The 70283-nt window shown below is 50.8% G+C and overlaps 2 protein-coding genes and 4 non-coding genes across 6 annotated transcripts; 1 reads left to right on the forward strand and 5 right to left on the reverse strand.

Moving 5' to 3' along the window:
* Nucleotides 1–15526: 15526 nt before the first annotated feature.
* TRNAE-CUC (transfer RNA glutamic acid (anticodon CUC)) lies at nucleotides 15527–15598 on the reverse strand. Its single transcript has one exon. It is a non-coding gene; the product is annotated as a tRNA-Glu (tRNA).
* Nucleotides 15599–24832: 9234 nt separating this feature from the next.
* TRNAM-CAU (transfer RNA methionine (anticodon CAU)) lies at nucleotides 24833–24905 on the reverse strand. The gene has a single exon. It is a non-coding gene; the product is annotated as a tRNA-Met (tRNA).
* Nucleotides 24906–27972: 3067 nt separating this feature from the next.
* TRNAA-CGC (transfer RNA alanine (anticodon CGC)) lies at nucleotides 27973–28044 on the reverse strand. The gene has a single exon. It is a non-coding gene; the product is annotated as a tRNA-Ala (tRNA).
* A 6878-nt stretch (nucleotides 28045–34922) lies between these two features.
* Nucleotides 34923–34994, reverse strand: TRNAC-GCA (transfer RNA cysteine (anticodon GCA)). Its single transcript has one exon. It is a non-coding gene; the product is annotated as a tRNA-Cys (tRNA).
* Nucleotides 34995–44183: 9189 nt separating this feature from the next.
* On the reverse strand, nucleotides 44184–46094 carry LOC141978986 (uncharacterized). The gene is made up of 2 exons (XM_074941435.1): nucleotides 45760–46094; nucleotides 44184–45349 (listed from the first exon to the last, which is right to left on the reverse strand). The coding sequence occupies exon 2, from the start codon at nucleotides 45339–45341 to the stop codon at nucleotides 44184–44186; it is 1158 nt and encodes a 385-aa protein (XP_074797536.1). The 5' UTR covers nucleotides 45342–45349; nucleotides 45760–46094.
* An 18490-nt stretch (nucleotides 46095–64584) lies between these two features.
* LOC141978984 (uncharacterized) lies at nucleotides 64585–70220 on the forward strand. Its single transcript, XM_074941432.1, has 4 exons — nucleotides 64585–64685; nucleotides 65379–65505; nucleotides 68637–68750; nucleotides 69122–70220. Exons 1-4 carry the CDS (start codon nucleotides 64644–64646, stop codon nucleotides 70033–70035), a joined length of 1197 nt encoding a protein of 398 aa, XP_074797533.1. The 5' UTR covers nucleotides 64585–64643; the 3' UTR covers nucleotides 70036–70220.
* The last annotated feature ends 63 nt before the right edge of the window (nucleotides 70221–70283 follow it).

The raw sequence follows: 70283 nt of genomic DNA on the forward strand, positions 1-70283 counted from the left end.
ACCTTCGAGGAGGTGGCTGTGTATTTCACCAAGGGGGAGTGGGCTCTGCTGGACCCCGCTCAGAGAGCCCTCTACAGAGACGTCATGCAGGAGACCTATGAGAATGTGACCTCGCTGGGTAAGGGTTCCTGTCCCCTCGGTTCCTGGAGGGGGAAATGAAGAGATGAGGTTCACCCCACCCCCACAATGCCACCTCTGCTCTGTCCTGTTCCAGCATCACCCCAGCGTGCCAGTGACACACACACGACCAGAGACCCTCCCCGGCTGCAGAACACTGTGGGGACAGAGCACAGGGGCAGTACCGCACAGTGTCCAATATCTCCTGTTTGCACAAGTAAAACGGGGGGGGTTAGGTCCAGCATAACGAACAGAAGCTTCCGACCCCTGGCCTTCTCTCAAACCCTGAGTCTTCTCCACCCAAACCAGAATGTGCTTGGGGTGTAAGAAGCAGGCTGCTGGAGTCAGGGCTGCTGGTCCAGGGTTACTGATCACACAGACACTCGGGGCGTCCTTGAATGCTGGTTGGGGGAATCCAGACAAGGGAGCTCCAGCATCAGAACATGGAATCTCACCCAGGACTACAGATGACACAACTCCTCACCGCTCCGGATTGCCCCCGTGCATGGGAAAATGGCCTAGGTTGCTGGTGAAAATCCTTGAGACCTGGAGAGTTGCTCCCCCCATCCCCATGTGCAATAGCCACAATCTCTCTTCTCTGCAGACTTGGTTTTTTGAGTCCCTCATTCCTGAAGTCACATGACCCCGATTCTAATTCTTATTTTTCACATTCTGCTTTTCTAGACTATTTAGAGTCTGTTGCTTCTGAATGCTAGTTTCTAATTTCCCAGTGTTCTCCACACCCAGGGATTTTCCTACTCCCTCCCATTGCACTGGACTCACTAGGTTCCCTAGTATTTAAGAACGGCCACACTGGGACAGACCAAAGGTGCATCTAGCCCAGTGTCCTGTCTTCCGACAGTGACCAGTGCCAGGTGTCCCAGAGGGAATGAACAGAACAGAGAATCATGAAGTGATTCATCTCCTGTCACCCATTCCCAGCTTACGACAAACAGAAGTTAGGGACACCATCCCTGCCCATCCTGGCTCATAACCATTCACGGACCTGTCCTCGATAGATTTCTCATGGTGGTTTTTTTTTTTTTTTTTGTAACCCTATTATAATCTTGGCCTTCACAACATCCTCTGGCAAGGAGTTCCCCAGGTTGACTGTGCGTTGTGTGAAGAAATACTTCCTTTTGTTTCTTTTAAACCTGCTGCCTAATAATTTGATTGTGTGATTCCTAGTCCTTGTGTTATGAGAAGGAGTAATTCCTTATCTACTTTCTCCAGAGCAGTCTTGATTTTATCGACCTCTCTCATATCCCCCCTTTGCCTCCTTTCCAAGCTGAAAAGTCCCAACCTTTTTAACCTTTCCCCATACAGAAGAGTTTCATACCTGTAATCATTTGGGTTGCCCTTTTCTGAACCTTTTCCAGTTCCAATATAACTTTTTTTGAGATGGGGCACCCACATCTGCATGCAGTATTCGAGATGTGGGTGTACCATGGATTTATATAGAGGCGATATGATATTTTCTGTCTCATTATCTATCCATTTCAGAATGATTCCCAATGTTCTCTTTGCTTTTTGACTGCTGTGGCACACTGAGTTGATGTTTTCAGAGAACTGTGCACAGTGAGTCCAAGATCCCTCTGTTGAGTGGAAACAGCTCATTTAGACCCCATCATTTTATATGTGTAGTTGGGATTATGTTTTCCAGTGGGCTGCAGTATGGTGCTATCCTGACATCTAGTACTGCTGAGATCCTGCATTCAGTGATATCCCTGCCCTTCCTGTTCCCTTTCTCATAAAACAAGAAGAGCATCCAAATGCATATTTACCTTCATTCCCTCAGCGGTCCTCATGGGAATCTCTGATCGGTTCCAAAGTGTATTAAAACCTTTCTTAAAGGGTTACCTCTTGGTGATTATCAGGTCCTGTGAGTTTGTAGCCCAGAAAGACCCCCCTCAGTCAGCTCAAACTCAGCTGTTTATCCCCCAAAAGTCTGTTGTCTTCAGTCTCCTGAATGAGGGGAAATCCGTCACTACCCCTTTCTGCGTTGGGTAAAGCTTCAAAAGGTGGAGCTCTGCATAACCAGCCTTGAGATCTGGCATTCATCACCCCGTAGTGATACCAGATTGCACAGGAAACCCATCCCGCAACCCTTCCTGGTATCATCTGGCGCAACTTGGCATCATGGTCTGTGAAGAATTCATGCTTTCAAGGGCTGGCTTAGATACACAGATAACAGTCATAATTAGGGCAAGAGTTTGCAGGCAATGAAAACAGTAATTGAGAAACGTGAGCAATATCTAATCCTTTAAAGCCTGAAAGTGCCTTGGGGGGAGGGACAGGAACCAGCTGTGTGGGGGAGGTGGGGCCCAGACACTGGGCATTGAGAGCCTAGAGCCAGCTGTGCGCTGGAGAGACAGGGCATGAACCAGCTGTGTGCTGGGGAGATGAGCAGGGGAGAGATGCTGTGGACACGGCCGCGAGCAGGTGTGAGTGCCGTCCTCTCTGCAGCATGATGAGAGAGCCTGGCGTCCCACTGCTGATCCCAGACTTGTATGAGGAGGGAAGAAATTGGCAGCAAGTCTCGACCGCAGCCAGCCTGTGCCCTGGGGAGGAGTCGGGTGTCTCCAGGGAGAAATCTGGGGGGTTGTGACCCTGCATACCCCACCCACCCTCTGATCAGCAATTCCAGTTATTAACGGTGATTCCAGAAACGAAGAGTAATTTCGGGAAAAAATGCAGTCCTAGCGACAATTTCTAGAAAACACTGGCCCTAGTCGTAACATTCAATCCGATAGTCTCAAGATATAGGCCTGTGTTGATCAGATCTGTCGCTCTGCCTTCACGGAGTTCACTCTGCTGGTGGGTTCTACCCCTTCCCCCATTCTGTGTCTGCCTTGTCTATTTAGATTGAAACTTCTTCAGGGCACGGGCCATCAACGCTTCTCGGTTTGTACTGTGCCTAGCAAAATGAGGACCCACTGTTAGTTGGCCCTTAGGCACTAAAGTAATGAATATGATTTATAATAATCATCTCCTGGCACTTTGAGCCAAGGAAGCCGGCCTTGGGATGTTACTACTTAAAAGTGAGCTGGGCTTAAAAGCATGGAATATTCTTTGTGACAAGTATCCCACAAATTCCACTGACCTCCCTTGGTTTCTTTGCCTTGAGCAGGGTTTCCAGTTTCCAGAACTGATGTGATCTCGCAGCTGGGACGAGGGGAGGAGCCGTGGGTCCCAGACCTTCATGGCTCTGAGAAAAAAGTGCTCCCGAGAGCTGCCTGCACAGGTGAGGCATTGGTTAAACCAACCCCAAAACTGTCGGTGAATACAGGAAACATTTGGGATGCCCTACAAAGACTTTGTGAGCTCTCCAAGTTGAGGATTGTTCCCTGCAGATGTGGAATCATTAGGCAGAGGTCACTCATGGCTTCCCACCTATCCTGACTGACAACTGGCAGCAGGTCCCTCCCCAATCTCGCTGTCCCCTGAGATTTCTTCTGAGATACGGACCCAGAACTGATCCTTTCCTTTCTCTCCTCTGGGGAAGGTTTAAGGGAAAATCAGCTCCTGAGAGGTTTGATCTGTCCTGTACACATTTTGGTTTCTTCATCCCTTTTTCCATTCTTCTCTCTGAGATTTCCTTTCTCTCTGGCGCAGGCAGAGACTTACGTCTGGATTCTCTCTGTCTCCCATCAGATGTTGGGATGGTGAGTGAAAACGAGGAGGAACCCCAGCAGGAAGATGCTGAGCGAGTAGAAGCACATGGGATGTTCTCAGGAAGGTCCAAAGGAAATGATTCTGGGAGCTATGCACGCCCAGAAAAAACAAAAGCCTGTGAGAGTCAGCAGAGGCCAGAGGAAAACTTCAGTAGCCAGTCAGACCTTATTACACGTGAGAGAATGAACTTGGAAGGAACACGCTACACATGCCTCGAGTGTGGGAAACGCTTCAAAGGGAGCTCTGACCTTCTCACACATCAGAGAATCCACACGGGTGAGAAACCTTACGCATGCAGTGTGTGTGGGAAATGCTTCAAGCGGAGCTCACACCTCATTGCACATAAGAGAATCCACATAGATGAGAAATCTTATGGCTGCCCTGAGTGTGGGAAACACTTCAAGCAGAGCTCACACCTTATTACACATCGGAAAATCCACACGGGTGAGAAACCTTATGGATGCCCTGAGTGTGGGAAACACTTCATTGACAGTTCATCCCTCCTCTCACATCAGCGAATCCACACAGAAGAGAGGCCCTACACATGCTCTGAGTGTGGGAAAAGCTTCAGTTATAGCTCAGCCCTTACTGCGCATCAGCGAATCCACAAGGGTGAGAAACCTTATGGATGCCCTGAGTGTGGGGAACGCTTCCGTTATAGCTCAGCCCTTACCACCCATCAGAGAATCCACACCGGTGAGAGACCCTACACATGCTCTGAGTGCGGGAAAAGCTTCAATCAGAGCTCTACCCTAATCACACATCAGAGAACGCACACAGGAGAGACCCCCTACATGTGCTCTGAGTGCGGGAAAAGCTTTAATCAGAGCTCTGTACTGAGCACACATAGAAGAATCCACACGGGTGAGAAACCTTATGGATGCTCTGAGTGTGGGAAACGCTTCAATCGGAGCTCATACCTTATCATACATCGGAGAATCCATACGGGTGAGAAACCTTATGGATGCTGTGAGTGTGGGAAACACTTCAATCAAAGCTCAGCCCTTATCACACATCAGCGAATCCACACAGGAGAGACGCCCTACACATGCTCTGAGTGTGGGAAAAGCTTCAAGCAGAGCTCAACCCTTATTAGACATCAGAAAATCCACATGGGAGTGATCTGTAACAAATGCCTTGACTAGGGCTGGCCAAAGGTGGTTTTTTTTAAAAAAATCACATTTGCTAATTCCCACTCAGTGATCTGAGCCCCATCTTCACCGTGGTTACTCAGCTCCCGCAGATGAGTTGCCTGCTTCTGCCTTTTGCAGCTCACCCTTCTTTGGGGTCAGTCCTGTGATCTTTTCTATCAACTCCTTTCCTTTTGAGTCGAAGGAGCGTGTGTCCCTCCAGCCAGGAATGTTCATCAGCTCCAGGTGGGGGAGAGAGGTTTGTTCCCAACAAGCTACTCTGAGTCAAAAACTACCCGTGCCGTACATCCTCTAGGACTGCACATGGCGTTGGCTGCTCAAGTTAGTGATCTTCGTGTTAAAAGACAACTACAGTTGTCGTGCAGATGCAGCCGAGGTGCAGTGGTTGGCATTAGCTTTCCCCTTGACCTGACCTAAACTCCGTCACTTTTCCTAGTCTAAACAAACCCTGAGCATCACAGTTATACTGTTCCCCCATTTAAAAACAATTGTTAGTCATCAAGTTCCCCCACCAGGAACATATTGTTTCATTCCCAGTTGTCACAGTTCATCAGAGCACTGTTGCTTCAGGTTTTCCTGAAGGCAGATATTTTTACTACCGTTTTCCTCCCTTAAAATATATTGAAGTATAGCAAAGAGCAGGAACAGGGAAGGGATAGAGAAAAATGTCTTTTCCCCTCTGTAACAACAGAAGAACATCGGGTAAATCAGAGGGATTCTCCGTCGCCATCCCAATCCCCCTGTTGTTCAATTGGTAAGGTCAATATTTCCCGAAGGGGCTGGGAAGAGGATTCTCTAGTAAATGATTTGGAACTAAGCCAAACACCCATTCATTTGCCTCCCAAAGCAGTTGTGGCCCATGCCCTGCAGGAGGTTGCTCCTGAAGATCTCCCCTTCCTAATCAGGTGCATGTTGCCTATTTGGGAAATGCAATCCCTATCTAGGTAGAGATGGGAAAAATGGAAGTGACATTTCCGTTCAGCTCACTCCTGGGAGATGCTGTAAATGTGTAGGAAATGAAATCCATGAGGAATGTGATGGAGCTGCAGAAAGACACCTATTTTGAGTAGATACCTGACATTTGGTGTCTTACAGGGATTCTAAGCCGCACCTGAATTTAGTCCCTTATTTAAATCTGTGCCACCAGATTAAAGAAACAAAAGGGCATATTTGGGGGAGTTATACCTCAGTATCGCTGCTGGTATGTTGTGTGGTTGGTGAAGAATTCTACAGCAGAGAAGTGTAAAATTGCTACAACTCAGGTCAAAGATTTGACAAGAACTCAGGTAGAAATGACAGGTGCGAGTGGTTGATTTTCACCCCAGAGATGGACGCTCTGGTGACCTGTGGCCGAGGTAAACCGTTTTTAGAACGCTGCTCCCTAGTGAAGTGGCATTGCTCACACTTCTACAGGATGCCGTGATGAAACTGGGAACAACTGTCTTTTACCATTTGGATCCAAAGTTTCCTGAAGCACAGAGAGAAACAGCTGATTCCTTCAGAGCCATCCCATGCCTATGGGTCCCAAACTGGCTGCCTTGCTGGACAAGAAGCACTTCCGTGTTGGTTAAATGATGGTAGCCAATGAGGGAATGTAACAGATTCCAAGTTCAGACAGCAGGATACATGAATGCTGAGTCCAGAGTCTGTGGTTTGGTCTCTTAGTTTTGCTCTTGAGTCTAATGCCTTTGTCTCACTTCTCCGCCTCCTGCTACTCTGAAAGATTAGAAAGTGTGAAAGTAGAGCACAGGTGGTTTTTCTCACGATGCAGCCTTCCCACGTAGCGTGAGACCCCTTCCACCCACACTTCTGGGAGAAGACCCAGGGAGAAATGAACCCTCAGAAATGGAAGGCTCCTAGGTTACGGTAGAATGTGACTTCACACAGAGCTCACTGGGTGAAAATGGGAATTAAGAGAAAACTGCCCTAAAGGTTTATAGTTTGTAATCTTTGAATAAATTGTTACCAGCAACAAGAAAATTACACATGAAGTTTATTAGTGTAACGTAAGAGGCTGATTCTGTGATCACTTTCAGTGTTAGAGTATAATTCAGGTTTTCTTCTAGCCCCCTCCTACTACATAGGAAATGGTGGCTAATCCTGCAATTAAAACCTGACTCCAAAGGAATGAGAGTGGGGGAAAATGTGAGAGAAATAGCGTGTAAGAGAATAGAGACCCAGTATAGACTGGAATGATTTCTATTTCAAATGGAATTTATTTGGATAAATTTTAAAATAAATCTTCTGTTGGGAGGAAAATTACTTGAGACAAGATGTGGAACCTTTTCCCCAGTGAGAGGGGAACAGCCAGAGAGTTCCCCAGGGCTCTTGTTCGCAAAGCAAAGATGTCACATTAGGCAGGAGATGTCAAGATGTACAATGGTGATGGGCGTGTGATGGGAGCTTTTCTGGGTGGTTGTTGTTTGGTTGTTTTTTTTCATGTAATTTTTGTTTTGTTTTTGCAACCAGTTATTTTTATAGGTGCTGAGGCCCCTTCTCCTTTTGAGCACAGCTCTTTAACCGTCAGGCCTGGCTCTGGAAACCTCAGAACCGGCTTTGTGTTTTTTTCATGTTTGCTACCTTTGGGGTTCGCACATCCACACGACATGCGGTTCACAGCAACGGATACTTTGAGAAACCTGCTGGGCGAAGCAGGCCTTTTCCAAACTGAGATTGGCCCAAATTCTGCCTCAATTTAGCTGGATTGGGACACGTCTGTGTCAAAGGAGTGGTTCACACCTGATTTGCCCAGAGACCTCAGGGGAGGGGTGGTAAGATATAGGATAAGTAGGAATTGATAACAATGAAGTTAAATATAAAGGTGAAAGACCCTCACCTGGCAGGTCAACAAGCCTGTTCTGTTCATTCCCTCCAGTGCATCTGGCACTGGTCACTGTCAGGTAGCACACTGGGCTTGATGGACCATTGGTCTGACCCAGTCTATGACCAGTCTTGCGTTCTTATATAAGCCCTCTACGGCCTTGTCTACACTGGCAAGTTTCTGCACAGGAAAGCAGCTTTCTGCGGTGTAACTCCCGAGGTGCACACACAGATTTCATGGTGCATGATAGAAAGGGGCCATGACAGGGACACACTGCAGTGCAGGGTCAAAGTGAAGGAGCTGTGGCACGCCTACCACAAGGTGCAGGAGGCAAACGGCTGCTCCATATTGGGGGCTAACTAACCCCAGCATCACAGCAAGAATCTACCTAGCATCTGGAGAAAAAATATAAATGAGAGTCAAAGACACCCCCACGTGGCCTGTCTCTTCCCCAATCTCAACACCTGGAAGATTGTCTGGAAGACTATGAATTTGAACTGCGGAGATTGGTCCCAGGCTGAGAGGGAATGCAGTCTGTGTATTAAGAACTCAACATTGCCTGGAGCAACCAGTGAGTGAGAAAAGCTGTTTGATCCAATTCTTGCTTAGTATATTCAAATTAGAGTTCAGACTGGGAGTCTATTTCCATTTGTTACGTAACCACTTTTGACCTCTGTGACCAACACTTATACTCAGTTAAAATCTAACTTTCTGTAGTTAATAAACTTATTTTAATATTTGATACTTACTCCTGAGTTTGTCCAAAGTGCTTGGGAAAGTTGCTCACATGACAAAGGCTGGTGCGTGTCCAGTTTATTTTTGATGAAGTGGCGAACTCATTAATGAGCTTACGCTTTTCAAGAGCAGGCCGTGAGCCGTGTGAGATGGTACATTTCTGAGGTGCAAGGCTGAGGGCTGGGGAGATACGCTGGTGTCTCTGTACAATTGAGGAGTGGCTTGTAGAGCATTCCTGCAACTTAGCTGGGTGCTTTGCTGCATGTTGTTGGCCAAATGATCGTAGAATCCTAGGATATCGGGGTGGGAAGGGACCTCAGGAGGTGTCTAGTCCAACCCCCTGCCCAGAGCAGGACCAATCCCAACTCAATCGTCCCAGCCAGGGCTTTGTCAAGCCTGACCTTAAAAACTTCTAAGGAAGGGGATTCCACCCCCTCCCTAGGTAACGCATTCCAGTGTTTCACCACCCTCCTAGGGAAAAAGTTTTTTTAATATCCAACCTAAACCTCCCCCACTGCAACTTGACCATTACTCCTTGTCCTGTCATCTGCTATCACTGAAAATAGTCTAGATCCATCCTCTTTGGATCCACCTTTCGGGTAGTTAAAAGCAGCTATCAAATCCCCCTTCATTCTTCTCTTCCGTAGATTAAACAATCCCAGTTCCCTCAGCCTCTCCTCATAAGGCATGTGTTCCAGACCCCTAATCATTTTTGTTGCCCTTCGTTGGACTCTCTCCAATTTATCCACATCCTTCTTGTAGTGTGGGGCCCAAAACTGGACATAATACTCCAGATGAGGCCTCACCAGTGTCGAATAGAGGGGAAGAATCACATCGCTCGATCTGCTTGCAATGCCCCTACTTATACACCCCGAAATGCCATTGGCCTTCTTGGCAACAAGGGCACACTGTTGACTCATATCCAGCTTCTCGTCCACTGTCACCCCTAGGTCCTTCTCTGCAGAACTGCTGCCGAGCCATTCGGTCCCTAGTCTGTAGCGGTACGTTGGATTCTTCCGTCCTAAGTGCAGAACTCTGCACTTGTCCTTGTTGAACTTCATCAGATTTCTTTTGGCCCAATCCTCCAATTTGTCTAGGGCCCTCTGTATCCTATCCCTACCCTCCAGCGTATCTACCTCTCCTCCCAGTTTAGTGTCATCCACAAACTTGCTGAGGGTGCAATCCACACCATCCTCCAGATCATTTATGAAGATATTGAACAAAACCGGTCGCAGGACCAACCCTTGGGGCACTCCGCTTGATACCGACTGCTAACTAGACATGGAGCCATTGATCACTACCCGTTGAGCCCGACAATCTAGCCAACTTTCTACCCACCTTGTAGTGCATCCATCCAGCTCATACTTCTTTAACTTGCTGACAAGAATACTGTGGGAGACCATGTCAAAAGCTTTGCTAAAGTCAAGGAATAACACGTCTACTGCTTTCCCTTCATCCACAGAACCAGTTATCTCATCATAAAAGGCAATTAGATTAGTCAGGCATGACTTTCCCTTGTTGAATCCATGCTGACTGTTCCTGATCACTTTCCTCTCCTCTAAGTGCTTCAGAATTGATTCCTTGAGGGCCTGCTCCATGATTTTTCCAGAGACTGAGGTGAGGCTGACTGGCCTGTAGTTCCCAGGATCCTCCTTCTTCCCTTTTTTAAAGATTGGCACTACATTAGTCTTTTTCCAGTCATCCGGGACTTCCCCCGATCGCCGCGAGTTTTCAAAGATAACGGCCAATGGCTCTGCAATCACATCCGCCAAGTCCTTTAGCACTCTCGGATGCAACGCATCCAGCCCCATGGACTTGTGCACATCCAGCTTTTCTAAATAGTCCCGAACCACTTCTTTCTCCACAGAGGGCTGGCCACCTCCTCCCCATGCTGTGCTGCCCAGTGCAGTAGTCTGGGAGCTGACCTCGTGAACACAGAGGCAAAAAAAGCATTGGGTACATTAGCTTTTTCCACATCCTCTGTCACTAGGTTGCCTCCCTCATTCAGTAAGGGGCCCACACTTTCCTTGGCTTTCTTCTTGTTGCCAACATACCTGAAGAAACCCTTCTTGTTACTCTTAACATCTCTCGCTAGCTACAACTCCAGGTGCGATTTGGCCCTCCTGATTTCATTCCTACATGCCCGAGCAATATTTTTATCCTCATCCCTGGTCATTTGTCCAGTCTTCCACTTCTTGTAAGCCTCTTTTTTGTGTTTAAGATCAGCAAGGATTTCACTGTTAAGCCAAGCTGGTCGCCTGCCATATTTACTATTCTTTCTACAAGTCGGGATGGTTTATCCCTGTAACCACAATAAGGATTCTGTAAAATACAGCCAGCTCTCCTGGACTCCTTTCCCGCTCATGTTATTCTCCCAGGGTATCTTTCCCACCAGTTCCCGGAGGGAGTCAAAGTCTGCTTTTCTGAAGTCCAGGGTCCTATTCTGCTGCTCTCCTTTCTTCCTTGTGTTAGGATCCTGAACTCGACCATCTCATGGTCACTGCCTCCCAGGTTCCCATCCACTTTTGCTTCCCCTACTAATTCTTCCCGGTTTGTGAGCAGCAGGTCAAGAAGAGCTCCGCCCCTAGTTGGTTCCTCCAGCACTTGCACCAGGAAATTGTCCCCTACCGTTTCCAAAAACTTCCTGGATTGTGTGTGCACCGCTGTATTGCTCTCCCAGCAGATATCAGGATGATTGAAGTCGCCCATGAGAACCAGGGCGTGCGATCTAGTAGCTTCTGCGAGTTGCCAGAAGAAAGCCTGGTCCACCTCATACCCCAGGTCTGGTGGTCTATAGCAGACTCCCACCATGACATCACCCTTGTTGCTCACGCTTCTAAACTTAATCCAGAGACTCTCAGGTTTTTCTGCAGTTTCGTACCGGAGCTCTGAGCAGTCATACTGCTCCCTTACATACAGTGCAACTCCCCCACCTTTTCTGGCCTCCCTGTCCTTCCTGAACAGTTTATATCCATCCATGACAGTTCTCCAGTCATGCACATTGTAAGGAGAGTGATCACTTTAGATAAGCTATTGCCAGCAGGAGAGTGGGGTGGGAGGAGGTATTTTTTCATGCTTTCTGTGTATATAATAAGATCTTCTACACGTTTCACAGTATGCATCCGATGAAGTGAGCTGTAGCTCACGAAAGCTTATGCTCAAATAAATTGGTTAGTCTCTAAGGTGCCACAAGTCCTCCTGTTCTTTTTGCGAATACAGACTAACACGGCTGTTACTCTGAAACCAGTCATGTGAGTTATCCCACCAAGTCTCTGTTATTCCAATCACATCCTAATTCCTTGACTTTGCCAGGACTTCCAGTTCTCCCTGCTTGTTTCCCAGGCTTCATGCATTTATGTATAGGCATTTGAGATAACCCGCTGATCGCCCCTCTTTCTCAGTATGAGGCAGGAGCCCTCCTCTCTCACGCACTCCTGCTCCTGCTTCCTCCTGGTATCCCACTTCCCCTGGTGAACCTAGTTTAAAGCCTGGTGAACCGAGTTTAAAGCCCTCCTCACTAGGTTAGCCAGCCTGCTTGCGAAGATGCTCTTCCCTCTCTTCGTTAGGTGGAGCCCGTCTCTGCCTAGCACTCCTCCTTCTTGGAACACTATGTCATGGTCAAAGAATCTAAAGTCTTCTCTCCGACACCACCTGTGTAGCCATTCATTGACTTCCATGATTCGACGGTCTCTACCCTGGCCTTTTCCTTCCACGGGGAGGATGGACGAGAAGACCACTTGCACCTCAAACTCCTTTATCCTTCTTCCCAGAGCCACGTAGTCTGCAGTGATCCACTCAAGGTCCTTCTTGGCAGTATCATTGGTGCCCACGTGGAGAAGCAGGAAGGGGTAGCGATCCGAGGGCTGGATGAGCCTCGGCAGTCTCTCCGTCACATCGTGAATCTTAGCTCCTGGCAAGCAGCAGACTTCTCAGTTTTCCCGGTTGGGATGGCAGATAGATGACTCAGTCCCCCTGAGGAGAGAGTCCCCGACCACCACCACTCGCCTCCTTCTCTTGGGAGCGGTGGTCGTGGAACCCCCAACCCTAGGACAGTGCATCTCATGCCTTCCAATTGGCGCAGTCTCTCTCTGCTCCCTTCCCTCAGATGTATCATCTGGTCCACTCTCCGCATTAGTACCTGTGGAGAGAACATGAAAACGGTTACTTACCTGTACCGGCTTTGCTGGTACATGGACGTTCCCCTTTTTTCTTCTGGAAGTCTCATGATGCCAAATTTCTTCACCGTCCTCCTGTCCCCAATGTGCAGCCTGCTCTGAATCTGTTATTCTATGATTCTGTGATTCTCTGTGTGCTGTGTGGGTTTGTGTGTGGGTCTGGTTTTTGTTAATGCCTGCATGGGCCTGTGCAGTGTGTGATTTTCTCTTTCTCTCTCTGTGTTTCTCTCTCTGTTTGTATCTTCATGTGTAAATTCACTGGAATGTTTAAAAAGATCCACAGCTTTGCCAATTTTCACCAGGAATTTTTCTCAATCAACAAATTCTCACTTGTTCCCTACTTAAGTGTTCACTCTTGGATGGCATCAAATTAACCTATGAAATTCTGAACTGAAACCTCACCTGCTTTTCAGGGATTCTTCCTTAGACTCAGAGGATGAAGAGCTGGAAAATTCACCTAATTCAGTTTAAAGGCAAAGCTTCACTGAGAGTTGACATTCCAAGCCCTTGTTTACAAAATGAGAAAAAGAGCCAGGGTAAGCACTTCTTTTTGGTTCACAGAATAAAGCGTTTGTCATTTAAGGGTTTGTTTCCCATATTTTAAAACCACAAGGGGTCTTCGTAAACACCCAGTCTGACCTCCTGTCTAGCGCGGGCCCGAAACCTGCCGCCAAAGAATTCCTTTTCAATTCGAACCGATCCGTTTAAAAAAAATAGATCCACTTTTGATTTGAAAATTTCCAGGAATGGAGAATCCACCAGGACTCTGGGTAATATTTTCAATGGAAGGTTAATTACCTTCCCTGTCAGAAAGCACGCCTTATTTCCAATCTGAATGTGTCTAGCTTCACTTCCAGCCATTGGCTCACATTATACATTTGTCTGTTAGATTGAAGAGCCTGTTAGTAAGTATTGTTCCCCATGTAGGTACTTAGGGAGGGAGATCATCATCCCCTAAACCTTTTCTGAGCTCTTTGTGACTATCACAGCAGGGCAGGGTTTTTAAGCCTTTCATCCTTCTCATGGCTCTTCTTTCTACTCCCAAATGTTTCATCCTCCTTCTTGAACTGGGGAGCTCAGAACTGGATGAAGTGGGCACAACAGATACAGAGGTAAAATGACCTTTCGACTCCGAGTTGAGATCCTGCTGTTGCTGTATACGTGGCTTACATTGCTTGTTCCTAGATGTACACACTTCCATTTGGCCTTAGCCGCAGGAAATAGTCATCAGCACCACCTCAGCTCTCTGTTCTGAGATTTACTTCTCAGTCCCTAGATGCCAAAATATCTCCTTAGGATCCTAGATGGCTGTCCTCCGCCGGCTGGATCAGCTGTTCCTGCTTCCCCTCAGAAATCTCCAGATGATCCGTGTTCTCCAGAGCTTACCCTCCCAGACAGGATTGAACAACCTTAGCTTATAACTAGACCACCCGTGACCTCAACTAGGTGCCCTGAATGCACCACTTTTGAATTCCCTCCAACTTCTATCATAGAAATGCGAAGCAGTTGGTGTTGTAATGTTACAGGAGAGGTTGAAATGAGGCTATTTCTCAGGTAGAAGGCAATGATTGTATCAGGAAGGGGATTTGAACGTCTACCTCCATATGGAGCCCAGAACACAAATGACGGAAAGACGCAGCCTTGAGTTTGACACGTTAGACCACTCGGCCAGCCTGTCACTGTTAGTCAATCCACTTATCAATCTCAGTTTTCTTTAACTTGTTGTGAACTTTCCAGGGAGGCGGAGATGGCAGATCTCTTTCAACTTCTAGAGACTTTCTAAAGCACAGCTGATTTTTATATGTCGTCTCCCTGCTCCCTTTTTAAGGGAATAAAAGATGGTTGCTACCATTGTGAGAAAGTAATGTTGAACCTCAAACTCCTGCATGGTGGGCCAGACGGCCAAGCAACCAGCACCCACAACTGCTACCACCTTTTGTTTTCAAAATAGCTCAGCCCTCAGTGTGTTGAGCCTTTCTGAAAATCTGGCCAAAATGTGTATTGCCCAAATGGGAGCTGAGTTCACCTGAAAATCTGGCTCTAGGGGTGGGGGTGAGACCTTCTGAAAATTCTGGCCCATGTGTCTGGAAGCTCTAAGAACCTTCAGAACTTTTATCGTGTGCTAGAACCTGATGAGAAAACCTTCCTTCTGTCGAACTCAGCAGCGATTTTCTCATTGACTTACAATCACAATGTTTCATCTTGATCCCAGATTTAGGTATCAACAAAATGCATTGATTGTATTTTTACAAGCAGTGTGAAACAAACACCCCTAGTTGGGCAGAGGGATAGAAGTAGGTCGGCCGCTAAACCACATGGCCTTTCATCAGTAGCTACCTGAGCAAGGTAGTAACCAGTGGCCAACAGGTGAAAGGCCAATCATCTATGCTTAGAACACGACAGGAGCTAGACCTCAGGAATGGAAGAGGCTAATGGTCAGTTTTGCCGAGATGGTTACTTCCAAAGACTGGTATATAGAGCGGGATGAAAGTTTTTTGCGTGAATATTTTATTTGCTGCAATAATTTGGTTGACCCAAAATGATTTTTTGGTTTTGTTTTAGCAAGAAAACTGACATCTTGGGTCAACCTGAGTGTCTATTACTGTTGTTATAACATTGGTTAGGCTAGCTAGCAAGGGGGAACAAGAATTTGCACCTATTTGTGGACATCGAGGTGCACAGTGGAAACATGTCCACGTTCTGCTCCTAGTCAGTGGGAAGCTTTGATTTTGATATGGTCTCCAAAGCCCTTGCCAAGATCACATAGAAGATGGGGGAGTCAGGGAAAAAGCGTCAATTTGTTAAAATTGCAAGTGAAGGATAAATTAAGGTGTTTTGCTGTAAAGTGACTTTTCCCTGACTGGGAATTGAACCCAGGCCGTGGCTGTGAGAGCGCCAAATCCTAACCACTAGACCACCAGGGAGAGGATGAGGCTCTTGTTCTTCTCAGCTGTGCTGCACTTCCTTAGGCTATTTTCTGTCTAATTTCTGAAGCTGCTCCTTTGTCCATTCCCTGAGCACCTAAGAGCAGAGCGGGCAGGAACCCCTGTGCTCAGGGTCACAACCTGAGCCCAACCCAAGCCACTGAAACAAACTCAAATGATGCGTCAGCTTCCTCCACTAGGATCACAGAGCAACACAGAGAAAACCCAGGAGGAACAATCCTCCTCTGCCTTCATTGACCCCATTGCAACCCTCTCAGCAGCCGACCTGGGCCTTCTTCTGGGAAGGACATTGAGCTGATAGGAACTTTGGCATAGAGAGCAAGGGAGGGACTTTGCTCCCCCTCCTTGTGACCTGATTGCATTCTGACTCCATGTAACGGGGCTCTGAGCTTTGCCATCTTCTGAATTCTGTGTCCTCAACAAGCAGCCAAAGTGCTGAACCCCCTGGACCCTTCTGCTGGGAGCATGGGGATTGCACAAGAGCTACAAGCCCTTTTTACCTCTCCTTCTTCTCCTCCGCTTCCCCGGACTTTCCCCACCAATGGTTTCATCAGACTCTGGAGGAATCTAAGTCCCTGCAGGTTTCCCTCACCCACCTTGTAAGGCAAACAGTGATTCCCTTCTCTGACACTCCTAGGGCCACATTTTCTTTGAGGAGCTTCTCCCCAGGGGGTCTGATGTCCTGCAAAAATGCAAAGTCACTTACCGTGGAATTCTCTCCCCAGAACATCTGAGACAATATTGACTGAAACAATGAACTAACTGATCATCTGCCCTTCCTTCAGTTACTTTGGGTTCTGCTGCTGTTCACCATTTCTGAGTGGAGATTTTAAATCACGGCTGTTTCTTTGTTAGCATGTCATGGGCTATTATCAGCAGGAGGAAGAATCACTTTTTGTAGTGGTAATCAGGGTGCCCATTTCGAACAGTTCTTTGTGAGTTCAATCCTTGAGGGAGCCATTTAGGGATCTGGGGCAAAAATTGGGGATTGGTCCTGCCTTGAGCAGTGGATTGGACTAGATGATTTCCTGAGGTCCCTTCCAACTCTGTGATTCTGTGAAAGGACAAGTCAGAGGGCAGGGGACTTGACAAAACCCTGGCTGGGATGATTTAGTTGGGGTTGGTCCTGCTTTGAGCAGGGGGTTGGACTAGATGACCTCCTGAGGTCCCTTCCAACCCTGATCTTCTATGATTTTAAGTCTAACCAATTTATTTGAGCATAAGCTTTTGTGAGCTACAGGTCACGTCAAGTGGAAGCAAATCCCCTCCCTGGCTTTCTATGCCAAAATTATAATCAGCGGAGTGGTTTTCCTGGACAAGCCACTAGGTAGGCGGAAGAAGAAGCGGAGGGGGATGCGGTGGGGTAAATGAAAGCAGAGGAGGATTGTTCCTCTTTTGTGTTGCTCTTGGGATTCTGATGGAGGAACCTAAAGCATAATTTGAGCTTGTTTCAAAGCTTTTGCTTGAGCTCGGGTTATGAGCACAGGGGTTCCTTCACTCTCTGTTCTTGTCCCTTCTGAAATGGGGAATGGACCATTTCCTAAACTGGAGAGAAAGTAGCCTTAGAAAGCATAGAGGAGCTGAACCAAAAAACCCTACATTGCCCCCCCTTATGGTCTACTGCAGGGGTAGTCAACTATTTTTTGTCAAGGTCCAAATTTCTCGGTCAAGATATAATCAAGGTCCAGACTCCAGAGAAAATCATTTTAAAAAATCATAATAATAAGTAAATAAAAAGATTTCAGGGTCCATTAAAAATTTCTGGCTGTCTAGAGTTGGCCCGTGGTACACCTGTTGAGTACCCTTGGTCTACTGGTTAGGACTCTCCTTGATGCTGCCTTGGTTCCATCCTCAGTCAGGGAAAGAAACTTCTCGACACAATTCTCCATTCAGTCTTCACTGCAAATTAAAAAAAACTCTGAACTTTCACCCCAATAGCTTATTATCTGGCCATTTTCTGCCCTGTCCCATATAAACACCAAAAGGGGCCTTTTTAAAAACCAAAGACTTTGAGATGGGGGAGAACTGGCTGACTCCAGCTGCCCATCTCTATTCACTTGTGTGCCGAATTGAATGAATCTCTTTGGATACACAGCAATCGTGAAGCATAAATCTGCTTCAGTGGATACACTGGAAGTGATATTGTCTAAATAACACCTGGCTTTTTTCAAAACCAGCAATAGCCACAAGAGGTCCCAGAATCGTCTGAGATTGGCTCTAGCTGACAAAGGGGCCCATTTTTCAGCGAGGAATTAATCTTCTTTGTTCCATTTTCTCTGCTTTGAGGCTATTTCCGCTTTTCTCAGGTAGTGTGGCGAGCAAACGCGCAGGTGGGTGAGATAATATCTTTCACTGGGCCAGCTTCTGTTGGGGACAAAGACAAGCTTTTCTGGGACCTGCATGGCCACAACTACATAGCAAATGCTCATAAGACATTAATTAGTTCTTCTTTCACTCTCGAATGCATCACTTTTGGTGTGACACCAAGAAACTATTTCTTAGCCCGCGTAACCGTTTCTTCTCCACATGTTGAGATTATCTTTGGGCTGTAATGCCATCACGTATTAAAATTCCAAATGGCCAATTAGCAAGCACCAGAATAAAGAATAGACAATTATTAATCTGCCTCACCCCTCGCCCTGCCCAGGATCTCTGCATTGGTTTAGGAAAGATTTTCACATAGATATTTGCAAATTGGGAAGTTTTAAATTGTGTCAGCTTCCGTCTAGAAAGAGAGAGTGGTAAGCTAAATTGCTCCAACACAGATTTCCCCATCTATGTGAGAGAAAGAATTAGAAAGAAGTAAGGAAAGTGAATCCAAGGTAAATGATTCTGACCTTTCCTTTGAAATGCTCTTTGCAATAAATCAGTGAATATTCCCATAAGTAAACTCCTGTAAGTGACAGAAAGGAGGGCATGGGAAAAGGCTGTCAAATGTTGTGTTAAACTTCAATTCATGAGCAAAATTGTGTGGCAATTAAATTACAACCCTAAAATATCGTAAAAGGATAGAATAACGAACAAAAAGTGTGGGAAATACGGGTGTATTTCAGCAAAGGGCTTGGAATGGAGGAAGACCAAAACTGATCAGTCGGGGGAAAAGGCACTGTTTCTGCCTAGTTTTAAGCCAGGGATATTTTGCGTGTGAAGCAAACATGATAACCACCACACTACACTACAATCCACGACAGAAACCAGTTGTGCCCAGCTTTGGATGTCCCCTCCTAAGGCTTTCTCAGCTGCCAGTGTATATCCGCTCCCTCAGTTCCCCTTTGAAGAACAGGACAACAAAGAACTTACTTTCCAAACTCAGACAGGCATCAGAAAAGCTGCAATGTCTCATCCAATTTGCCCTTCTCACAATGAGGCCAAAACGCAGGCAAATCTCGGAAGCAAGAAACCTCACATCCACTCCACTCCTCCATGGACATTTCCCTGCCAGCTCCTCGGGAGCAACCAGAAGACAAGAAACCAAAAAGCAGTAAAATCAAGGGCATGTTTCCCACCACAGGTTTCACTGACTGTGAAGGGTCATCTAGAAATGTTTTGCCTTTTCATACCTGAAGACTTGGTTATTCTCTCCTTCCCTGAACTGGAATGGAAAGCAAGGAGATAGGGGTGAGAACAAGCACTCCTAAGCAAAGGAAACAAGGCACCCAGCACATAACCCATCACCAGGAGAATAAAACCTGGGCTACACTACACAGTTAGGCCCATCGACAGCATTTTAGGTTGTCCTAATTACCTCACGGTGCACACTGCAGCCTTGTCCCATCTAGGGAAGTGCCCGGCTACACCCACATAGTAACTCCAGCTCCTCAAGAGGCACGGGGATTACGTTGGGGTCGTTAGGACAGCACAGTGTCTGTGTAGACACTGCCTTATTCCCAGGGGCTGCTGGCTGTCTTGCCTATTTCATGGCTTCCGGCTGGCTCCCTTCCTGGCTGCCCTCTGCTCCCTGATCCCAGCGGGGCTGCACCTGCCTGGCTCCTCGCGGGGCTGCTGCACCAAAGCTCCCGGGTCCCAGCGCAGGGAGCCGAGAAGCCTGGGCACTTGGCCCCCGCCCCCACTCCTGGCTGGGAGCAGGCAGGCAAGAAGCCCAGGTGGCCGGCTCCCACTCCAGGGAGGAGGTGGGGAGTCAAGAGCCCAGGGGGCAGCTGCGCGGAGTGAAGAGCCCCGTTTCCCAGCCTCCCCGCGCTGCCCCTCTTCATTCGGTGGAAGCACTCCTGGTGAAGACACACTCCGCCGACAGAAGGAGGGGAGTGGGGACAAACTCAAATTAAGCTTCCGCTTCCTCCATCAGGATCACGAGAGCAACGGAAAGAAAACTCAAGAGGAACAAGCCTCCTCTGCTTTCATGCGCCCCATCACAACCCTCCCTGCTTCGTTTTCTGCCTGCATTTCCTTTTGAAACTGCAACGGCTGCTCCAGAAAACAATCATGTCTCTGAATTCACAGCAACATCCTGAGGATGATAAAAGTATGAAGGAATTCATGGACCTTTATCACATAATTAATAATAATTATTATTAATAATAATTAATACATTATTCTTTGTATTTCAAGATTAATCGCTCCGTTTTGCAGATTCAGCTCCACATTGATTCTTGTTGCTCTTTGCAATGTATCTATCTATCTAGGCAACAGTATTTGCTGTTGTTTCAGGTGGAGCACTCAGCGTGTTACGTTTTTCTGACAATCTGTGTCTCTCAAATTCTAGCCAATATGCCTGGAAGTTCCAAGAACCATCAAATTATAAGGAATAAGAGGTCCTTTTTTATATTCCCATTTATCAGTAGTTATTATTTGTAAAGCAAAGATTAATCTTTCGTTTTTTTAGATCCAGCTCTACGCTGATTCTTGTTGCTATTTGCCATGTCTCTGTAGCTATCTAGCTATAAAGGCAACCGGTTTTTGCTCTTGTTTCTTTGTATTTGTACACTGCAACTTTACAGCCCAAGCCGCATGACCCTGATTAATGTGACACGGGCCAGCCGTGGGTGATTCATTGCACTGTAGACGTATCCTAACGTTATGTCTGCACAGCGATTAAAACACCCAGGGCACCTGTCTCAGAGCCCGGGGCAGCTGACTCAGGCTTCTGGGGCTGGGGCTGCAGGGCTATAAAATGGCAGTGGAGACAGATGGGCTTGAGCCCAACCTCTGAGGCCCCACGAGGGGGGAGGGTTTCCGAATCCAGACTTCAGCAGGAACACCAGTATCTGCACCCCACTTTTGGGCCCCACGGCTTGAGCTCCAGGAGCCCACGTCAGGTGACCCAGGCCAGCCCTGCTGCCATCTTTATCCTGGGAGAGAGGGACTCTACGGGGACGTCTCCATTGCAGTGTCAGCCCAGGGGTGGCAGGCTGTGCTCAAAGCAGCACCCTGGAAGCCCCATAGTCACCACTCTCATAGAATTAAGGTAGGATTTGTACAGAGTCGGCCTGGCGAGCTATCATTGTAAAAGTCGTGATCTGTTGAAGGCTAATACCTGGGTGGATGGTGTGTGCTAGCCGTGTCTGGGAAGTGGTGGAGTTTTGCTCTGGGTGCGTTACTGAAATATGTGATGAGGCTGGGAAATGGCCACCGCCAGCCTTTCCGGTGTGACGCTGGAGAAGCCAGACTCGCTGCTGGCCCAGTAAAGGTATCCACGCTCCCAAGGACGCTCCCAGGAACCGTGTACAATGCAGACTCCTCCGAGACAGCCCGGAGACAATGGACACTGCTTGACTCACAACGTTGCAGAGGAACTTCCTAGCAAGTTGGAAGAAAATATGAAAGAGGGGAAGAGACGTCATGACTTGGCCTCTCTCCCCCACAACTCAACATCTGGCAACACTTCTGGAGGACAAAGACTGAACTGAAATAATTCAGAGATCAGAAGAGAATAATAATAATCCATTCAAATCAAAGTCCCCAAACAGACTAGTATTGGTTTCTCAGCAGAAAACTTTCCAGTTGGGGGATTTTGTTTTCCCAGTCAGACCTTGCCAAGGGAAGCAGAGAGAAAATCTTTGAGTTGCCTCCTTCAGAACAGCTTGGCCTAGACACGCTAGCTGTGGGTCACTGTCGTGGCCTTGCTGAGGACAGGGGCATTTTAATAATTTGGGGAGGTCCCAGGGTGTTTGGGGGAGATTATGAGGCTGTTACCTTTTGAGATAAAAGCTAAGAAATACAGAAGTAGACAATTCTTTCATACATCTGGGCTTTAGACATATTTCATTTAAAGCAGGGGGTCTAACATGCTGTGAGAAAGTGGAAATGTTGGAAGCTCAAATAATTCAGTTTTTTCTATGTCTTGTGCGTGTGTAAATGGCACAACACGTTAATTTATAAGCACATCGTTCTTAACTTCGTTAAATATTATGTGGTGTATTAACTATATCAAGGGGGTTGTACAATACAATGACTTTTCCATGCGTTGCCCAAAACATATTTTTAATATTATTTAAATGCACCAAACTCCTTGAACATAAAGTTGTTTATTTCATTCCTGTGAAGTGTGTTGGTAGCTCAGTTAATTGAGTTTATTGTCACTCTGTGTGTGTGTGAGGTACAACACAATCATTTAGTGATGCTGAAAACGTTCCCTTCTCCCTCCGGAACTGCCTGGGAATCACCTTCCCTTTGTAGATTAATCTGCTCCTGTGTCTGTATGAGGAAAATATGGTTTCTATGAAAAAAACTCATTGTTTATGTAAAAGGACTGACACCAAAGGGCCACACTATGGGGATAGAACACCATGAATAAGACCAGGAGGACTTGTGGCACCTTAGAGACTAACAAATTTATTGGAGCATAAGCTTTCGTGAGCTACAGCTCACTTCATCGGATGCATGCAGTGGAAAACACAGTGGGGAGACTCCTATACACAGAGAACATGAAACAATGGGCGTTACCCTACATACTGTAACGAGAGTGATCAGGTAAGGTGAGCTATTACCAGGAGGAGAGCCGGGTGGGGTGGGGGAAACCTTTTGTAGTGATCATTGGAATTAATTTGCAAACTGGATACAGTTAACTTAGGCTTGACTAGAGACTGGGAGTGGATGGGTCATTACACAAAGCAAAACTATTTCCTCATGTTTATTTCCCGCCCCCACTGTTCTCACATGTTCTTGTCAACTGCTGGCAATGGCCTACCTTGATTACCACTGGAAATCCGAGAAAAAAGACGAGAGCAGAGTGGTTTCTAGACACCCTCCCATCCATCTAACACACACACAGAGACTTTTCTAAGGCATTAACTTTTCCTTCCCCTTTATGATGATTCTTTAATGCATCTGGAAATACCAATTCCTAGAGGCCCCTTTCACAGAGCAAACAACCACAGAGCAACGAGAAAGCTGGGGGCTGCCAGGTTGTTGAGGGCAAGTCTTGAAAGGGATGCACAAACAATCCAGCTGGATCCCCGGCAGCCAGATGTGGGGATTAGCTGCCACAGCTGTGGCTGCTGCTCTGAGGGGAGCGGTATAAACTATCTGCCTGTGGATGCAGCCCACCAGCTGGTTCTCCTGGGGCAGATGGTGAGTGGTTGGGCAGGGAAGCTGCACCGGCTGGGGTCTGGAATATGAACAGGGGTCTAAGGAACCTGCCTTCAGAGCGGGTGGAGGATGCGGAGGCCATGGAGTCTCAGCATCACAGTCATCAGGAGTCCAAGCTGCTTGGGGGTGAGCTTGTGGGCAATGGCCCAACTGGATTGTTTCCGCATCCCTTTCGCCACGTCCCTTGTGATCCACCAGGGCTTGCAGCACCATGGAAGAGTACCCCTTGCGGTTTATGTGCTGGCTGCCCCGCTGATCCGGGGCCAAGAGAGGGATATGCGTTATGTCTATCGCCCTGCCGCAGTCAGGGAACCCCAGCGCATTAAAGCCATCCACAATGGTCTGCACATTTCCCAAAGTCACGACCCTTGATAGCAGCTGGTCAATGATTGCGTTGGCTACTTGGATCACAGCAGCCCCCCAGTAGATTTCCCCACTCCAAACTGATTCCCGACTGACCGGTAGCTGTCGGGCGTTGCAAGCTTCCGCAGGGCTATGGCCACTCGCTTCCCAACTGTGAGGGCGGCTCTCATTTGGTGTCTTTGCGCTTCAGGGCAGGGGACAGCAAGTCGCAAAGCTCCATGAAAGTGGCCCTTACGCATACAAAAGTTTCTCAGCCACTGGGAATCATCCCACACCTGCAACACGATGCGGCCCCAGCAGTCTGTGCTTGTTTCCTGGGCCCAGAATCGGCGTGCCACGGCACGAACCTGGCCCAGCGCCACCATGATCTCCCAATTGCCACATGCTGTGCCCTCTTTGTCCATGTCCTCATCAGTACAGTAATCGCACCATCGTCACTTCCTCGCCCGGTTTTGCAGGGACTGCACATACTGCTGGATAATGCGCGAGGTATTTACAACGGTCAAAACTGCAGCGGAGATCTGAGCGGGCTCCATGGCGCCTGCACGGGTAATCCTGGAAAACGGGCGCGAAATGCAGGAGAGCAGAGTGGCAGGGGAAGAAGTGCTGTTTGGTTCGTGGTAGCTGAACAAAGGCGGGAAATGGTTGTCTTCCGTGGCTTTCACGGAGGCGGGAGCCCAGGACAGACAACCCAGAGAAGCGCGGAAGCGTGGCACGGGCCGGAGAGCAGAGTTGGCGGTGGAAGCGTTCGATGAGGACGAGAAAGAGTAGACAGTAGAGATTACATCGGAAGGGGAGAGGAAATGAGAGGCGGATTCATAGTTGCAGGAGAGGAAGCGGTGCGCCGTCTGCTGAAAGCAGGATGGCGTCTGCATGCCAAAAAGGCGTGAAACCATTGTCCGCCAGAGCTTCCCGATGACACGCACCAGAAACACCCGCAAGAATGGTTTTGCCCCATCGTGCACTGGGAGCGTCACCCAGAATTCCTATGGGCGGCGGGGACTGCGGGAACTGTGGGATGGTGACCCACGGTGCACCGCTCCGACGTTCGATGCTCGCCTCGGTACTGTGGATGCACTCTGCCGAATTCACGCGCTTTAGTGGGGACACCGAAGCCTGAATGTCTAAAACAGCTCCCGAAATTTCGAATCAAATAATTTTGAACTAATTTCGTACTGTAGACGTCCCCTTAGAAAAGTCTCTGGGTGTGTGTTAGATGGATGGGGAGGTGTCGAGAAACCACTCAGCTCTAGTCCCTTTTCCACGATTTCCTTTAGAAAATCTGAAGCAGGGAGCAAGAAGAGTTGCCCTCTCTGAGGCTTGAACTCAGGACCTTCAGATTATGAGACTGATGCGCTGCCCGCTGCGCTAAGAAGGCTTGGAAGAGCTTTGGGCTCGGTGCTTATAGGACCCTCCTCCAGCAGTGACGGAGCCTGGCATGTGCGGGAAGAAGCGGGGAGCTCTGGTGCCCACAGACCTGTCCTGGCAGCTTTCTCTGCAGCAAAGAAATCAATTCTCCCTGCCCCTGAGCAACCCACCCGGAGCTAGTGCCAGCATGGGTGGGGGGTCCCAAGCTTTGCACCAACGTCCACATTTTAGACCTTCCTCTCATGGCACTTCCCATGTGAATGAGGACAAGCAAGCTGGGGAAGCTCCACGGGGTGATAGAAACCAGGGCTGCAGGGAAGGCTTGAACTCACAACCCCAGCAATATTGCCCTTTGCACTAACCACGTGCACCACTGCAGGGGCTCCTTGGACAGCGTGGGGAAGTCGGCCGTGATCGGTCTCTGTGGTTCCCACCTTTGCCTGGTAATTGAAAGGCTGCCGGTTCAAACCTCACTCAAGCTGTGGCTTTCCAGCAATGAGACTCCAGTCCAATTTAGCAGGAAGAAAATCTCCTCTATTCTCGTCTAGCCCCATTTGACTCCTTCGGCCTGTCTTCTTCCTCCCCCGTCAGTCTCTTTCCTTCCCCATTGGGGCCATGCAGAGGGGAGCCCCAGGCAGTCTCTGTCTCCGAGAGTCTGTATCCCATAAGGGGGGGAGGGGTCGCTGTAAAGCATTGATAATGGGTGGGGGAGGGGGGTGCGTGGTTAGGGGGAGAAAGGCTGGAGAACTGACAGTGGGGCCCAGAGAGATTCCCCCACAGACTGGGGAGATCCCCGGCTGCCCACCATCACCCAGCTGTGGGAAGGACAACTTGGGATTGCTTGGGGAAGCCACCTTTAAAAACACGAGAGTACCATGCTAGTTACATTTTCATAAGACCAAAGCCTCCTCAAACCCAGTGTCACAGTCACTGGGACGACTTTGCCCTGATATTTTACCGGCCGCAGCCACAAAGCGAGTCGAATTACGGCTCCCGTTCGGCGTCAAGGCCCACAGACGAACCCGGAGGCTTTTCCTCCTCAGGTCCTGCCGTCATTTCATGGCTGGCCTGTTCCGAGATTCGTCGCTGGGCAAAGCAACGTCAGGCCCTGAACCTGGGCGAGCCCAGAGCAGAGGCTGCGTTCATTTGGCCCTGCAAAACCCAACACGCCGACACGTGGATTAGCACCCATGCTCCTCCACCGCAGGGGCGGCGCCTTCTCTGGGCCCGGGGTGCCCATGCTCCAGCGACATAAGAGCACGGGGGCCTGGCTCCACCAAAGTCCGGGGCCCGGTGTCTCCCCCAGCCCCGCCTGCCGCCCCCGGGCCATTTAAAAGGGCCCGGGGACCCCCACCGCCATCACCGGCTGCACAAGGGGGCTGAGGCGGCTTCCTGCCCACCCTCGCTCCGCGTGGCGTGCCGGTCTCCGAAGCGGCTGGCGCGTCCCTGCAGCCCCGGGGGTGGGGGGATCTCCACACGCTGCCACCGCCCCGAGGGCCGACTCGGCCATCTGTGGGAATGGAGCTGCTGGGGTGGTGTCTGCGGGCAGCGGTGGGCAGAGACCCCCCCACCTAGGGGCTGCTGCCAGAGGGGGGTGTGGGTCGCTTTTGGGAGATGCCCGAGGTCAGAGCTGCACCCCTCACTCTCTCCCGCACCTCAAGGCCCACCCCAACCCCCTGCACCCAAACTCCCTCCCAGAGTCCGCCCCCTGCACTCCCTCCTGCACCCTACCCCCATGCCCCAGCCCAGAGCCCACACCCCACACCCAAACTTCCTCCCAGAGCCTGCACCCTGCACCCCCCCCGCACCCCAAACCCCGATCCCAACCCAGACCCCGCACCCAAACTTCCTCCCACAGGCCTCCCCCCGCACCTGCTCTCGCACCCCAACCCTCTTCCCCAGCCCAGAGCCCACCCCCTGCACCTTAAACTCCCTCCCAGAGCCCGACCTGCACCCTCTCCTGCACCCCAACCCCCTCCCCCAGCCCAGAGCCCACCCCCTGCACCTTAAACTCCCTCCCAGAGCCTGCACCTTGCACCCTCTCCTGCACCCCAACCCCTCCCCCAGCCCAGAGCCCACACCTGAACTCCCTCCCAGAACCTGGCCACCCCACCCATTCCTGCACCCAACGCCCTGCCCCAGCCAAGACCCCACACCTGCACCCAAACTGCCTCCCAGAGCCCGACATGCACCCTCTCCTGCACCCCAACCCCCGACCCCAACCCAGAGCCCACACCCAAACTCCCTCCCAGAGCCCAACCCCTCTCCCTCTCCCTCCCACACCCAAACTCCCTCCCAGAGACTAAAGGCAGATGTTGGGGGGGGGGAATGGGGGGCAGGACTTGGTCCCATTCTGGAAACCACCAAAAATTGTAGAAATCTGCCTCCCTTGTCCAGCCCAACCTTCTGCGGGTGTCCCTCAGCCCCCACCCATGCAGGGTCTGAAGCTTGCATTGCTTAAATTCCAGGACGCTGGGGGATTTCAGCTCCCCTTTGTCCAGCGGGAACCTTCACCCCAGTCCCAACCACATTCTTGTCCATGGGATGACTGTCGGGGGGCTGGGCCCCTCTTTGTCTTTTCTCTCTCTAGGACAGGCCAGGGTGCCTACACCTGGAGCATCTGAGCACCCAGGACCTTCGGTGGAGCTGCCCTTCCCCTTCCCCTTCTGTGGTCCCATCTGTCATTGACTCCAGCCTGTTTCCTATCCATCGTCAGCACCATCCCAAGCCAGCTGCACTCGCCTCAAAAAGACAGTGTCCCCTGGTGGGTGTAAATCACTGACCTCTCTCCTCTCTGAGCACTGACTGCCCCTCCGTCTCCTTGCCCCTCAGTCTGGGCAGAGGGGACCTTTCCCTCCAGGGCTGGAGGATTCCCCCTTCTCATCCGCCATTGTCCCAAGCCGCCCCTTGGGGGGGAATCTTAAAAGTATCAAGGTGACTTAGGAGCAGAAACCCACACAGACCTTCTGTGCAATGGGCACCTGCCCCGCACTGAGCAGGACTGAAACTCCTGCAGGGAGACTGCTGGGCCACAGCCCTGCTGGGCCTGAGCAAAGCAGCAGGGTGAAAAGAGAACTTGGAGATGCTGGGGATCGAACCCAGGGCCTCATACATGCGAAGCATGTGCTCTACCACTGAGCTACATCCCCACATGGGGGCTGTTGGGGATGGGTTACACTCAGAGCCCTCCTGTTTCCAGAGCTTCCAGGGGCCTAACGGCAGCATGGGGGACACATTCCCTGCTCTGAGGGCCAAACCCTCTGTCCTGGAGGTTGCTGGTTCTTAGGGGTCACTTTGCAGCAGGGCCAGTTTCTCTATGTGGGGGAGAGAGAGGGCCTGCCCTGGACTCAGGGTGCAGAGATACACTCGGCCCTCTCCCCTCCATTGACTGGCTGGAGCTGCCACCCCCTGCTGAAAGGGAACGGCGCTGGGGGGCGCTGTGAGTCGCTCAACACCTCACCCCGGTGGAAGAAGTGGGCGGGGGGGCTCCAGGTGTTTCTCGGATCTGCTATTTCCACCTGCCTGTAAAGTCCAGCTTTCCCCAGCACATTCACTGCAGTGCACTCGGGTCACTGTTTCCATGGCTGACAGCAAAGAATCGCTCCCAGTTTCCCTTCTCTCTGCAGCACGATTAGCCTGTGTCGGTGGTTAATGAGGTGGATCTAGTTGTCGATGGTTATTCATTCCCCACCTGGACAATTCACACAGTCCCTTTCCTGCTCAAATCCCCAGCACCTCACTGATCCCGGTAGCAGGGGTTGGGTTTTCCCTGAGGCCCTGAGATTCTCAGCGTCCTTTTTTCCCTCCACCTGGAGTGAACTCAGCTTTTCCCCATCCCAGACACTCCATGAAATAACAACAGCAGCATAAAGAAAGCGGGGAGGGAACATCTCCCGGCCAGGGCTGGAGGTGCCCAGGGCCCCCTGCTTCTCCATTGTTTCCATCGCAGAAGAGGAGGGTTCCTTGGAATTTGACACCCTGCTTTGCACAAGGGACAGAGAAAGATCTTGACGTTCCTGTGTCTGTGCAAAGAAAATTGTCCTTCTGTGTGAAAGAGAGGCAGGAAATGGCCCCACGGGGGGATAATATCCTCAGGATTAAGAGCAAAGGACTCAGGCTGAGAACTGATTTAACTCCACTCATCTCATTTAACTCCACTCATTAAGAAATTGTCTTCCAGGGAGAGATTGCAAACTTGTGACATTAATCCAGACTCGGGGGGTTCGGGCTGCTCTAACTCTTGGAAAAAACATGAACTTGATTCCAAGAAGGGAGAGAGGAGAAGCCTCAAGCTGCCTTTGGTCCAAGGCTGGTGTCTCCTGGACAGTGGGAAACATCCCTCACTGCTGCCAGGGGATAGGTGGCAACTGGTGACATCCCAGGGTTGGGATGAAAGGGGAATGTTGCATGGACTTTATCATACATGCTCCATCCTCCTTCTCAGAGCCCACAGGAGAGAATCTAGGGAAGGGCGAGCCATTTCTCAGCTGCATTCTCAGGAGAAGTCGGTAGCTGTCCCTGAACAGACACCCAGGAGAGTAACCACGGCGGTTCTGCAGAGACATCTGGTTGCCAGAGGATCCAGCTAGGAGAGGGAGCACTGGGGGATCTGCGGTTTTTGCAGGGGGGAGAAGGGCCAGACCAGTGGGGCTGTCTCAGGAGTCACAGTTGGCTTTGCCAGTGGGGAGGCTGTAGGTCACACGTTGCGGGTAAGGTGGGGCATTAGGGACTCCAGGATGTGAGGGAGTTTAAAATGGAACTGCACAAAAAACTTCCCACTTTGCTCCCTACTTTGGCCTGTCCCCTTTTCATGAAAATCTCCATCTCTAACCCGGCTCTAGAAACCCCCTCTCTCCCTTGGGTATTTTCACATTCTTCCTTTTTTCATTGTCTGTTTCAAATATTTTTGCCATCAAAATCATAGAATCATAGAATCATAGAATATCAGGGTTGGAAGGGACCTCAGGAGGTCATCTAGTCCAACCCCCTGCTCAAAGCAGGACCAATCCCCAATTAAATCATCCCAGCCAGGGCTTTGTCAAGCCTGACCTTAAAAACTTCTAAGGAAGGAGATTCTACCACCTCCCTAGGTAACGCATTCCAGTGTTTCACCACCCTCCTAGTGAAAAAGTTTTTCCTAATATCCAACCTAAACCTCCCCCACTGCAACTTGAGACCATTACTCCTTGTCCTGTCATCTTCTACCACTGAGAATAGTCTAGAACCATCCTCTCTGGAACCACCTCTCAGGTAGTTGAAAGCAGCTATCAAATCCCCCCTCATTCTTCTCTTCTGCAGACTAAACAATCCCAGTTCCCTCAGCCTCTCCTCGTAAGTCATGTGTTCCAGACCCCTAATCATTTTTGTTGCCCTTCGCTGGACTCTCTCCAATTTATCCACATCCTTCTTGTAGTGTGGGGCCCAAAACTGGACACAGTACTCCAGATGAGGCCTCACCAATGTCGAATAGAGGGGAACGATCACGTCCCTCGATCTGCTCGCTATGCCCCTACTTATACACCCCAAAATGCCATTGGCCTTCTTGGCAACAAGGGCACACTGTTGACTCATATCCAGCTTCTCGTCCACTGTAACCCCTAGGTCCTTTTTCGCAGAACTGCTGCCTAGCCATTCGGTCCCTAGTCTGTAGCGGTGCATTGGGTTCTTCCGTCCTAAGTGCAGGACCCTGCACTTATCCTTATTGAACCTCATCAGGTTTCTTTTGGCCCAATCCTCCAATTTGTCTAGGTCCCTCTGTATCCTATCTCTGCCCTCCAACGTATCTACCACTCCTCCCAGTTTAGTATCATCCGCAAATTTGCTGAGAGTGCAATCCACACCATCCTCCAGATCATTTATGAAGATATTGAACAAAACCGGCCCCAGGACCGACCCCTGGAGCACTCCACTTGACACCGGCTGCCAACTAGACATGGAGCCATTGATCACTACCCGTTGAGCCCGACAATCTAGCCAGCTTTCTACCCACCTTATAGTCCATTCATCCAGCCCATACTTCTTTAACTTGCTGACAAGAATACTGTGGGAGACCGTGTCAAAAGCTTTGCTAAAGTCAAGAAACAATACATCCACTGCTTTCCCTTCATCCACAGAATCAGTAATCTCATCATAGAAGGCGATTAGATTAGTCAGGCATGACCTTCCCTTGGTGAATCCATGCTGACTGTTCCTGATCACTTTACTCTCGTGTAAGTGCTTCAGGATTGATTCCTTGAGGACCTGCTCCATGATTTTTCCGGGGACTGAGGTGAGGCTGACTGGCCTGTAGTTCCCAGGATCCTCCTTCTTCCCTTTTTTAAAGATTGGCACTACATTAGCCTTTTTCCAGTCATCCGGGACTTCCCCCGTTCGCCACGAGTTTTCAAAGATAATGGCCAATGGCTCTGCAATCACAGCCGCCAATTCCTTTAGCACTCTCGGATGCAACTCGTCCGGTCCCATGGACTTGTGCACGTCCAGCTTTTCTAAATAGTCCCTAACCACCTCTTTCTCCACTGAGGGCTGGCCATCTACTCCCCATGTTGTGATGCCCAGGGCAGCAGTCTGGGAGCTGTCCTTGTTCGTGAAGACAGAGGCAAAAAAAGCACTGAGCACATTAGCTTTTTCCACATCCTCTGTCACTAGGTTGCCTCCCTCATTCAGTAAGGGGCCCACGCTTTCCTTGGCTTTCTTCTTGTTGCCAACATACCTGAAGAAACCCTTCTTGTTACTCGTGACATCTCTTGCTAGCTGCAGCTTCAGGTGCAATTTGGCCCTCCTGATTTCATTCCTACATGCCCGAGCAATATTTTTATACTCTTCCCTGGTCATATGTCCAACCTTCCACTTCTTGTAAGCTTCTTTTTTATGTTTAAGATCTGCTAGGATCAAGTACATTTAAAATGAGAAAAACAATCAAGCAACACATCTGCATCTCCTGCACCAGGCATGGTGTCATGTCTGACTTTTTCTCCTGAAAAGTCCAGGCAGGCAGCGTCACCCCACTGCACACCAGGCCCGGGGCTTGCACCCAGCAGTTCTCGGGGCTGCGGGGCAGAACTGAGCTTCACTGGCAGCAGCGAGGGGGGACGGGTGGGATGGAGCTGTCTGCGGAATATTTTAATCCTTATCTATTTTTCGGAGGATGAAATCAATGCAGCTTCCACTTCTCCGTCTCTCCCCAGGAAATAACGTGTCTGTGCAAGGCACCCAAACCTTTTCACAAGAAGAAGCGAAATGAAACGGCCACACGATGGCATCAGAACCTAAGACATGAGAAGCCACGTTCTTTTTCAATGTGCATTGAAGCTAAAAAGGGAGGTGTTTTCTCTTTGACTCCTAGCCCCCCCCCCACTCTAATCCACTCGACACCCCTTTCCTCCCACAGCCAGGAATAGAACCCAGGAGTCATGACTATTAGCCCCCCTAATCTAGCCCCCTAGACCCTTCTCCCTGGGACAAAGGAGAAGCTCTGCGACCCTGTACTGTCCCCGCACCTCCCTGCTTGTGCGGCACTTGAAACCCAATGGGGTTTCCTTGCGCAGTTTTGAATCTTGCTCCCAGGAAGGGGGTGAGTTTAGGTGCAGGTTCCAAATAGTGCAATGAACCAGCCAGCAGGGGCAGGAGGTATCCGTGTAGGAGCTATTGAAATAATCTTAGCAACGTACGTCAGGGAAACCGTTATTAATGAAGTGTCGATAAAAGGTCAGAATGGGATCGTGTCAGTGTCACAGTGGAGGGCTCTGTGATGGTTTTCAATTTGTCATCCAACCCTAGCCACCGCCTAGCACATGTTTGAACCTCTTCTTCTCTTACCGTTACTCGTTATCAGAGAAGGGGAGAGAGAGAAACATAGAAACAGAGACCTAGTGACTGAAGGAAACATTTCTTTGCTCTTTGCTTGGCTCTGTCAGTTATTTGGGTACAAACTCACCCCCCACCCACTGTCTCTGCTGGGCCCCATGGGCAGGAAGAGCTCAGCTGTCAATGGGACTTGGGGAGCTCGGGACATTACTGTGAGTTGCTTGAATGTTTAGGTGAAAATCTCCTAAACATGGAAACAAGCTCAAGGCTGCTGGAACTCATCTTGCATCTGAGGCTGTTGAAGCTATAAGGCAGAGTACTAAGTATAACATTTAAACTTATGTTTGACCTCAGAGAATTAAACAAATGTGTCTGTGAAAAGAGGGGAGTCGAATTCAATCCCTTGTCCCCATCAATGTGCAAACCAGGAACCTGTTGCTTTGCATTCCTGACGTTGTGTCGCCATCATGTGGCCATTCTGTCTCAGGCCCTTGAATTAAAAAATTGTTTTTTTTTCATAGAAACCATGTTTTCCTCGTAGAGACAAAGGAGTAGATTAATCTACAAAGGGAAGGTGATTCCAAGGCAGTTCTGGAGGGAGAAGGGAACGTTTTCAGCATCACTAAGAGAGAGAAAATAAACCTATTAATTTCAGCTACAGACACACTTCACAGCATGAAATACACAATTTTATGCTCAATGAGTTGTGTTCATTTAAGTAATATGAAAAATACGCCTTGGGCAGTGCGTGAAAACCTCATGGCATCGAACAACCCACTTGATATAGTTAATGTACGACATGATATTTAAAGAAGTTAAGAACGCTGGGCTTATAAATTAACGTGCTGTGCCTTTTACACACGCACGAGACACAGCAGAAACGGAATTAGGTGAGCTACTAAAATTTCCACTTTCTCACAGCATTTTAGTTCTCAAGGTTGTTTTAATTTGCTTATTTTTTTGGAGCTAGAAATGGGGAAAGAGAACATTGAAGTCAGTGGAATTACCTCAGTGAGGGATTAGTCTCATTATTTGTCAATAACAAGAGCCTTTGTTAACACAGAGTTAACTTTGACTGTGAATATCTCTTACCCTTCCAGAAACTGAGTTCAGTAAAACTCAAACTCTGGAAGAACAGGGAATACAGAGCGACGGTACATGCCCAGATAACCTTAACTCTGCCCTCTAGAAGAGAATCCCTGATCGCATATGAGAACAAAGAAAGGTTTGGGGACAAATTACAGCTACTCCCCAAGAGTTTGTTTCTTCTGCAATTAATTGATTCTGGCCCCATCAGTTGATCTTGGCCTGGTGTCTGGCCGTGGAATTTACTGTTTCCTATTTTTATCCCAGGGTATTTAAAGACGAAACTGCTTTACAAAAGTTCCTTTATTTTAGGTGATACAAACAGGCCACTTCCCCACCTATTTCAAGGAGATGGAATTTTCCCAACCCACAGGGAACGTAAAATAACATGCTCAAGATCACACATTCCTTAGGAGAAAATGAAGGGAGAAAAAAACAAAAACAAACCCACCAAATCATTCCTGTTTCTACCCAAGCGATCAGTGAGACCAGAAAGTGACGCTGTGCAAGTAACGATCTGGTCCTACACTAACTCTGCGGTCACTTAGAGGCAGCCACAACCAGCTCTGTGGTTGGTAACCTTACAGAGACTCTGCGGGTGATCACGAGCTCGAAGCACGTTCCCTTTCAACAGCTGCCATTGGAAGGCATCTGACAGTCACAAGGAACAACGATCTGTGTTAAAGGAAGGTGGCCATTTATTCGAGCCCCAATGTATATTGTGTGCACAAAGAGAGGATTGAATGTGTAACAGGTAGTTTGGTAAATCGTGGTTATTTTATTTTTGGAGCAGACTCCTGTCCACCTCCAGTAGAGTTCTCAGTCCCAATGGCAACTTACTTACCGAATGTAACACAAACTAGTCCATTCCTCCCAAGGGGATGGGGTTCTTGTTCTTCCACACAATGGAGACCAAGGACCTGCAAATGTGCCTTCATGTGTCTTTGTTTCATTGGTGAAAACATAAACTAGACACTCAGAGGAGTGGAACTGATTTCAGCTGAGGGACCTCTTTGCTAGGTTTCTATGCATTTGCACAGGAAAACACCTAGTGTTTCCATTCATCCCTGTTCAGTGGAACTCCCAAACATAATGGGGATGGAGAGGCCCTTATTTTTGTTAAGGGAACAGGCTTGTAAGGGGGCATTTGGATTTGAACCAAGGACCACTTGAGCTGCAGTCAAACACTCGACCACTGAGCTACACCCCCATGGCATTGGCATAGGCAAGTCAGTGATCTTAAGGATTTTGAAGGACAGGCCCTGCCTCAGAGAGCTCCTCTTCCACTCCCAGACCATGGGTGGTTTTAAAAATGGGGTCTGATTAAACTTTATCTATACATGTAGACCCCACAGCTTGCCCACCCACCGACACAGCTTCTCCCACTGACATAGCTACCGTCTCTCGGGGAGGTGGATTAACTACACGGATAGGACAGCTCTCTCCCATCCCCTTAGAGCATCTTCATTAGTTATGAATAAGTAGGAAATAACTGACTGAATGGACAGTAACCAATTTATCAAATATTGCTGAGCCTGCATTCAATATGGGTAACTGGTTGTCACAGAGTGTGGGGGAGTCAGGGCCCTGCACCCCTCTTCCTGGGATTCACCGAGACTCTCAGCCAGCCAGTAAAGTGGAAGGTTTATTGGACAACAGAAACACAGTCTAAAACAGAGCTTGTGGGTACAACCAGAACCCCTCAGTCAAGTCCTTCTGGGGGGCAGGGAGCTTAGACCCCAGCCCTGGGGTTCCCTGCGTTCGACCACCCAGCCCAAAACTGAAAACAACCCCCCCTCCCCCAGTCTCACTCCTCCTTCCCCCAGCTCCTCCTCCAGCCTTTGTCCAGTTTCCCAGGCAAAGGTGTCACCTGGGTCCAACCCCCTCCCAGCTCAGGTGACAGGCTCAGGTCTCCTCACTCAAGTGCAGTCATCCCCTGCTCTCCCACCCCCCGTGCAGACAGTCCCAGCAGAACTAGACGCCATTCCCCAGTCAATCCACCCCACTCCCTGCTGCGTCACACTGGTCATATTGGGCTGCATTAGGAGAAGCATTGAAAGCAGATCAGCAGTAACCAATTTATCAAATGTTGCTGAGCCTGCATTCAATATGGGTAACTGGTCATATCGGGCTGCATTAGGAGGAGCGTTGCCAGCAGATGGAGGGCAGTGATTATTCCCCTCTATTCGGCACTGGTGAGGCCACATCTGGAGCATTGTGCCCAGTTTTCAGGGCCCCCTCCCGCTACAGAAACAAGTTGGAGAGAGTCCAGGGGAGGGCAACAAAAATGATGAGGGGACTGGAACACATGACTTATGAGGAGAGGCTGAGGGAACTGGGGTTATTTAGTCTACGGAAGAGAAGAATGAGGGGGGGATTTGATAGCTGCTTTCAACTACTTGAAAGGGGGTTCCAAAGAGGATGGAGCTCGGCTGTTCTCAGGGGTACCAGATGACAGAATAAAGAGTGATGGTCTCAAGCTGCAGTGGTGGAGGTCTAGGTTGGATATTAGGAAACACTATTTCCCTAGGAGGGTGGTGAAGACTGGAATGGGTTCCCTGGGGAGATGGTGGAATCTCCTTCCTTAGATGTGTATAAGGCAGTGTGGACTGTTAGATTGAGACTGCTATCCCTCTGCCCAACTAGGGGTGTTTCTTTCACACTGCTTCTAAAAATACAATCAATGCATTTTGTTGATACCTAAATCTGGGATCAAGATGAAACATTGTGATTGTAAGTCAGTGAGAAAATCTCTGCTGAGTTCGACAGAAGGAAGGTTTTCTCATCAGGTTCTAGCACACGATAAAAGTTCTGAAGGTTCTTCGAGCTTCCAGACACATGGGCCAGAATTTTCAGAAGGTCTCAACCCCACCCCTAGAGCCAGATTTTCAGGTGAACTCAGCTCCCATTTGGGCAATAAACATTTTGGCCAGATTTTCAGAAAGGCTCAACACACTGAGGGCTGAGCTATTTTGAAAACAAAAGGTGGTAGAAGTTGTGGGTGCTGGTTGCTTGGCCGTCTGGCCCACCATGCAGGAGTTTGAGGTTCAACATTACTTTCTCAGAATGGTAGCAACCATCTTTTATTCCCTTAAAAAGGGAGCAGGGAGACGACATATAAAAATCGGTTGTGCTTTAGAAAGTCTCTAGAAGTTGAAAGAGATCTGCCATCTCCGCCTCCCTGGAAAGTTCACAACAAGTTAAAGAAAACTAAGATTGATAAGTGGATTGACTAACAGTGACAGGCTGGCCAAGTGGTCTAAAGTGTCAAACTGAAGCCTGTGTCTTTCCGTCATTTGTGTTCTGGGCTCCATATGAAGGTGGGTGTTCAAATCCCCTTCCCGACACAATCATTGCCTTCTACCTGAGAAATAGCCTCATTTCAACCTCTCCTGTAACATTACAACACCAACTGCTTCGCATTTCTATGATAGAAGTTGGAGAGAATTCAAAAGTGGTGCATTCAGGGCACCTAGTTGAGGTCACGGGTGGTCTAGTTATAAGCTAAGGTTGTTCAGTCCTGTCTGGGAGGGTAAGCTCTGGAGAACACGGATCATCTGGAGATTTCTGAGGGGAAGCAGGAACAGCTGATCCAGCCGGCGGAGGACAGCCATCTAGGATCCTAAGGAGATATTTTGGCATCTAGGGACTGAGAAGTAAATCTCAGAACAGAGAGCTGAGGTGGTGCTGATGACTATTTCCTGCGGCTAAGGCTAAATGGAAGTGTGTACATCTAGGAACAAGCAATGTCAGCCACGTATACAGCAACAGCGGGATCTCAACTAGGAGTCGAAAGGTCATTTTACCTCTGTATTTGTTGTGCCCACTTCATCCAGTTCTGAGGTCCCCAGTTCAAGAAGGAGGATGAAACATTTGAGAGGAGAAAGAAGAGCCATGAGAAGGATGAAAGGCTTAAAAACCCCGCCTTGCTGTGATAGTCACGAAGAGCTCAGAAAAGATTTAGGGGATGACGATCTCACTCCCTAAGTACCTACATGGGGAACAATACTTACTAACAGGCTCTTCAATCTAACAAGACAAATGTATAATGTGAGCCAATGGCTGGAAGTGAAGCTAGACACATTCAGATTGGAAATAAGGCGTGCTTTCTGACAGGGAAGGCAATTAACCATTGAAAATCTTACCCAGAGTCCTGGTGGATTCTCCATTCCTGGAAATTTTCAAATCAAAAGTGGATCTATTTTTTTAAACGGATCTGTTCTAGTTGAAAAGGAATTCTTCGGGGGCAGGTTTCGGGCCCGTGCTAGACAGGAGGTCAGACTGGGTGTTTACGAAGACCCCTTGCGGTTTTAAAATATGGGAAACAAACCCTTAAATGACAAACGCTTTATTCTGTGAACCAAAAGGAAGCGCTTCCCCTGGCTTTTTTTCTCATTTTGTAAACAGGGGCTTGGAATGTCAACTCTCAGTGAAGCTTTGCCTTTAAACTGAATTAGGTGAATTTTCCAGCTCTTGATCCTCTGAGTCCAAGGAAGAATCCCTGAAAAGCAGGTGAGGTTTCAGTTCAGAATTTCATAGGTTAATTTGATGCCATCCAAGAGCGAACACTTAGGTAGGGAACAAGTGAGAATTTGTTGATTGAGAAAAATTCCTGGTGAAAATTGGCAAAGCTGTGGATCTTTTTAAACATTCCAGTGAATTTACACATGAAGATACAAACAGAGAGAGAAACACAGAGAGAGAAAGAGAAAACCACACACTGCACAGGCCCATGCAGGCATTAACAAAAATCAGACCCACACACAAACCCACACAGCACACAGAGAATCATAGAATCATAGAATAACAGATTCAGAGCAGGCTGCACATCGGGGACAGGAGGACGGTGAAGAAATTTGGCATCATGTGACTTCCAGAAGAAAAAAGGGGAACGTCCATGTACCAGCAACACCGGTACATGTAAGTAACCGATTTCATGTTCTCTCCACAGGTACTAATGCGGAGAGTGGAACAGATGATACATCTCAGGGAAGGGAGCAGAAGGAGACTGCGCCAATTGGAAGGCCTGAGATGCACTGTCCTAGGGTTGGGGGTTCCACGACCACCGCTCCCAAGAGAAGGAGGCGGGTGGTGGTGGTCGGGGACTCTCTCCTCAGGGGGACTGAGTCATCTATCTGCCATCCCAACCGGGAAAACCGAGAAGTCTGCTGCTTGACAGGAGCTAAGATTCACGATGTGACGGAGAGACTGCCGAGACTCATCCAGCCCTCGGATCGCTATCCCTTCCTGCTTCTCCACGTGGGCACCAATGACACTGCCAAGAATGACCTTGAGTGGATCACTGCGGACTACGAGGCCCTGGGAAGAAGGATAAAGGAGTTTGAGGTGCAAGTGGTCTTCTCGTCCATCCTCCCCGTGGAAGGAAAAGGCCGGGGTAGAGACCGTCGATTCGTGGAAGTCAACGAATGGATACACAGGTGGGGTCGGAGAGAAGGCTTTGGAATCTTTGACCATGGGATGGTGTTCCAAGAAGGAGGAGTGCTAGGCAGAGACGGGCTCCACCTAACGAAGAGAGGGAAGAGCATCTTCGCAAGCAGGCTGGCTAACCTAGTGAGGAGGGCTTTAAACTAGGTTCACCAGGGGAAGGAGACCAAAGCCCTGAGGTAAGTGGGGAAGTGGGATACCGGGAGGAAGCATGAGCAGGAGCGCGTGAGAGGGGAGGGCTCCTGCCTCATACTGAGAAAGAGGGGCGATCAGCGGGTTATCTCAAGTGAGTATACATAAATGCACAAAGCCTGGGAAACAAGCAGGGAGAACTGGATGTCCTGGCAAAGTCAAGGAATTAGGATGTGATTGGAATAACAGAGACTTGGTAGGATAACTCACATGACTGAAGTACTGTCATGGACGGATATAAACTGCTCAGGAAGGACAGGGAGGCCAGAAAAGTTGGGGGAGTTGCACTGTATGTAAGGGAGCAGTATGACTGCTCAGAGCTTAAGTATGAAACTGCAGAAAAACCTGAGAGTCTCTGGATTAAGTTTAGAAGCGTGAGCAACAAGGGTGATGTCGTGGTGGGAGTCTGCTATAGACCACCGGACCAGGGGGATGAGGTGGACGAAGCTTTCTTCTGGCAACTCGCAGAGGCTACTAGATCGCACGCCCTGGTTCTCATGGGCGACTTCAATCATCCTGATATCTGCTGGGAGAGCAATACAGCGGTGCACACACAATCCAGGAAGTTTTTGGAAACTGTAGGGGACAATTTCCTGGTGCAAGTGCTGGAGGAACCAACTAGGGGCGGACCTCTTCTTGATCTGCTGCTCACAAACTGGGAAGAATTAGTAGGGGAAGCAAAAGTGGATGGGAACCTGGGAGGCAGTGACCATGAGATGCTCGAGTTCAGGATCCTGACACAAGGAGGAAAGGAAAGCAGCAGAATACGTACCCTGGACTTCAGAAAAGCAGACTTTGACTCCTTCTGGGAACTGATGGGCAGGATCCCCTGGGAGAATAACATGAGGGGGAAAGGAGTCCAGGAGAGCTGGCTGTATTTTACAGAATCCTTATTGTGGTTACAGGGACAAACCATCCCGATGTGTAGAAAGAATAGTAAATATGGCAGGCGACCCGCTTGGCTTAACAGTGAAATCCTTGCTGATCTTAATAACAGAAAAGAGGCTTACAAGAAGTGGAAGATTGGACAAATGACCAGGGATGAGTATAAAAATATTGCTCGGGCATGTAGGAATGAAATCAAAAAGGCTAAATCACACCTGGAGTTGTAGCTAGTGAGAGATGTTAAGAGTAACAAGAAGGGTTTCTTCAGGTATGTTGGCAACAAGAAGAAAGCCAAGGAAAGTGTGGGCCCCTTACTGAATGAGGGAGCCAACTTCGTGACAGAGGATGTGGAAAAAGCTAATGTACTCAATGCTTTTTTTGCCTCTGTCTTCACGAACAAGGTCAGCTCCCAGACTGCTGCACTGGGCAGCACAGCATGGGGAGGAGGTGACCAGCCCTCTGTGGAGAAAGAGGTGGTTCGGGACTATTTAGAAAAGCTGGATGTGCACAAGTCCATGGGGCCGGATGTGTTGCATCCGAGAGTGCTAAAGGAATTGGCGGATGTGATTGCAGAGCCATTGGCCATTATCTTTGAAAACTCATGGCGATCGGGGGAAGTCCCGGATGACGGGAAAAAGGCTAATGTAGTGCCAATCTTTAAAAAAGGGAAGAAGGAGGATCCTGGGAACTACAGGCCAGTCAGCCTCACCTCAGTCCCTGGAAAAATCATGGAGCAGGTCCTCAAGGAATCCATTCTGAAGCACTTGGAGGAGAGGAATGTGATCAGGAACAGTCAGCATGGATTCACCAAGGGCAAGTCATGCCTGACTAATCTAATTGCCTTCTATGACGAGATAACTGGCTCTGTGGAGTTTTGGGCCCCACACTACAGGAAGGATGTGGAGAAATTGGGGAGAGTCCAGCGAAGGGCAACAAAAATGATGAGGGGTCTGGAATACATGACTTATGAGGAGAGGCTGAGGGAACTGGGATTGTTTAGTCTGCGGAAGAGAAGAATGAGGGGGAATTTGATAGCTGCTTTTAACTACCCGAAAGGTGGATCCAAAGAGGATGGATCTAGACTATTCTCAGTGATAGCAGATGACAGGACAAGGAGTAATGGTCAAGTTGCAGTGGGGAGGTTTAGGTTGGATATTAAAAAAACTTTTTCACTAGGAGGGTGGTGAAACACTGGAATGCGTTACCTAGGGAGGTGGTGGAATCCCCTTCCTTAGAAGTTTTTAAGGTCAGGCTTGACAAAGCCCTGGCTGGGATGATTGAGTTGGGATTGGTCCTGCTCTGGGCAGGGGGTTGGACTAGACACCTCCTGAGGTCCCTTCCGACCCCGATATCCTAGGGTTCTACGATCATTTGGCCAACAACATGCAGCAAAGCACCCAGCTAAGTTGCAGGAATGCTCTACAAGCCACTCCTCAATTGTACAGAGACACCAGCGTATCTCCCCAGCCCTCAGCCTTGCACCTCAGAAATGTACCATCTCACACGGCTCACGGCCTGCTCTTGAAAAGCGTAAGCTCATTAATGAGTTCGCCACTTCATCAAAAATAAAGTGGACACGCACCAGCCTTTGTCATGTGAGCAACTTTCCCAAGCACTTTGGACAAACTCAGGAGTAAGTATCAAATATTAAAATAAGTTTATTAACTACAGAAAGTTAGATTTTAACTCAGTATAAATGTTGGTCACAGAGGTCAAAAGTGGTTACGTAACAAATGGAAATAGACTCTCAGTCTGAACTCTAATTTGAATATACTAAGCAAGAATTGGATCAAACAGCTTTTCTCACTCACTGGTTGCTCCAGGCAATGTTGAGTTCTTAATACACAGACTGAATTCCCTCTCAGCCTGGGACCAATCTCCGCAGTTCAAATTCTGAGTCTTCCAGACAATCTTCCAGGTGTTGAGATTGGGGAAGAGACAGGCCACGTGGGGGTGTCTTTGACTCTCATTTATATTTTTTCTCCAGATGCTAGGTAGATTCTTGCTGTGATGCTGGTGTTAGTTAGCCCCCAATATGGAGCAGCAGTTTGCCTCCTGCACCTTGTGGTAGGCGTGCCACAGCTCCTTCACTTTGGCCCCTTTCTATCATGCACCATGAAATCTGTGTGTGCACCTTGGGAGTTACACCGCAGAAAGCTGCTTTCCTGTGCAGAAACTTGCCAGTGTAGACAAGGCCGTAGAGGGCTTACATAAAACCCAAGACTGGTCATAGACTGGGTCAGACCAATGGTCCATCAAGCCCAGTGTGCTACTTGAGAGTGACCAGTGCTAGATACACTGGAGGGAATGAAGAGAACAGTCTTGTTGACCTGCCAGGTGAGGGTCTTTCACCTTTATATTTAACTTCATTGTTGTCAATTCCTACTTATCCTATATCTTACCACCCCTCCCCTGAGGTCTCTGGGCAAATCAGGTGTGAACCACTCCTTTGACACAGACGTGTCCCAATCCAGCTGAACTGAGGCAGAATTTGGGCCAATCTCAGTTTGGAAAAGGCCTGCTTCACCCAGCAGGTTTCTCAAAGTATCCGTTGCTGTGAACCGCATGTCGTGTGGATGTGCGAACCCCAAAGATAGCAAACATGAAAAAAACACAAAGCCGGTTCTGAGGTTTCCAGAGCCAGGCCTGAGGGTTAAAGAGCTGTGCTCAAAAGGAGAAGGGGCCTCAGCACCTATAAAAATAACTGGTTGCAAAAACAAAACAAAAATTACATGAAAAAAACCAACCAAACAACAACCACCCAGAAAGGCTCCCATCACACGCCCATCACCATTGTAGATCTTGACATCTCCTGCCTAAGGTGACATCTTTGCTTTGCGAACAAGAGCCCTGGGGAACTCTCTGGCTGTTCCCCTCTCACTGGGGAAAAGGTTCCACATCTTGTCTCAAGTAATTTTCCTCCCAACAGAAGATTTATTTCAAAATTTATCCAAATAAATTCCATTTGAAATAGAAATCATTCCAGGCTATACTGGGTCTCTATTCTCGTACATGCTACAACTGCTTTGGGAGGCAAATGAATGGGTGTTTTGCTTAGTTCCAAATCATTTACTAGGGAATCCTCTTCCCAGCCCCTTCGGGAAATATTGACCTTACCAATTGAACAACAGGGGGATTGGGATGGCGACGGAGAATCCCTCTGATTTACCCGATGTTCTTCTGTTGTTACAGAGGGGAAAAGACATTTTTCTCTATCCCTTCCCTGTTCCTGCTCTTTGCTATACTTCAATATATTTCAAGGGAGGAAAACGGTAGTAAAAATATCCGCCTTCAGGAAAACCTGAAGCAACAGTGCTCTGATGAACTGTGACAACTGGGAATGAAACAATATGTTCCTGGTGGGGGAACTTGATGCCTCACACTTGCTTTGAAATGGAGGGACATTATAACCATGATGCTCAGGGTTTCTTTAGACTAGGAAAAGTGACGGAGTTTAGGTCAGGTCAAGGGGAAAGCTAATGCCAACCACTGCACCTCGGCTGCATCTGCACGACAACTGTAGTTGTCTTTTAACACGAAGATCACTAACTTGAGCAGCCAACGCCATGTGCAGTCCTAGTGGATGTAAGGCACGGGTAGTTTTTGCCTCAGAGTAGCTTGTTGGGAACAAACCTCTCTCCCCCACCTGGAGCTGATGAACATTCCTGGCTGGAGGGACACACGCTCCTTCGACTCAAAAGGAAAGGAGTTGATAGAAAAGATCACAGGACTGACCCCAAAGAAGGGTGAGCTGCAAAAGGCAGAAGCAGGCAACTCATCTGCGGGAGCTGAGTAACCACGGTGAAGATGGGGCTCAGATCACTGAGTGGGAATTAGCAAATGTGATTTTTTTAAAAAAAACCACCTTTGGCCAGCCCTAGTCAAGGCATTTGTTACAGATCACTCCCATGTGGATTTTCTGATGTCTAATAAGGGTTGAGCGCTGATTGAAGCTTTTCCCACACTCAGAGCATGTGTAGGGCGTCTCTCCTGTGTGGATTCGCTGATGTGTGATAAGGGCTGAGCTTTGATTGAAGTGTTTCCCACACTCACGGCATCCATAAGGTTTCTCACCCGTATGGATTCTCCGATGTATGATAAGGTATGAGCTCCGATTGAAGCGTTTCCCACACTCAGAGCATCCATAAGGTTTCTCACCCGTGTGGATTCTTCTATGTGTGCTCAGTACAGAGCTCTGATTAAAGCTTTTCCCGCACTCAGAGCACATGTAGGGGGTCTCTCCTGTGTGCGTTCTCTGATGTGTGATTAGGGTAGAGCTCTGATTGAAGCTTTTCCCGCACTCAGAGCATGTGTAGGGTCTCTCACCGGTGTGGATTCTCTGATGGGTGGTAAGGGCTGAGCTATAACGGAAGCGTTCCCCACACTCAGGGCATCCATAAGGTTTCTCACCCTTGTGGATTCGCTGATGCGCAGTAAGGGCTGAGCTATAACTGAAGCTTTTCCCACACTCAGAGCATGTGTAGGGCCTCTCTTCTGTGTGGATTCGCTGATGTGAGAGGAGGGATGAACTGTCAATGAAGTGTTTCCCACACTCAGGGCATCCATAAGGTTTCTCACCCGTGTGGATTTTCCGATGTGTAATAAGGTGTGAGCTCTGCTTGAAGTGTTTCCCACACTCAGGGCAGCCATAAGATTTCTCATCTATGTGGATTCTCTTATGTGCAATGAGGTGTGAGCTCCGCTTGAAGCATTTCCCACACACACTGCATGCGTAAGGTTTCTCACCCGTGTGGATTCTCTGATGTGTGAGAAGGTCAGAGCTCCCTTTGAAGCGTTTCCCACACTCGAGGCATGTGTAGCGTGTTCCTTCCAAGTTCATTCTCTCACGTGTAATAAGGTCTGACTGGCTACTGAAGTTTTCCTCTGGCCTCTGCTGACTCTCACAGGCTTTTGTTTTTTCTGGGCGTGCATAGCTCCCAGAATCATTTCCTTTGGACCTTCCTGAGAACATCCCATGTGCTTCTACTCGCTCAGCATCTTCCTGCTGGGGTTCCTCCTCGTTTTCACTCACCATCCCAACATCTGATGGGAGACAGAGAGAATCCAGACGTAAGTCTCTGCCTGCGCCAGAGAGAAAGGAAATCTCAGAGAGAAGAATGGAAAAAGGGATGAAGAAACCAAAATGTGTACAGGACAGATCAAACCTCTCAGGAGCTGATTTTCCCTTAAACCTTCCCCAGAGGAGAGAAAGGAAAGGATCAGTTCTGGGTCCGTATCTCAGAAGAAATCTCAGGGGACAGCGAGATTGGGGAGGGACCTGCTGCCAGTTGTCAGTCAGGATAGGTGGGAAGCCATGAGTGACCTCTGCCTAATGATTCCACATCTGCAGGGAACAATCCTCAACTTGGAGAGCTCACAAAGTCTTTGTAGGGCATCCCAAATGTTTCCTGTATTCACCGACAGTTTTGGGGTTGGTTTAACCAATGCCTCACCTGTGCAGGCAGCTCTCGGGAGCACTTTTTTCTCAGAGCCATGAAGGTCTGGGACCCACGGCTCCTCCCCTCGTCCCAGCTGCGAGATCACATCAGTTCTGGAAACTGGAAACCCTGCTCAAGGCAAAGAAACCAAGGGAGGTCAGTGGAATTTGTGGGATACTTGTCACAAAGAATATTCCATGCTTTTAAGCCCAGCTCACTTTTAAGTAGTAACATCCCAAGGCCGGCTTCCTTGGCTCAAAGTGCCAGGAGATGATTATTATAAATCATATTCATTACTTTAGTGCCTAAGGGCCAACTAACAGTGGGTCCTCATTTTGCTAGGCACAGTACAAACCGAGAAGCGTTGATGGCCCGTGCCCTGAAGAAGTTTCAATCTAAATAGACAAGGCAGACACAGAATGGGGGAAGGGGTAGAACCCACCAGCAGAGTGAACTCCGTGAAGGCAGAGCGACAGATCTGATCAACACAGGCCTATATCTTGAGACTATCGGATTTAATGTTACGACTAGGGCCAGTGTTTTCTAGAAATTGTCGCTAGGACTGCATTTTTTCCCGAAATTACTCTTCGTTTCTGGAATCACCGTTAATAACTGGAATTGCTGATCAGAGGGTGGGTGGGGTATGCAGGGTCACAACCCCCCAGATTTCTCCCTGGAGACACCCGACTCCTCCCCAGGGCACAGGCTGGCTGCGGTCGAGACTTGCTGCCAATTTCTTCCCTCCTCATACAAGTCTGGGATCAGCAGTGGGACGCCAGGCTCTCTCATCATGCTGCAGAGAGGACGGCACTCACACCTGCTCCCGGCCGTGTCCACAGCATCTCTCCCGTGCTCATCTCCCCAGCACACAGCTGGTTCATGCCCTGTCTCTCCAGCGCACAGCTGGCTCTAGGCTCTCAATGCCCAGTGTCTGGGCCCCACCTCCCCCACACAGCTGGTTCCTGTCCCTCCCCCCAAGGCACTTTCAGGCTTTAAAGGATTAGATATTGCTCACGTTTCTCAATTACTGTTTTCATTGCCTGCAAACTCTTGCCCTAATTATGACTGTTATCTGTGTATCTAAGCCAGCCCTTGAAAGCATGAATTCTTCACAGACCATGATGCCAAGTTGCGCCAGATGATACCAGGAAGGGTTGCGGGATGGGTTTCCTGTGCAATCTGGTATCACTACGGGGTGATGAATGCCAGATCTCAAGGCTGGTTATGCAGAGCTCCACCTTTTGAAGCTTTACCCAACGCAGAAAGGGGTAGTGACGGATTTCCCCTCATTCAGGAGACTGAAGACAACAGACTTTTGGGGGATAAACAGCTGAGTTTGAGCTGACTGAGGGGGGTCTTTCTGGGCTACAAACTCACAGGACCTGATAATCACCAAGAGGTAACCCTTTAAGAAAGGTTTTAATACACTTTGGAACCGATCAGAGATTCCCATGAGGACCGCTGAGGGAATGAAGGTAAATATGCATTTGGATGCTCTTCTTGTTTTATGAGAAAGGGAACAGGAAGGGCAGGGATATCACTGAATGCAGGATCTCAGCAGTACTAGATGTCAGGATAGCACCATACTGCAGCCCACTGGAAAACATAATCCCAACTACACATATAAAATGATGGGGTCTAAATGAGCTGTTTCCACTCAACAGAGGGATCTTGGACTCACTGTGCACAGTTCTCTGAAAACATCAACTCAGTGTGCCACAGCAGTCAAAAAGCAAAGAGAACGTTGGGAATCATTCTGAAATGGATAGATAATGAGACAGAAAATATCATATCGCCTCTATATAAATCCATGGTACACCCACATCTCGAATACTGCATGCAGATGTGGGTGCCCCATCTCAAAAAAAGTTATATTGGAACTGGAAAAGGTTCAGAAAAGGGCAACCCAAATGATTACAGGTATGAAACTCTTCTGTATGGGGAAAGGTTAAAAAGGTTGGGACTTTTCAGCTTGGAAAGGAGGCAAAGGGGGGATATGAGAGAGGTCGATAAAATCAAGACTGCTCTGGAGAAAGTAGATAAGGAATTACTCCTTCTCATAACACAAGGACTAGGAATCACACAATCAAATTATTAGGCAGCAGGTTTAAAAGAAACAAAAGGAAGTATTTCTTCACACAACGCACAGTCAACCTGGGGAACTCCTTGCCAGAGGACGTTGTGAAGGCCAAGATTATAATAGGGTTACAAAAAAAAAAAAAAAAACCACCATGAGAAATCTATCGAGGACAGGTCCGTGAATGGTTATGAGCCAGGATGGGCAGGGATGGTGTCCCTAACTTCTGTTTGTCGTAAGCTGGGAATGGGTGACAGGAGATGAATCACTTCATGATTCTCTGTTCTGTTCATTCCCTCTGGGACACCTGGCACTGGTCACTGTCGGAAGACAGGACACTGGGCTAGATGCACCTTTGGTCTGTCCCAGTGTGGCCGTTCTTAAATACTAGGGAACCTAGTGAGTCCAGTGCAATGGGAGGGAGTAGGAAAATCCCTGGGTGTGGAGAACACTGGGAAATTAGAAACTAGCATTCAGAAGCAACAGACTCTAAATAGTCTAGAAAAGCAGAATGTGAAAAATAAGAATTAGAATCGGGGTCATGTGACTTCAGGAATGAGGGACTCAAAAAACCAAGTCTGCAGAGAAGAGAGATTGTGGCTATTGCACATGGGGATGGGGGGAGCAACTCTCCAGGTCTCAAGGATTTTCACCAGCAACCTAGGCCATTTTCCCATGCACGGGGGCAATCCGGAGCGGTGAGGAGTTGTGTCATCTGTAGTCCTGGGTGAGATTCCATGTTCTGATGCTGGAGCTCCCTTGTCTGGATTCCCCCCGCCAGCATTCAAGGACGCCCCGAGTGTCTGTGTGATCAGTAACCCTGGACCAGCAGCCCTGACTCCAGCAGCCTGCTTCTTACACCCCAAGCACATTCTGGTTTGGGTGGAGAAGACTCAGGGTTTGAGAGAAGGCCAGGGGTCGGAAGCTTCTGTTCGTTATGCTGGACCTAACCCCCCCGTTTTACTTGTGCAAACAGGAGATATTGGACACTGTGCGGTACTGCCCCTGTGCTCTGTCCCCACAGTGTTCTGCAGCCGGGGAGGGTCTCTGGTCGTGTGTGTGTCACTGGCACGCTGGGGTGATGCTGGAACAGGACAGAGCAGAGGTGGCATTGTGGGGGTGGTGTGAACCTCATCTCTTCATTTCCCCCTCCAGGAACCGAGGGGACAGGAACCCTTACCCAGCGAGGTCACATTCTCATAGGTCTCCTGCATGACGTCTCTGTAGAGGGCTCTCTGAGCGGGGTCCAGCAGAGCCCACTCCCCCTTGGTGAAATACACAGCCACCTCCTCGAAGGTCACAGACCCCTGAAAGAGCAAGAGCCCCACACTCAGGACCTGCTGCCCCACTCACAGCCCCACTATTCGTGGGGGAGAGGAGCCAATCAAACGGAAACTCTGGGTGGATCGCAGTCAACAGAGTCCCACCCCCACCCCACTCAGAGCACCCAGGAAACACCAGGGTGAGGGACGAAGAGAGAGCCCCTCCTCTCCCAGCAGATCCATCACACACCTACTAGCCACAGACTGATACAGCAGATGCTGCCCCGAGCAGGGTCTAGGGAGAGATCTCTTGTAGGAAGCCCAACACCCTCCTCCTTGTCAGGAGCTGGATATGAGGCAGAGGAATCTCCCCTAAGCCTGACTGGTGGCTGCCCCCTTCATATTTCAAGGCACCCGCTGGTTCGTTGGCTCCGGCTCCAGCACTAGGAGTCTGGGCCTTTTTCCCAGCCCCATGTAGCTCGGTTATTTTCTGTTCACCAAATTGGAGCATTTCCACCTCCCAACCTCATGGGTCTCTTCCTCGAATCTAGGCCACTTATTAAACAACTCCCAGCAGGTCTGCCACCCCCTGGCCTCCTCCCTTTCTGCTCCCTGTGCATTTCCTGCCCCGCTCCAACCTCCAAACCAGACGGTGCAAACCTTCCCCTCTCCGGCGTATTTGCTGTCCCTCTCCCTCCTGCAGGAACAGATCAGAACCCCCCCAATAATCCCTACCTGAGCTGGCTCCTCTGCACCCATGTCGCTCCCCTGTCCCATGGGAGGACGGGATGAACCGGAACGAAACGTGAGCGTCGTTCTGCAGCCTGGCCGGGCGAGAAGGGCCGTTGTGGAGGTTTAGGAACGGGCATTAGTTCATTTCACATCACGCTTCCCCCAGGCTCTTTCCCTGCAGAGCGAGATCCTAGATTCTGCCGTGCTGAGAAAATGCTCAGTCTCTTTATTACAGCAGAGACCTGGCCCCTCCTGCCAGGCTAAGCCCACAGACACATTTTTTAAAAACTCTTTTATCCCATGGACCCTTTCAGTCTCTCTGTCTCCTTTTCCCTGTGCCCTCTCCATGCCTGTCTGCTAGGAAACTCTCATTCCTGGGTTGTTTGCTCCCCCATGGCTGGATTTGCTCCTGCAAATGGGAGGAGAAATGGGGTGGGGGGCTGTTTGTGTAGAGTCATTGTATAGTCCCTCACTGCCTGCCTGGGATTTCCCCATTGACTGCCTAGCACCCCCACCTGCCCTCCACCACGATCTGCCAGGCCATTTGCCTGGGACCCCCTCCTCCTCCCAGCAGGACCCCCTGACGCTTTACAGGAGGACCCCTCGCTCTGCGCCAGGGACCGCCCCACCACAGCTCTGGGCACTGGGCATGGCAATGGTCCCAAGAGCCAGCTGGGCAATCCCAGACAGAGCCCCTGGCACAGCACCAGGCAGCATCTAACCCCCTGCCCCACCTCCCCAAGACACCCCCCACCCCCACTGGTCTGCAGACAACAGGCCCCCAGTGATACCCACCTCCAGGACCCAGAGCCTTAGGGCTGGGCACATCAGAACTACCCCCCGAAACCCCAAACCCTCCAGAACCCACCAACCTGACTAGGGTCCCCCCTGCCCAGCCACCCAGAGGCCTCCCCTTACCACAGTGCCCCTTCAGCTCCCGCTGCAATCTCCCCACACAGACATGCACCCCCCCAGCAACAGTGTTCCCTCGCAGTGTCTGACAAGTGGATAGAAAGTTATCACCACCCCTTGCTGGCCAGTCACACAGGCAGGGGGAGCTCGGGGGGACGCTTCTTTAACAGAAGGGAAGCCATGGAGGGCCAAAATAAGTAAGAAAGTTCCATACTCTGTCACTAGCAAATAATGGCCACCGTGGATCCACCCCACAGGTGGCTACATCTTTGCACTGCGGGAAGCCACCCCTCACGGAGACCCTTTGTCATGGGGTTTGGGATACTTCTGGACCCACACTGCACTCAGAGGGACCTCCCCATCCCATGCCAGCTGGAGAAAAGGAAAGGGTCCAGCCAACTCTCCTGTTACCAGCTGGGAACCACCGATCCCCCAAACAGGGGGAGGCCTCTGGCTTTGATGGGTTTTGAATATATGGCTAGTCTCTTATCAGCAAACATTTTTAACAGAGATAAAGGAGGGAACAAATGATTCTCAAAAGAGAGGGAAAGATGATCATTGTTGCAGGGGGGTTAATTTCCCAACCAGGATGGGGAAGGACTCAGGGCGACAGGTTCCCCCCAAGGAAGGAGAAGTTGCTGGGATTTAGAGACATGGGGAACAGCCCCAAACCCGGGAGGATTTTTAATTGACATTTGATAATGACATAGTAAGAGGGAAACCTGAGATTGAGATCAGTGTTCAGAAATGAAAGAGAAAGGGTGGAAATCTGAGGGACTTTGGATCCATTTATGCAAATCATAGAAAGGAAAGTGGAAAATGAGAGGGATTTTATAGCAGTCGTTGATAGGAGGTAAAAGCTGAGTGTATTTCCCACCACTATTTGGTCAATGAATAGAGCGGAAATGGGCAACATTGGCAAACGTTTTAGATCCATATTCAGGAATCTGAGAAAAGGTGTAAATCTGAGAGTTTCTTCGTAATTTATAATTACAGAGACAGGGAAAGCTCTCAGGGGCATATTCAATTAGAAGTAGACAACTAGAGTAAAAGTGGGGCAAACGTTGAGGGTATTTTGTTTCAATCTTTGAGACGTACAGAGAAAACGTGTCACAAACTACGCAACTGAGAACATGGGATAAACACCAAGACCGGGGGCGGGAGGGGGGATTTTATGTGGCTATTAAATAGCTAGCTGGAAAAGGGGGACCGTTTGTCATATAAAATCCAGCCTGTCCAATACATAAAGAGAAAGTGATGGTCCCCCCCACTGCCCCCCTTCACCTGGGCAGCAGGGAGCCCTCTGAGGGGCTGATTGAAGAGGGCGGGGGGAGCTGGAGGGCTCCCTGGGGGAGGGAAGGGGGCAGCAGTGGGGGATGGGCAGGTGGGGGGCAGGTGGGGGCTGGGGGCAACGTTGCTGCAGTTGGGGGGCAGCAAGTGGGACTGGGAAGCCGGGATCGGGGGCAGCCCCAGGGGGGACACGGGCCCCTCCCTTCCCCGCCCCGGCAGAGACCCGGCGTCTCCTCCCACCCCCACGCCGGGGGCAGCCAGGTTGGGGGACGGATCCGGGCTACAACTTCCCCCGACACCGGGACAAATCGCTGCGGATCAAACCCACGGGAAGAGAGTTTAAATGGGAGAGATGGGGGGGGATCAGCGGAGACGAGAGAGCGGATCGGGGGGGGGAGGGGGGAGTTTACAGCCACGTGGGAGCTACTGAGAGAGAAAAGGGGAGAACTGGGGGGCATTTGTGCCCGGGGGGGGAAGGGGCACAATCAGGGACAGGATCCAATTAAATCCCCCCCCACTTCCCCCTCCCGGGGAATTTCCTGGCTGCACAGAGACAGTTCAACCCCCCCCCCGCAACTCCGGCTTCTCCCCCCCCTCATCCCTCAAGGGACCCCCCCCGCCGGGCCCCAGTCTCTGCCCCCCCCCCAATTCCAGCCTGCTGCCCCCCCCGGGGTCTCCCACTCACCGGGGCGGGGGCGGGCAGAGCCCGGGGCTGGTCCCAGCTGGAGAAAGCCCCCCCCGGCCGGGCACGGGGGGGTCAATGACGAGCCCCCCCCAGCACAGACCCCAGGGGGGAGCCGCAGCTGCTCCTCCGAGAGACCCGACACGAGGCAGTTCCTGGGGGCGGGGCCTGGTGCAGCCCGGGGGCGGGGCAGCGCCTGGGGGCGGGGCCTGGAGCAGACCGGGGGCGGGGCAGCGCCTGGGGGCGGGGCCTGGAGCAGACCGGGGGCGGGGCAGTTCCTGGGGGCGGGGCTCGGGCCCAGACCAGACGCTGCTGCTCCCCCGTGGGACCCGGGAGCCCGGGCTGGGCAGCTGCGGCTCCCCCCTGGGGTCCCTGCTGGGGGGGCCCGTCATTAACCCCTCCGTGCCCGGCCGGGGGGGGCTCTCTCCAGCCGGGACCCGCCCTCTGGGCAGCCCCGGGCTCTGCCCGCCCCCAGCCGGAGCCCCCCGATGAGCGGGAGACCCCGGTGCGGGGGGAGCACTGGAGGGGGGCAGGAAAGTGACTCTCTGCCCCCGGCCCCGGGGAGAAGCCTCGGAGCTGCCTCAGCCCCAGCGGAGCCGCCGCAGGCTGGGGGAGAAGAACAGAAAGTGAAGAGAGAAGGGGAAAAGAGAGCCCCCCCGTCCCCTCTCTGCCTCCCCCCTTCCGCCCCACCATCCCGTCCAGGGGCATCCCGAGGCGGATGCAGAATATGCAGCTGTGTGGGGCACCCTGAACTCTGGGGCACCAAATTGCCCCACATTTCACGGTGCCCCTGGCAGCTGCCTGCTGCAGATGTGGCCCCCCCCCGCTCCGGCAGCCAGCCCCATCCCCTGGCCAGCCCCCCGGCCCGTGGGCTGCACCCACTGCCTGGGGCAGGGCTGTCCCGAGGGGGGCGTGGGGCCCGAGACAACACCCTCCACCCTGCCTCTTCGTCCTCTGCCCCCGGCCACCCCCATCCAACCTGTCCCCCGCCAAGCCTCTTCCCCCAGCCACGGACGCAGCCCGGAGGACGGGCAGGGGGCCTGCCCCGGCAGCAGGGGTTGGGCCGGACCCCGCAGTCACCAGCAATGGTGGGACGTGGAGCGACCCCGCCCCAGCCCACTCCCCTGTGCCCTCTGCCAGCCGCCTCCCTCCGCTTCCCGCGGCTGGGGAGTGCGGGGGCAGTCCTTCCCCCTCCCACAAGGGACCCAGGCAAAAATTGGGGATTGCTTGGAGCAGGGGCTTGGACTAGATGATCTCCTGAGATCCCGTCCCACCCTGCGATTCTTTGACTGCAGCCTGAGTCCAGCACCAGGGAACCCATTGGCGCAGACCCAAAACCACTGAACCCACTTCCGGAAGCTTCTGGATGGGGAGTGCTTAATCTGCCTAGCAACAATGACCCAGACCAGATCACTCCTACCTCCCACCAACTGGTCTCTTAAAGAGAGAGCTCCCGATTAGGCACATGGCTTACATGTTACTAATAATTTATATGAAATATAGGGCTTAACTGCTAAAATCGGTACCCACAACAATCCTCTGTAAGGAGGTGCGTGGCTCTCCCCTGCTGAGTTCTCCGTTTCAGCAAATGAGTTCGTAACAGACGATTGACCCAAGGTTCTTCCTTTCCCTGTGACACCAATTCCACTTTTGTTAACTGTCTGAAAGCACGAGCTTCAGCCACCGCCATGTCTTTTTCACGTAACATAACAAACGAAAATAGAATAAAATGAAACCCAAATGAAGCGGAAAGGCAGGTCTATGCAAACACATTGAGGGTATTAAGCTCTTATGTTCGGTTCTGCTTGGCGACAAGAGAAACCTGTTGAAATTGGTTAGTTTTAACATTTTGCGGCAAAACCAGACATACTATACCCTGTAATATTTTGGACATTTTGGCTGTAACATACTTCTAGCTATATTTTAATATTTAAGAAAGGTGCAAACAAGTTTGTAACCCCCCCAAAAAGAAACTGGCATTTTCTAAGTATCAGCTTTTGATTAATGTCGATGTTTCTCCTTACGGTTTTTCTTTGAATAAACCCCCGTGGCCCCAGTGATTAGTAAAAGAGAACCCTTTTCATTTGCAATTGCATTATCTCTTGAGGCAGAGAAAGCGTTTCTGGAAGAGAAACCTACCTCCACTCATCGCTCTTTGAAAAACTGCAGAGAGACAGGAGCCTGGCCCCTGGGGTCAGGGACTTGCTGAGGCCGAATCCTGCTCGGAAGGTCCCCAGCACTCCTCGCTGGCGGGGCTGAAGTCGAAGGGCGCTGCCATGGCAGGGGAGTGCCTCATCCCCCGGCCTGAGGCGTCGGTGCTTCTTTGTCCCCTTCTCCTGCCCAGAGAGGCAGGCAGCTGCTGTGGGGACACGCGAGCGAGGCTCGCAGGATATCGCTCAGCTCGGTCTGGCTGGCAGGGGCCTTCCAGCTCAGCCTGGCCTTGGCCCCCATTGCGCCGCGCTCGGCCAGCCGCGGGAGGAGGGACTGTGGCTGCCGCTCAGGCTCGGGCCGCGTGGCCAGGCTTCCCTGGCAGGGGCTGCCAGAGGCAAAGAATGGGCACCGTCTACATGGCAGCGGGTGGGAAGGAAGGTGGAGCCTGCGCCTCTCGTGGGGTCTCCCTTGCCGCTCAGGCAGAGGCAGGAGGGGCGCGACAAGGGCCCGGCTGAAGATTTTGCGCTGGGACTGGAGGATTAAGCCTGTGGCCCCGGAGTTCCTGCTCCGACGTGGGGTTTTGTGGTGCTGCCCCCATGGTCGCCCGTCCTGTAGGTCAGCACTTTGAAGCCAAGGGGAGCGGCCTGGAGGCAGCAAAAGGGGACATTTGCGGGAGCCAGCCGTTCTCAAGGAGCATCGGACATGGACGCCGAGAGGGCCGTTCCCCTTCTGGGTGTGTCCCAGCTTTGTTTTGGTTTGTCAGCATGAAAAGGGGTTTGTTTATGAATCTGACCGTTTTCCAAATCTAACCTTCCCTGCTGTGCCAGGATAGAGGGTGGACAAGCCTGGTTTATCTGCACGGGATTATTGCAATCTGAGGCCTCTCTGTCCTTTTCGCTTGCACAGACCAGTTCCGACCCTGAGTGAGGTATGAAGCAGCATGCCCACCACTGATCAGCCCGTTTCTCCGGTGCAGCCGTGGACCCCCACAAGTGTGCCTGGAATGCAGAAGTGTTGGGGTCTCCAATTTTTAACCGGGTTAGAAATCCCCCTCCCCCACCAATGATTCCCATCACAGTGCCAGTCCACAGTCCCACTCCTCTCGGCTCCAGTTTTTCAAAGAGCGATGAGTGGAGGTAGGTTTCTCTTCCAGAAACGCTTTCTCTGCCTCAAGACATAATGCAATTGCAAACGAAAAGGGTTCTCTTTTACTAATCACCGGGGCCGCAGGGGTTTATTCAAAGAAAAACCGTAAGGAGAAACATCGACATTAATCAAAAGCTGATACTAAGAAAATGCCAGTTTCTTTTGGGGGGGTTTACAAACTTGTTTGCACCTTTCTTAAATATTAAAATATAGCTAGAAGTATGTTACAGCCAAAATGTCCAAAATATTACAGGGTATAGTATGTCTGGTTTTGCCGCAAAATGTTAAAACTAACCAATTTCAACAGGTTTCTCTTGTTGTCGCCAAGCAGAACCGAACATAAAAGCTTAATACCCTCAATGTGTTTGCATAGACCTGCCTTTCCACTTCGTTTGGGTTTCATTTTATTCTATTTTCGTTTGTTATGTTACGTGAAAAAAGACATGGCGGTGGATGAAGCTCGTGCTTTCAGACAGTTAACAAAAGTGGAATTGCTGTCACAGGGAAAGGAAGAACCTTGGGTCAATCGTCTGTTACGAACTCATTTGCTGAAACAGAGAACTCAGCAGGGGAGAGCCACGCACCTTCTCACAGAGGATTGTTGTGGGTACCGATTTTAGCAGTTAAGCCCTATATTTCGTATAAATAATTAGTAACATGTAAGCCCTGTGCCTAATCGGGAGCTCTCTCTTTAAGAGACCAGTTGGTGGGAGGTAGGAGTGATCTGGTCTGGGTCATTGTTGCTAGGCAGATTAAGCACTCCCCATCCAGAAGCTTCCGGAAGTGGGTTTGGTAGTTTTGGGTCTGCGCCAATGGGTTCCCTGGCGCTGGAATCAGACGACAGGAGGGCGAGCAGTCAGGGCAGCTGCTTTGCCCTGTGTGAGCTGGGAGAAGCTGAGCCCAGGAGCAGAAAGCAGGTTGCCGTCCCTAACTCTGAAGCATTTTGCAGCAGGTTAGTGATCCTGTTAACCCTCGAACAGGGAAGCCTGGGCAATGCTAATTATAGCAATTAAGGGGAAACTGGGAGGGAAAAATAACTTCAATTTAACTGGTTTCAGAGTCCCAGCTGTGTTCGTCTGTATTCATAAAAACAAAAGGAGGACTTGTGGCACCTTAGAGACTAACCAATTTATTTGAGCATAAGCTTTCGTGAGCTACAGCTCACTTCATCTGATGCATGCAGTGGAAAATACAGTGGGGAGATTTATATACACAGAGAGCATGAAACAATGGGGGTTACCATACACACTGTAACCAGAGTGATCAGCTTAGCTGAGCTATTACCAGCAGGAGAGAAAAAACCCTTTTGTAGTGATAATCAAGGTGGGCCATTTCCAGCAGTTGACAAGAATGTGTGAGGAACAGTAGGAGGGGGGAATAAACATGGGGAAATAGTTTTACATTGTGTAATGACTCATCCACTCCCAGTCTTTTTTCAAGCCTAAGTTAATTGTATCCGGTTTGCAAATTAATTCCAATTCAGCAGTCTCTCGTTGGAGTTTGTTTTTGAAGTTTTTTAATTGAAGAATTGCCACTTTTAGGTCTCTAATCGAGTGACCAGAGAGATTGAAGTGTTCTCCGACTGGTTTTTGAATGTTATAATTCTTGACGTCTGATTTGTGTCCATTTATTCTTTTACGGAGAGACTGTCCGGTTTAGCTAATGTACATGGCAGAGGGGCATTGCTGGCATATATCACATTGGTGGATGTGCAGGTGAACAAGCCTCTGATAGTGTGGCTGATGTGATTAGGCCCTAGGATGGTGTCCCCTGAATAGATATGTGGACACAGTTGGCAACGCGCTTTGTTGCAGGGATAGGTTCCTGGGTTAGTGTTTTTGTTGTGTGGTGTGTGGTTGCTGGTGAGTATTTGCTTCAGGTTGGGGAGTTGTCTGTAAGCAAGGACTGGCCTGTCTCCCAAGATCTGTGAGAGTGATGGGTCATCCTTCAGGATAGGTTGTAGATCCTTGATGATGCGCTGGAGGGGTTTTAGTTGGGGGCTGAAGGTGACGGCTAGTGGCGTTCTGTTATTTTCTTTGTTGGGCCTGTCCTGTAGTAGGTGATTTCTGGGTACTCTTCCGGCTCTGTCAATCTCGCTCACCTGCACATCTACCAATGTGGTATGTGCCATCATGTGCCAGCAAATTTGTTGGTCTCTAAGGTGCCACAAGTCCTCCTTTTCTTTCTGTTGTAACTGTATGCTTTGAATGTTGTTTTGATTGTAGCCAGACTGTTCTGACAGTGAACTCGAACTGTCAGACTGGTCTCCTGCCAGTTGTCAGAGTCTAGGTTCGTCTCTAAGGTGCCACGTCTGCTGGGGTGGGCAGGCATCCTGGAGTCCTTTCTAGAAGAGAACTGGGAACTGAGTTGGGAAAACCAATTTGAAAACCGGAAGCTCAGGTTAAGACTTATTTATTGATAATATTCAATAATCCTTCAATTCCAGTGCCACAATGAATACAATTGCTTCAGTCTGATAAGTTTCCCAAAGGGAAAACTTCACTTCTCTCCAAAGGGAGTTGAGAGAAAGGAGTTTTTCGAGTCCAAGAAAGACAAGGCAGGTGAGGGTAAGAGCTGGTAGAGGACCAACCTCTGTTGGTAAAAGAGAAAAGCTTTGGAGCTAACCCAGAACACTTCTTCAGTTCTGTAGAGCCCGAAAGGTCATCTCTTCCATACACAGCAGTTGGAACGTAAGAGCAGAGATACCGAGTCAGAGCAGTTCATGCAGCCCACTATCCTGTCTCCTGACAGCGGCCAATGCCAGGCACCCCACAGGAGACACCCAGGAGTAGGGGCTGCATTTCTGTACCAAACAGTCACTTGAAGGAGGCAGACAAAGGCCTTTAAGATGAGGCATCCACCACTGTCAAAACATCATCTCCCTCCTGCAGGCGACTGACGGGCTGAATTTGTTCCTTGTCCTCCTGGAGTCTTGTCTGCAATCAGCACTATCCAGTCCCTCTGTGTGTAGCAGGAAGAAACACAAATCTTGTCTGAAAAACAAGCTGTCTTTTATTCCTGAGCAATGGATCTTCCTGTTTGTTGTTTCCGGGTCCGGAACTGGTTTAACTGCAGTCACATTGTGTTCCGATTCCAGCTGTGGGAGATGTTTGTCTGATGTTTCTGCACGATGGGGAAATAAAATCTTGAGTCTGTTTTTTTTTTCTCCTGCAGATTCCTTTGCTGTTCCAACGATAAGGACATGAACAAAAGGGAGGCGAAATAAAAATATACCCCAGATTGCAACACAGTTAGGGAAGGAGAAGATCAGGGTTGAGCCAAACGCTTCCAAATAAAAATTGATACTAAAAATTGAGGAGGGGGGAAGAGATCAGGCACGTGTGGATCCCCTTGATCATTGAACTCGGATTGCTAGAAACAAAGTTCAGGCTTTTACATTGTCGAAAAGGAGTTGGGACACCTGCTCTGCTTCAATTATTTGTTCTCTGCCTCTGTCTCTCTCTCCACCCTGCCCTTTCTTTTCTCCCATGTCTCTGCCTGCCTCCTCCTGCTCCCTCCACCCCTGCCCTTTCCCAGGAGCTCTCAGTCTGCAGCAGAGGTCTCCACACTTTTGATGCTCAGGATCACTTTTTGAATTGAAGGCCAACCCAGGATCTACCCCGCCCCTTCCCCCATAGCCCTGCCCCGCTCCCCCCTTTGCTCACTCTCCCCCACCCTCACTCATTTTCACCAGACGAGGGCAGGGGGTTGGAGGAAGGGACCAACGCCCTCCTGTGGCTCTGTGCGCTGCCCCTCTCTGCCAGCACCACCCCCTCAGCTCCCATTGGCCACGGGTCCCCATTCCCAGCCAATGGGAGCTGCGGGGGCAGCGCTTACAGGCAAGAGCAGCACGCCGAGACCCCCGCCCCCCCGCCCCACAAGGCCGCAGGGCTGTGCTGGCCGCTTCTGGGAGCAGTGCGGGGCCGGGGTAGGCAGGGAGCCTGCCTTAGCCGCAGCCCCGCTCGACCACCAGCGATTGCGGTCGACCGCTTGGCGACCACTCGACAGCACCCAGGGAAAGCCAGAGCTTCCCTGTTCCACAGACGGCCCATGACCCTGGGTCCGGGGACACGTGACCGAGGCCACAACCAGTCACCAAAACCAAATGGCCCTTTACGGGGAAACACCTCTGCCTCCTGCCCAACTTCCCCCCACTAAAAAGGGGAGACCCAGTGCTGCCTTGAGGGGCCTCACAAGGGAAATGTCAACCCCCCCCACCCCACGAACTCCAGTGTCACCCCCGTGGCACCAGCACAGAGGGAGCCCAGGGAGATGGGATCAGGGGCATCCCTACCGTCTAGGGTGCCCTACGCAGCCCAAACACCTGCTCCCCCGCCCTAGGGAGGGTCTGGGCTGCGCGAGAGCCCTGCGGGGCCAGAGAGGAAGGAGGTGTGGTGCGCCACTTTGGGGGGCCTCACGGGGCCCACAGCAGCCCGGGGGAGGAGCGAGGGCCTGGCAGCGGCCGCAGGACGCGGAGCGACCCAGCCCCATCCCCAGCCCACTCCGGTCCCCCTACCCCAGCCGGGTCCCTTGCGGGAGGGGGAAGGACTGCCCCCGTACTCTCCAGCCGCGGGAAGCGGAGGGAGGCGGCTGGGAGAGGGCACAGGGGAGTCGGCTGGGGCCGGGTCGCTCCACGTCTCACCATTGCTGGTGACTGCGGGGTCCAGCCGAACCCCTGCTGCCGGGGCAGGCCCCCTGCCCATCCTCCGGGCTGCGTCCGTGGCTGGGGGCAGAGGCTTGGCGGGGGACAGGTTGGACGGGGCTGAGCCGGGGGGAGAGGACGAAGAGGCAGGGTGGAGGGTGTTGTCTCGGGCCCCACGCCCCCCTCGGGACAGCCCTGCCCCAGGCAGTGGGTGCAGCCCATGGGCCGGGGGGCTGGCCAGGGGATGGGGCTGGCTGCCGGAGCGGGGGGGGGGCACATCTGCAGCAGGCAGCTGCCAGGGGCACCGTGAAATGTGGGGCAATTTGGTGCCCCAGAGTTCAGGGTGCCCCACACAGCTGCATATTCTGCATCCGCCTCGGGATGCCCCTGGACGGGATGGTGGGGTGGAAGGGGGGAGGCAGAGAGGGGACGGGGGGGCTCTCTTTTCCCCTTGTCTCTTCACTTTCTGTTCTTCTCCCCCAGCCTGCGGCGGCTCCGCTGGGGCTGAGGCAGCTCCGAGGCTTCTCCCCGGGGCCGGGGACAGAGAGTCACTTTCCTGCCCCCCCCCAGCGCTCCCCCCCCCACCGGGGTCTCCCGCTCATGGGGGGGCACCGGCTGGGGGCGGGCAGAGCCCGGGGCTGCCCAGGGGGCTGGTCCCGGCTGGAGAAAGCCCCCCCCGGCCGGGCACGGAGGGGTTAATGACGGGCCCCCCCCAGCAGGGACCCCAGGAGGGAGCCGCAGCTGCCCAGCCCGGGCTCCCGGGTCCCACGGGGGCAGAAGCAGCATCTGGTCTGGGCCCGAGCCCCGCCCCCAGGAACTGCCCCGCCCCCGGTCTGCTCCAGGCCCCGCCCCCAGGAACTGCCCCGCCCCCGGTCCGCTCCAGGCCCCGCCCCCAGGAAATGCCCCGCCCCCTGGAGCTGCCTCGTGTCGGGTCTCTCGGAGGAGCAGCTGCGGCTCCCCCCTGGGGTCTGTGCTGGGGGGGGGCCCGTCATTGACACCCCCCCCGTGTTTGGCCGGGGGGGGGGGGCTTTCTCCAGCTGGGACCAGCCCCGAGCTCTGCCTGCCCCCGCCCCGGTGAGTGGGAGACCCCGCGGGGGGGAGTGCTGGGGGGGGGGGCAGCAAAGTGACTCTCTGCCTCCGGCACGGCTGGGATTGGGGGGGCAGAGACTGGGACACGGCGGGGGCGGTCCCTTGTGGGGTGAGGGGGGGAGAAGCCGGAGTTCCCGGGGGGGGTTGAACTGTCTCTGTGCAGCCAGGAAATTCCCGGGGGGGAAGTGGGGGGCGGGGGGGAGTTATTTGGATCCTGTCCCTGTTTGTGCCCCTTCCCCCCCCGGCACAACTGCCCCCCAGTTCTCCCCTTTTCTCTCTCAGTAGCTCCCACGTGGCTGTAAACTCCCCCCTCCTCCCCCCGATCCGCTCTCTCGTCTCCCCTGATCCCCCCCCCCCCGTCTCTCCCTCCTCCTCACATGTCCATTGAAACTCTCCTCCCGTGCGGGGGGGGGGCGGGACCCCCCCCCGTTTGATCCGCAGCGATTTGTCCCGGTGTCGGGGGAAGTTGTAGCCCGGAGCCACCCCCCAACCTGGCTGCCCCCGGCGTGGGGGTGGGAGGAGACGCCGGGTCTCTGCCGGGGCGGGGAAGGGAGGGGCCCGTGTCCCCCCTGGGGCTGCACCCGATCCCGGCTTCCCAGTCCCACTTGCTGCCCCCCAACCGCAGCACCGTTGCCCCCAGCCCCCACCTGCCCCCCACCTGCCCATCCCACACTGCTGCCCCCTCCCCTCCCCCAGGTAGCCCTACACCCCCCCCCTGCCCTCTTCAATCAGCCCCTCAGAGGGCTCCCTGCTGCCCAGGTGAAGGGGGGCAGTGGGGGGGACCATCACTTTCTCTTTATGTATTGGACAGGCTGGATTTTATATGACAAACGGTCCCCCTTTTCCAGCTAGCTATTTAATAGCCACATAAAATCCCCCCCCCCCCCCCCCCGGTCTTGCTGTTTATCCCATGTTCTCAGTTGCGTAGTTTGTGACACGTTTTCTCTGTACGTCTCAAAGATTGAAACAAAATACCCTCAACGTTTGCCCCACTTTTACTCTAGTTGTCTACTTCTAATTGAATATGCCCCTGAGAGCTTTCCTTGTCTCTGTAATTATAAATTACGAAGAAACTCTCAGATTTACATCTTTTCTCAGATTCCTGAATATGGATCTAAAACGTTTGCCAATGTTGCCCATTTCCGCTCTATTCATTGACCAAATAGTGGTGGGAAATACACTCAGCTTTTACCTCCTATCAACGACTGCTATAAAATCCCTCTCATTTTCCACTTTCCTCTCTATAATTTGCATAAATGGATCCAAAATCCCTCAGATTTCCACCCTTTCTCTTTCATTTTGAACACTGATCTCAATCTCAGGTTTCCCTCCTACTATGTCATTATCAAATGTCAATTAAAAATCCTCTCGGGTTTGGGGCTGTTCCCCATGTCTCTAAATCCCAGCAACTTCTCCTTCCTTGGGGGGAACCTGTCGCCCTGAGTCCTTCTCCATCCTGGTTGGGAAATTAACCCCCCTGCAACAATGATCGTCTTTCCCTCTCCTTTGAGAATCATTTGTTCCCTCCTTTATCTCTGTTAAAAATGTTTGCTGATAAAAGAGACTAGCCATATACTCAATACCCATCAAAGCCAGAGGCCTCCCCCTGTTTGGGGGATCGGTGGTTCCCAGCTGGTGACAGGAGAGTTGGCTGGACCCTTTTCTTTTCTCCAGCTGGCATGGGATGGGGAGGTCCCTCTGAGTGCAGCGTGGGTCCAGACGTATCCCAAACCCCATGAGAAAGGGTCTCCGTGAGGGGTGGCTTCCCGCAGTGCAAAGATGTAGCCACCTGTGGGGTGGATCCATGGTGGCCATTATTTGCTAGTGACAGAGTATGGAACTTTCTTACTTATTTTGGCCCCTCTGTGCCTTCCCTTCTGCTATTAAAGAAGCGTCCCCGCGAGCTCCCCCTGCCTGTGTGACTGGCTAGCAAGGGGTGGTGATAACTTTCTATCCACTTGTCAGACACTGCGAGGGAACACTGTTGCTGGGGGTGGGGGATGTCTGTGTGGGGAGATTGCAGCGGGAACTGAAGGGGCATTGTAGTAGGGGGAGGCCTCTGGGTGGCTGGGCAGGGGGGACCCTAGTCAGGTTGGTGGGTTCTGGAGGGTTTGGGGTTTCGGGGGGTAGTTCTGATGTGCCCAGCCCTAAGGCTCTGGGTCCTGGAGGTGGGTATCACTGGGGGCCTGTTGGCTGCAGACCAGTGGGGGTGGGGGGTGTCTTGGGGAGGTGGGGCAGGGGGTAGATGCTGCCTGGTGCTGTGCCAGGGGCTCTGTCTGGGATTGCCCAGCTGGCTCTTGGGACCATTGCCATGCCCAGTGCACAGAGCTGTGGTGGGGCGGTCCCTGGCGCAGAGCGAGGGGTCCTCCTGTAAAGCGTCAGGGGGTCCTGCTGGGAGGAGGAGGGGGTCCCAGGCAAATGGCGTGGCAGATCGTGGAGGAGGGCAGGTGGGGGTGCTAGGCAGTCAATGGGGAAATCCCAGGCAGGCAGTGAGGGACTATAAAATGACTCTACACAAACAGCCCCCCACCCCATTTCTCCTCCCATTTGCAGGAGCAAATCCAGCCATGGGGGAGCAAACAACCCAGGAATGAGAGTTTCCCAGCAGACAGGCATGGAGAGGGCACAGGGAAAAGGAGACAGAGAGACTGAAAGCGTCCGTGGGATAAAAGAGTTTTTAAAAAATGTGTCTGTGGGCTTAGCCTGGCAGGAGGGGCCAGGTCTCTGCTGTAATAAAGAGACTGAGCATTTTCTCAGCACGGCAGAATCTAGGATCTCGCTCTGCAGGGAAAGAGCCTGGGGGAAGCGTGATGTGAAATGAACTAATGCCCGTTCCTAAACCTCCACAACGGCCCTTCTCGCCCGGCCAGGCTGCAGAACGACGCTCACGTTTCGTTCCGGTTCATCCCGTCCTCCATGGGACAGGGGAGCGACATGGGTGCAGAGGAGCCAGCTCAGGTAGGGATTACTGGGGGGGTTCTGATTTGTTCCTGCAGGAGGGAGAGGGACAGCAAATACGCCGGAGAGGGGAAGGTTTGCACCGTCTAGTTTGGAGGTTGGAGCGGGGCAGGAAATGCACAGGGAGGAGAAAGGGAGGAGGCCAGGGGGTGGCAGACCTGCTGGGAGTTGTTTAATAAGTGGCCTAGATTTGAGGAAGAGACCCATGAGGTTGGGAGGTGGAAATGCTCCAATTTGGTGAACAGAAAATAACCGAGCTACATGGGGCTGGGAAAAAGGCCCAGACTCCTAGTGCTGGAGCCTGAGCCAGCGAACCAGCGGGTGCCTTGAAATATGAAGGGGGCAGCCACCAGTCAGGCTTAGGGGAGATTCCCCTGCCTCATATCCAGCTCCTGACAAGGAGGAGGGTGTTGGGCTTCCGACAAGAGATCTCTCCCTCGACCCTGCTCGGGGCAGCATCTCCTGTATCAGTCTGTGGCTAGTAGGTGTGTGATGGATCTGCTGGGAGAGAGGAGGGGCTCTCTCTTCGCCCCCTCACCCTGGTGTTTCCTGGATGCTCTGACCAGGGTCGGGGTGGGCCTCTGTTGACTGCGATCCACCCAGAGTTTCCGTTTGATTGGCTCCTCTCCCCCACGAATAGTGGGGCTGTGAGTGGGGCAGCAGGTCCTGAGTGTGGGGCTCTTGCTCTTTCAGGGGCCGGTGACGTTCGAGGAGGTGGCTGTGTATTTCACCAGGGAAGAGGGGGCTCTGCTGGACCCCGCTCAGAGAGCCCTCTACAGAGACGTCATGCAGGAGACCTATGAGGATGTGACCTCGCTGGGTAAGGGTTCACCTCCCCTCCGTTCTTGGAGGGGGAAATGAAGAGATGAGGTTCACCCCACCCCTGCAATGCCACCTCTGCTCTGTCCTGTTCCAGCATCACCCCAGCGTGCCAGTGACACACACACGACCAGAGACCCTCCCCGGCTGCAGAACACTGTGGGGACAGAGCACAGGGGCAGTACCGCACAGTGTCCAATATCTCCTGTTTGCACAAGTAAAACGGGGGGGTTAGGTCCAGCATAACGAACAGAAGCTTCCTACCCCGGCCTTCTCTCAAACCCTGAGCCTTCTCCACCCAGACCAGAATGTGCTTGGGGTGTAAGAAGCAGGCTGCTGGAGTCAGGGCTGCTGGTCCAGGGTTACTGATCACACAGACACTCGGGGCGTCCTTGAATGCTGGCTGGGGGAATCCAGACAAGGGAGCTCCAGCATCAGAACATTGAAACTCACCCAGGACTACAGATGACACAACTCCTCACTGCTCCGGATTGCCCCCGTGCATGGGAAAATGGCCTAGGTTGCTGGTGAAAATCCTTGAGACCTGGAGAGTTGCTCCCCCCATCCCCATGTGCAATAGCCACAATCTCTCTTCTCTGCAGACTTGGTTTTTTGAGTCCCTCATTCCTGAAGTCACATGACCCCGATTCTAATTCTTATTTTTCACATTTTGCTTTTCTAGACTATTTAGTCTGTTGCTTCTGAATGATCGTTTCTAATTTCCCAGTGTTCTCCACACCCAGGGATTTTCCTACTCCCTCCCATTGCACTGGACTCACTAGGTTCCCTAGTATTTAAGAACGGCCACACTGGGACAGACCAAAGGTGCATCTAGCCCAGTGTCCTGTCTTCCGACAGTGACCAGTGCCAGGTGTCCCAGAGGGAATGAACAGAACAGAGAATCATGAAGTGATTCATCTCCTGTCACCCATTCCCAGCTTACGACAAACAGAAGTTAGGGACACCATCCCTGCCCATCCTGGCTCATAACCATTCACGGACCTGTCCTCGATAGATTTCTCATGGTGGTTTTTTTTTTTTTTTTTGTAACCCTATTATTATCTTGGCCTTCACAACGTCCTCTGGCAAGGAGTTCCCCAGGTTGACTGTGCGTTGTGTGAAGAAATATTTCCTTTTGTTTCTTTTAAACCTGCTGCCTAATAATTTGATTGTGTGATTCCTAGTCCTTGTGTTATGAGAAGGAGTAAGTAACACTTCCTTATCTACTTTCTCCACAGCAGTCTTGATTTTATCGACCTCTCTCATATCCCCCCTTTGCCTCTTTTCCAAGCTGAAAAGTCCCAGTCTTTTTCATCTTTCCCCATACAGAAGAGTTTCATACCTGTAATCATTTGGGTTGCCCTTTTCTGAACCTTTTCCAATTCCAATCTATCTTTTTTTGAGATGGGGCAACCACATCTGCACGCAGTATTGGAGATGTGGGTGTACCATGGATTTATATAGAGGCGATATGATATTTTCTGTCTTATCTATCCATTTCAGAATGATTCCCAACATTCTCTTTGGTTTTTGACTGCCGTGGCACACTGAGTTGATGTTTTCAGAGAACTGTGCACAGTGACTCCAAGATCCCTCTGTTGAGTGGAAACAGCTCATTTAGACCCCATCATTTTATATGTGTAGTTGGGATTATGTTTTCCAGTGGGCCGCAGTATGGTGCTATCCTGACATCTAGTACTGCTGAGATCCTGCATTGAGTGATATCCCTGCCCTTCCTGTTCCCTTTCTCATAAAACAAGAAGAGCATCCACATGCGTATTGACCTTCATTCCCTCAGCGGTCCTCATGGGAATCCCTGATCGGTTCCAAAGCGTATTAAAACCTTTCTTAAAGGGTTACCTCTTGGTGATTATCAGGTCCTGTGAGTTTGTAGCCCAGAAAGACCCCCCTCAGTCAGCTCAAACTCAGCTGTTTATCCCCCAAAAGTCTGTCGTCTTCAGTCTCCTGAATGAGGGGAAATCTGTCACTACCCCTTTCTGCATTGGGTAAAGCTTCAAAAGGTGGAGCTCTGCAAAACCAGCCTTGAGATCTGGCATTCATCACCCCGTAGTGATACCAGATTGCACAGGAAACCCATCCCGCAGCCCTTCCTGGTATCATCTGGCGCATCTCGGCATCATAGTCTGTGAAGAATTCATGCTTTCAAGGGCTGGCTTAGATATACAGATAACAGTCATAATTAGGGCAAGAGTTTGCAGGCAATGAAAACGGAGTAATTGAGAAACGTGAGCAATATCTAATCCTTTAAAGCCTGAAAGTGCCTTGGGGGGAGGGACAGGAGCCAGCTGTGTGGGGGAGGTGGGGCCCAGACACTGGGCATTGAGAGCCTAGAGCCAGCTGTGCGCTGGAGAGACGGGGCATGAACCAGCTGTCTGCAGGGGAGATGAGCAGGGGAGAGGTGGTGTGGACACGGCCGCGAGCAGGTGTGAGTGCCGTCCTCTCTGCAGCATGATGAGAGAGCCTGGCGTCCCACTGCTGATCCCAGACTTGTATGAGGAGGGAAGAAATTGGCAGCAAGTCTCGACCGCAGCCAGCCTGTGCCCTGCGGAGGAGTCGGGTGTCTCCAGGGAGAAATCTGGGGGGTTGTGACCCTGCATACCCCACCCACCCTCTGATCAGCAATTCCAGTTATTAACGGTGATTCCAGAAACGAAGAGTAATTTCGGGAAAAAATGCAGTCCTAGCGACAATTTCCGGAAAACACTGGCCCTAGTCGTAACATTAAATCCGATAGTCTCAAGATATAGGCCTGTGTTGATCAGATCTGTCGCTCTGCCTTCACGGAGTTCACTCTCCTTGTGGGTTCTACCCCTTCCCCCATTCTGTGTCTGCCTTGTCTATTTAGATTGAAACTTCTTCAGGGCACGGGCCATCAACGCTTCTCGGTTTGTACTGTGCCTAGCAAAATGAGGACCCACTGTTAGTTGGCCCTTAGGCACTAAGGTAATGAATATGATTTATAATAATCATCTCCTGACACTTTGAGCCAAGGAAGCCGGCCTTGGGATGTTACTACTTAAAAGTGAGCTGGGCTTAAAAGCATGGAATATTCTTTGTGACAAGTATCCCACAAATTCCACTGACCTCCCTTGGTTTCTTTGCCTTGAGCAGGGTTTCCAGTTTCCAGAACTGACGTCATCTCGCAGCTGGAACGAGGGGTGGAGCCGTGGGTCCCAGACCTTCATGGCTTTGAGAAAAAAGTGCTCCCGAGAGCTGCCTTCTCAGGTGAGGCATTGGTTAAACCAACCCCAAAACTGTCGGTGAATACAGGAAACATTTGGGATGCCCTACAAAGACCTTGTGAGCTCTCCAAGTTCAGGATTGTTCCCTGCAGATGTGGAATCATTAGGCAGAGGTCACTCATGGCTTCCCACCTATCCTGACTGACAACTGGCAGCAGGTCCCTCCCCAATCTCGCTGTCCCCTGAGATTTCTTCTGAGATACGGACCCAGAACTGATCCCTTCCTTTCTCTCCTCTGGGGAAGGTTTAAGGGAAAATCAGCTCCTGAGAGGTTTGATCTGTCCTGTACGCATTTTGGTTTCTTCATCCCTTTTTCCATTCTTCTCTCTGAGATTTCCTTTCTCTCTGGCGCAGGCAGAGACTTACGTCTGGATTCTCTCTGTCTCCCATCAGATGTTGGGATGGTGAGTGAAAACGAGGAGGAACCCCAGCAGGAAGATGCTGAGCGAGTAGAAGCACATGGGATGTTCTCAGGAAGGTCCAAAGGGAATGATTCTGGGAGCTATGCACGCCCAGAAAAAACAAAAGCCTGTGAGAGTCAGCAGAGGCCAGAGGAAAACTTCAGTAGCCAGTCAGACCTTATTACACGTGAGAGAATGAACTTGGAAGGAACACGCTACACATGCCTTGAGTGTGGGAAAAGCTTCAAAGGGAGCTCTGACCTTCTCACACATCAGAGAATCCACACGGGTGAGAAACCTTACGCATGCAGTGTGTGTGGGAAATGCTTCAAGCGGAGCTCACACCTCATTGCACATAAGAGAATCCACATAGATGAGAAACCTTATGGCTGCCGTGAGTGTGGGAAACACTTCAAGCAGAGCTCACACCTTATTACACATCGGAAAATCCACACGGGTGAGAAACCTTATGGATGCCCTGAGTGTGGGAAACACTTCATTGACAGTTCATCCCTCCTCTCACATCAGCGAATCCACACAGGAGAGAGGCCCTACACATGCTCTGAGTGTGAGAAAAGCTTCAATCAGAGCTCTACCCTAATCACACATCAGAGAACGCACACAGGAGAGACCCCCTACATGTGCTCTGAGTGCGGGAAAAGCTTTAATCAGAGCTCTGTACTGAGCACACATAGAAGAATCCACACGGGTGAGAAACCTTATGGATGCTCTGAGTGTGGGAAACGCTTCAATCGGAGCTCATACCTTATCATACATCGGAGAATCCATATGGGTGAGAAACCTTATGGATGCCGTGAGTGTGGGAAACACTTCAATCAAAGCTCAGCCCTTATCACACATCAGTGAATCCACACAGGAGAGACGCCCTACACATGCTCTGAGTGTGGGAAAAGCTTCAATCAGCGCTCAATCCTTATTAGACATCAGAAAATCCACATGGGAGTGATCTGTAACAAATGCCTTGACTAGGGCTGGCCAAAGGTGGTTTTTTTAAAAAAAATCACATTTGCTAATTCCCACTCAGTGATCTGAGCCCCATCTTCACCGTGGTTACTCAGCTCCCGCAGATGAGTTGCCTGCTTCTGCCTTTTGCA

This window comes from Natator depressus, chromosome 28, assembly GCF_965152275.1.
Source record: "Natator depressus isolate rNatDep1 chromosome 28, rNatDep2.hap1, whole genome shotgun sequence".
Lineage (NCBI taxonomy): Eukaryota > Metazoa > Chordata > Testudines > Cheloniidae > Natator > Natator depressus.

Bases quoted from the DNA above. Each gene is read 5' to 3' on its own strand.
- LOC141978986 (XM_074941435.1), bottom strand. From the start codon at position 45,341: ATGGTGAGTGAAAACGAGGAGGAACCCCAGCAGGAAGATGCTGAGCGA.
- LOC141978984 (XM_074941432.1), top strand. From the start codon at position 64,644: ATGGGACAGGGGAGCGACATGGGTGCAGAGGAGCCAGCTCAG. The intron at 64,686-65,378 runs GTAGGGATTACT...TTGCTCTTTCAG, and splicing joins GTGCAGAGGAGCCAGCTCAG to GGGCCGGTGACGTTCGAGGA. The intron at 65,506-68,636 runs GTAAGGGTTCAC...TGCCTTGAGCAG, and splicing joins TGAGGATGTGACCTCGCTGG to GGTTTCCAGTTTCCAGAACT.